This window comes from Phragmites australis, chromosome 18 (genome assembly GCF_958298935.1).
Source record: "Phragmites australis chromosome 18, lpPhrAust1.1, whole genome shotgun sequence".
In the NCBI taxonomy this organism is placed as follows: Eukaryota; Viridiplantae; Streptophyta; class Magnoliopsida; order Poales; family Poaceae; genus Phragmites; species Phragmites australis.
The window spans coordinates 7,956,111-8,028,199 of NC_084938.1; the positions used below are offsets into that span (position 1 = coordinate 7,956,111).

At 41.1% G+C, this 72,089-nt stretch overlaps 1 protein-coding gene and 1 long non-coding RNA gene across 2 annotated transcripts; one reads left to right on the forward strand and one right to left on the reverse strand.

The window, feature by feature from the left end:
- Nucleotides 1-23,654: 23,654 nt before the first annotated feature.
- On the reverse strand, nt 23,655-24,827 carry LOC133899724 (uncharacterized). The gene is made up of 3 exons (XR_009906393.1): nt 24,567-24,827; nt 24,353-24,445; nt 23,655-23,730 (listed from the first exon to the last, which is right to left on the reverse strand). It is a non-coding gene; the product is annotated as an uncharacterized LOC133899724 (long non-coding RNA).
- A 25,955-nt stretch (nt 24,828-50,782) lies between these two features.
- LOC133899587 (GCN5-related N-acetyltransferase 7, chloroplastic) lies at nt 50,783-53,655 on the forward strand. Its single transcript, XM_062340586.1, has 5 exons — nt 50,783-51,141; nt 51,903-52,058; nt 52,533-52,628; nt 52,995-53,115; nt 53,285-53,655. Exons 1-5 carry the CDS (start codon nt 50,866-50,868, stop codon nt 53,452-53,454), a joined length of 819 nt encoding a protein of 272 aa, XP_062196570.1. The 5' UTR covers nt 50,783-50,865; the 3' UTR covers nt 53,455-53,655.
- Nucleotides 53,656-72,089: the final 18,434 nt, after the last annotated feature.

Consider the following 72,089-nt stretch of genomic DNA (forward strand, 5'->3'; position numbering starts at 1 on the left):
TGGACTAATTTCTAAATTTTTTTTCAGCCCTATGTTTCATAGTAGCTTTGTGAGATGCTTCACAATGCACCAATTAATATTGATTTTAATAGTTTATGTTTAACTTGAATTTCATGCCAAAACTTCCTCAAATAATAAACATGATGCTAATGATGTTCATGATGCTTAATAACTTGATTAATGGTTTTGGGCTATCACATTGCAATATAGGAGATTGTGGACTTCAACTATGTGATTCATGTTGCTCGTTCTTCTTCGGCCCAGATTGAACAATATGAGGCCAACAGTAAGGCTCGTAATATATTGTTCACTAGCCCAAGTCGTAATGAGTTTGACAGTGTTCAGCACCTCTATACTGCTCGCGAGATCTGATCGACTCTTAGTGTCTTTCATGAGGACACCAACCAGATCTAGGCCAGACGCTAGAGCATGTACAACCAGGAATACCAAATGTTCGTACATAACTTTTGAGAGTTTTTGGATGCTATGTTTGCTCGCTTTGGTGGAATTGTTAGCAACCTTAGATCCATTGATGTTTTGCTCTATTCTGACTACGAGATAGCGATCAAACTTCTCTATTTTCTTGACCGTAGCATATGAAAAGTTAAGATCTCAAGCATTAAAGAGTCACCAAGTTACGACACATTAACTTATGATAAACTCTTCAGCAAGCTCAAGTCCACCGAGATAGCTAAGGCGGCTCAGATTGATCTTGAAAACCCCCTGTCTCAGAATATGGTGCTAGTTTCCGAACCTAGTGGTGGTAATCAGACTAGAACTAGTTTTTCTTGTGCTAACACTTCATAGAGTGGATTTGCTTTGTCTTCTTTGGTTTCTATCATAGAGGAGTAGGTGAATGCACTGGATGATAAGGACTTTACGATCATTGTGAAGAAGTTCAGTTACTTCTACAACAACAGATGAGACTGGAGGAGAGGGGTTCTCACGCTTGTTTTGAGTGTGGTGAAATCACTCACTTCAAGATGGAGTGCCCCAAGCTCATGTAAAAAGAGGACAACGACCACGACTACAACAAGCACAAGAAGAAAAACAAGAACCCTTCTTCAAAAAGAATAGTGATAAGATGACAAAAAAGGCGGCTAAGGTGGCTTCTAGGGCGTTCGTGGCGGCTCTCAGCAACATCGACACATCTTCGAGCGAGAAGGAGAGCTCAAAGGAAGAACCATAAGTGAAGAGCAAGAAGAAGGCCAAGGACTTCACCGGCCTCTGCTTCATGGCAAATGACAACGACAATAGGCTTGATCCTTCTGAGATATTGCCTTCCTAAGATCAGCTTTTCATCCAAGTTGATACCTTGAATGATATTCTTGTTAGCTAGGATAGGTTACTTAAGAAATATGTGCGTGAGTTGAAGGACCTTAGACCTAAGTATGAATCTATGTCTACTGAACTTACGTTGCTTAGGTCTAGGCCTGATGTTGAGGAGTGTGAGAGTTGTTTAATTGTTATGGCTGAACTTGCCGAGCTTTGGAATGTGCATGCTCAAGTCGCTAGTCAGCTTGAGAGTGTCGACAAGAAGCTCCTTGAGGAGGAGTCTATGTCTACTCTCTTAGATGCTTGCAAAAATTACCCTTTATTTGCAAATGATGTTAAACTGAAAGAAAAGCGCCTTAAGGAGCTATAATTTAGATTGGAGAGTGCTGAACGTTCAAAGGATGTGCAGTCGAACTGTTCCACATGTATAGTCTTTCAGAACAAGCTCAGCTGAGTTTAAGGGTGAGTTAAAAAGCTTTTGATAGAGAATGAATACCTCCTTTCCTAGTGGAGAAGTGCTTAGAGGGCAAGGGAAAAATAAATTTGATCTTGGCCAAGACTAAGATATGTGCTGACAAGGCGGGTTTGGCTCTTGGGTTGGGTTTTGAGATGGGGGCTTACAATGGGGAGAGTAAGACTATGTTCATGTGAAGGTCAAGGGTAATTCTAGCTATACACATGGAGGTCAAGCATAGTATGAAACAAAAGATAAAGACAGCGTGTTGATAAAGTCAAGCGAAAAGGATGTCGGTGTAAGTGACAAGGCGGCTCAAGGGCTCGGAAGCGGGAGAGACTTGTTGACAGTTAGGATCACAAGACGGAGTACACGTATCGACATCGGAGCGCTTTCTTAAGGTGTAAGCAAGTGGCGAGTCACACTTTGAGAAGCCTGCAGATGGTTTCACAGTTAGGCCTCAAAACTGTGTGCATATGGTTTTACAGTTAGGCCTCAAAACTGTGGGAGGATTAGAGGAGTATGTAGCACCACTGTGAAGTTTGCGTCGAGATGAAGCTAAGTCATGAAGCCGTCACGACTGTTCGATGGACGAAGCAAGAAATGGATCAAAATACCCTCGATGGTAGGTAGGAGTACACTACAAGAGAGGTATATTTTGGTAACAAGGTAGGAAACTTAGGGGTCAAGTTTCCTAGGCCTATAAATAAAGGGTTAGGGCTATGGAAGAGTCTGAACTAGCCACTTGAGCCCCTTGTGCCACCCATTTGAGAGCCTAGTGTTAGGATTTTAGAGGAGAGGAGGAATGAATACTTAGTCTATGTAATTGTTGTGAGTTTTAAGAGAAAAATCTTTGTAATTTGCCTAAAATAGGGCTAATCACTTTGAGTAATGAAGTTTATGTTTCTGCATATACTTGAATTCCCCTCCTTCTAGTTCTCCTCTATTGGTTTCCTTATTTTTTTTTTGCAACTTTTCGATCTTGATTGCGATTTTTATTTTCGTGCTTGAGCTGAATTTTTCCACTTTGTTGGAGTTAATATTCTAGTTGCTAGAGGCATAAAATTAGCATACAAAATTACACAATTGGGTATTGAATTCTTTTACCTCTAATCTGTCAACTTGGAGTTTTTCTTCATCCCGTGATCATTTCCTTGAGTTTTTGGTGTTTTTCCTAAAGATCCAATTTTTGTGTGGGGTTGACTCATAGATTGGTTTGCTATGTAACCTAGGGTTCAATTCTAACCATGAGACTCATCTTTTGTTGGATTTTCAAATTTGGTTTTTGAATCGGAACTTCCGGGTTGAGCCTAAATTTTTGCTGCGTTGCTCTTTGTGATGATTTCTACTTGAGGTATGTTGGGTGAACAAGAAGTAGGCTATCTATTTCGCAAGAAATTTGTAAAGTGCCTATTCACCCCCCTCTAGTCGCCTATCTTGATCATACAACAACGGGTATACGAGTGAAGTAAGTATATATAAGTTAATTTTATATCCATGTCTCTGTACCATTTAATTCAACTTTAAACCTGCACTAGAGCTATAGAGGCGCGGCGCGAAATGAGGTTGGTGTGTGCTTATTGTTTGCGATTGGGTAGAAGCTATACAAACCTATGCCCGTGAGCTAATTTTCAAACCTGCGTATGCACCTATTATCAGCCATGGGTAAAAACTAAAACTCGTGCCGCCATCTGCGGGCATCACATATCTGTAGACATGCCCATATACCGGCTTGATTTCATACCTAGCTAACCCTATCAAATATTGTTCTCGAACAGAGTCTAGGCATGATTAAAAAAGCTACACATTTTTACACAAAGTCTACACAAATTTTGGTAGTATTCATTGGCAACAGAGACACTAAAACATCACTATCATATGCTACAAAAATAGCACAGCGTGGTCAAGGAGGGTGGAGGGTGCGATGGACTGGTGGTCGACATGGTCAGGGAGGGCAGAGGGTGCTATGGACTGGTGGACGGTACGGTTAGGGAGGGTGGAGGGCGTGACAGACTAGGGGCTGGCGGAGGGCGCGGTCGACTGGATCTAGGATACGGGTGTTGGAGCAAGAGTTCATCTTGCTCCAATAAGTACGGCGAGAGTTTCTTCTAAAGAGGAGACTCAAGTTTGGAGACGAAGTTTAAGAGGAAGGAACACCATGAATGTATTGATGGTAGAAAAAATGGATCACTCTGGGAGGAGTATCATAGTGTGACTTAGTGTGTTTTCACCTTTGTGTCTTTTTTTGCTGTCTTGTCCGTTTGTGCTCTTGTCGTCCCTCTCCCAGGCGACCATGGGCCCCTATTTATAGGGTCATGCATAGCTTGACGTACAAGTTATCATAATGTACAAATATATGGGATCTGACCAAATTACTGGGTCTTATCCCGGATAACTACTTTCTACCCTTAGCCGATCGCTGATTGTGGTCCGGTGCTGCACTGTCAGGGGTGTCAGGATAGCCTCTATCACGCCGGGGTGTCAAAGCAGCGTCCATTAGCTTAGGCCTTTAATGCCGGTCACTCCTTGCAGGCAAAGCACGACCGGTGTTCTCCTTTCAACAGATCTTTCCCAAAACTTGCTGACTCACGCTACTGCCTTAGAAATTCCATACAAAAGTAATTAATTCTCGTAAGAATCAGAGACATTCCCATGGCTACAAATTGGACTGCAATGTCCAAAACAAGAAGGAAATGGATGTAGCATTTTGAAAATGACGTACCCTAATAAACATGACAACAAGTTTTGAAACAAGTAGCAGGAATGAGGCTTGGTTAGATATCAAAGACGTAGCAATTTTGAGCTTAGTTTAATTGAACCATATATTTCCAAGATGAATTAAATAATTTTGACATTTTTTACACTTGCAAATTACTGAGGTGATTGTTATTTCCACCAAACTGGGTGTTGAATTCTTCTTTTGCCATTGTCGGTGTCAACTCTCATTGATATTGCTAGTTACACCGTCCTGCGATAGGGCAACCTATGTTCCCTGCTTCGTACCTCATTGTTTCCCTTACAACTCATATGATTCTATTTGTTTGTTCAAATAGATATCATCAAATTCTAAGGCCACACATACATGCACCTAGAAAATATGCTTGAATAATAATAATAATAATAATAATAATAATAATAATAATAATAATAATAATAATAGTTGTAAATCCAAACATGACAAGCCTATTGATATATGATCTGAATTCTGAAGTTACTAACGGGGCCAAAGTTTGTCAAGAGGCACTGAAGTTTAGTGGATTTGTTTCTGTATTGAACTCAAGTCACTTTTATCATCATATTTCCTCTGGTAAGCCGTACAGAAAGAGTTAACGACTTATTGTTATTTCACTGCATCTGTAACTCTTATGATGTAGTAAAAATCGCCGACTGGTGCCTAAGGTTTTATCCAGCAATGGTTTTCCACATAAATCGGTGTTTCGTGTTCTTGATCCCTTTTTTTTGTGCCTGTCAATTTCTAACAAATCCCATTATAGTGTCATTAGAAGGACATGAATATTAATAGGGTTACATTCCTTGAAGGGTTGGGTAGGTGGAACTCTCCCTATATGAAGACATGGCCCCTCTTATGTGATGTATCTCTTATCCATATACCTAAAGATTACCAATAAAACTATTCAGGTCAATATTTTCTAACGTGTATACCATTTGCTTGCTAAATCTTTTTGGTAATCACACTTGTTAAATTAGATGGAAACTGTGCACACAAATTATATTCGAGTTTTCATTGCAGTACATATTTTAGCAAAATTCTTGACGGAATTTATTTACTTTACCTGTCAAGTTAGCTTTGTTATACAAGTTCCATTGCTGAACTTACAAGATGTTAATTGTAACCAACTCAAAACAAGCAAGACACCTTTTCTGAGGCAACCGCACCCCTATTTTTCAGTTAGCGAACTGCCGAAAATCGTCACTTTTTGAGCTCAGCAAGCAAATGATCCTTTCTAATTAAACCCCCAAATTTTCAATTACAGACATCATTTTCCTTTTCTGTATTGTTCTCTTCCTTTTGTTTCTCCGGTGCTTGTATGCTGAGCAAATATTGTGCAAGGGGACATGGGGAGCTGTTTCTTTGTTGTTTTCTCTCCTATATTCTACTGACACCATCACAATGCTGCCACTTTTTTAATATATGCAACACAAATTATTGCAGCCAAGAAGAAACCAGCGGTGATACAACCCCACAAGGAAGGCATGTCTGCCTGCATGATGAGAAAGCCACGCAGGGAACCGGTCCTTGCTAGGAGGCTCCATTCGTCCCCTGTGGCAGGCCCCATCATGCACACTGCAATGTTTGATATAGCTTTAGTCTTGTCACGGATTTTTGGTCATTTATTGGATGGCTATTTTAGTATTGTAGTGTAGGATGGGATGTCCACTGAGATAAATCTTGAGGCCATCTCTAACAGGGGTAACATATATACTTTTTCTTTTTGCTACAGTAAAATATAGTATCTTTTCGCACCGTACTTCTCTTCAACGGAGGTAGTATCGAGCAAACAGTGATACAGGATGTAGCTGCCCGGTGGCATTTTTTAGCAAGATACGGCTGCCTCTATTATTGTTCACAGCGTATGCACGTGGATCCGAGGGGAGAAGAAGAGTAATGAAAGATAGAAAATAAAAAAACTGTTGGAGATGGAAGAAATAGAGGATGCTGTAATAGTGTTAGGAGTACTGTAATAGTATTACATGAGTTTCTGTTGGAGATGGCCTATGTACAAATTGAGTTAATGCACACTACTTGATTATGGTGTGGTACTACTATTTTGATTCATTGGATTGAAGTTGAAGAAGAACTGCTAAAGGTAAATATTTTGATTCCAATCTTTGATGAACCTAAATTAGGTGGAACCGTATAAAGAAGTGCTTCAAGCTTGTGACTTGGAATGAACGATCTGTTTTCTAGTTATGTTCTGCTGTTCGGCACACAACCATAGTTTCATGGGATGCACCATGGTTCGATCTTGCAAAAAGAACATATTCTATTATCCCAATTTCCAATGACAAGCTTCAGTATCATGAAAACGTCTATTTTGCGTGCGTCCACAAGGGCTCCAATTGCAACTTTCCAAATCGAAGTTCCAAATACGAATGTAAGGTTAACTTGGATAATCAAACCTTGCAGAACATGTGGAACTTCCAAATCGAACGAAAAGGTCTCAATCCACTTCTCAATATGAAAACACGCTCAAACTTTCAACAGAAAACACTCAATTTTCAAGTAAAAGTCACTACCAACTCAAAATTTCAATTTTAAACTCGAATAATGAAACTTTAAGCTCAACTTCCAAACTGCTTTGTTAAAATATAGTTAAATCGAATACCAAACATAAAATCCAATGAATCAAAATAGTACATTTAGATTACTTATAAACAAATTTTGATTCATAGAGGAATACAAGATGGAAGAACAAGAGCGTACCACCAGACAACGAGAAGCATGCGGAGGAAGGCGCCGGCAGTTGACGCTGGGCAGCTTCCATACTGCTATATTAAAAAACAATACTGTTACATGCTCTAACCTGACTGATGCAAGATCATTAACCTAGTTCATGGCCTCTAAATTCCCAAATCCCAAACCTTAGGTGATTTGCAGAGCTAATTGGCTACACAGAACATGAATATGGGCTGAAGTTACTATTTGCGTCTCATAAAGAATATATTACTTCACTACAGGAACTACACAAACTCATGAAACTACATATCTAATCCGCAATTAATTCAATAAGAAACCAAGTTAAAATGTGTCTTGATTTATATACGATGAGTGATTGATAATATTATGATTTTAGTTTATTGATTTGAGGATTACACGAGCATGTATATGTGCTGTAATTATGATCATGGTTAACTAAAGTTACATAGAGAAATGGAGTTGGCGTGTTTGTTTTTGAGTCTAGAAAAATTATACACACTGGATGATCCGGCGCTTGGGATTTTGTACACACGGGAAGGACCAGCGTTCAAAAGGTTCACGCCGGAGCTTTTCAACTTAGAAGCAAAAAATTGAGGTACACGCTAGATGGTCTGGCGATAGATAGCAATACACGCCAGGGTATTTCTTCCAGAGAAGTTGCAAATCAGCTTTGGTGATCTTACATGCGCCAGATGGTCCGACGTTGAGCAAATGTACACACCAGAGTATTTTATCCCAGAGGCAAAGATTGAAGTGCACACCAGATGGTCCGACGATGGAGTTAAGTGAATGTCAGAGCTTTTCTTGCAGAGATGTTGCAAACTGGCTCTGGTGGACTTGCACTCGCTGGATGGTTCGACGTTCAAAGGGATGAACGTCAGATGCTTTGTTGGAGCATTTCTTGTAGAGAGGTTTCAAGGCTAGTTCGAAGAAGATGAGAACACCAAATCATCCGGCGTTCACGATTTTTCTAGGATGTGTCTTAAGCTGAGGATTTCTATTTGAAACTAATTAGAGATGGTTTGAAGATATGTGTGTGCTTGTTTCATGATGTGTAGGTGATGGATGCAACTTAGCGGTCAACAGCGGGATGATCAGGGCTAAGCAGGGTGCTTGGTGCCGAACGATCGAGGATGCTGGGCGGAGTCAAGGGTGATCCTAGTTGTGCACATGGAGGTTAAGCAAAGCATGGCATAAATGATGAAGATGGCATGTTGACGAAGTCAAACGAAGGAGATGCCGGTGCAAGTGACAAGGTGGCCCAAGGGATCAGGAGTGGGAGAGACTTACCGGCGGTCAAGATTACAAGACATAGTACATATGTTGACATCGAGATGGTTGCTTCAAGTGAAAGCAAGTGGCAGCAAGTTACGCTTTGAAAAGCGTGCGAGGTAGTTTCGCGGTTTGGTCTCAAAAACATGGAAGGATGGAGGGGACGTGGTATTATCGCGAAGCTTGCGTCAAGGCGAAGTTAAGTCATGAAGGTGCCAAAACCGTTCGATGGATAGAACGAAAAATAGACTAAAATACCCCGATGGTAAGTAGGAGACCATTGGAAGAGAGAGGTATTTTGGGAACAAGAAAGCTTAAAGGCTAAGCTACCTCACTAGGCCTATATAGAGGGGTAGGGCTGTGTGAGGTTTGAGCCAGACACTTGAGTTTGTATACTAGGGTTTTAGAGGAAAGAAGAGAAGTGAGCTTAGCCTTTGTAATATGTGAGAGTTTTCTGTGAGAAAAATATCTTGTAATCTGCCGGAAAGAGGGTTGATCTTTGTAATAAATTAAGTGTATATTTCCTCTAATACTTATGTTCATCTCCTTCTAGTTTCCTTCTATTAGCTTCGTTGCTTTCTTGTGAGTTTTTCCCTTTTTGATTGTGATTTTTGTTTTAGTTGATGAGTTGAGATTTTTCCACCTTAGGACGTTGTTATTCTTGTTGCTAGAGGCATAAAATTCACATATAAACATATACACGTGGGTCTTGAATTCCATTGCCTCTAGATCATTAACTCAAAGAACATTCTTCTGGTAATCTTTTCTTTAGAGCAAAGATTTCTTTCTTCAATTTGCTATTTTTCTGTGGTGATGACTCATGGGATATGTGCTAATGGAACCTAGAATTCATTTACACCATTGAGAGCCATGCTTGGAGTGTTTCGTAGTAACTAGTTTCTATCCGGTTTTTGCTTCCGCTAGTTTTGAGCTATATTGGGTGGTCAAAATAGGAGAAGGCTATTAAAGAAATTTGTGAGGTGCCTATTCACCCCCTCTAATTGTTATTCTTAGTCCTACAATTGGTATTAGAGCCGGTTTGATTACTTGTTAACCTTAACTAGTTTTGTGATCTATGGAGAGACATTGGAAGATTTCGCTCTTTGAAGGTGCGCATGGAGGCTTATCTTCTAAGCCAAGGAAGTGCAATATTGGAGGTTGTAGACTCCAACTATGAGATTCCTATTGCTTGTACTTCTCAAGCTCAAATTGAACAATATGAAGCTAACAACAAAGCTCAAAATATATTGTTCACCAACTTGAGTCTTAATGAGTTTGACAGAGTCCAGCACCTCCGTACCTTTCGTGAGGTTTGTTTTACTATTAATGTCTTTCATGAGGGTATTAACCAAATCAAGGCTCGGTACCAAAGCATGTACAACCAAGAATATTAGATGTTCATGCAAGGTCTTGGAGAGTCTTTGGATGTCATGTTTGCTCGATTTGATGAGATTGTCAGCAATCTTAAATCAACTATAGTTTTACCCCACTCTGACCATGAACGGACGATCAAGCTTCTCTATGCTCTTGATCGTAGCATATGAGAAGAGAAGATCTTGAGCACTGAAGAGTCATCTAGTTATGACACGTTGATATATGATGAACTCTTCAGTAAGCTTAAATCCATTGAGATAGCCAAGACAACTAGAATTGGCCTAGGAAACCCTCTATCTTAGAACATGACGTTGGTTTCAGAACCTAGTGGTGGTAGTCCTGCTAGAGTTGGTTTTTCTTGTGCACACCCAGTGATTTTGCTTTGTCTTCTTTAGTTTCTATCATAGAGGAGTAGGTGGACACACTTGATAATGAGTATGTTTCTTTGATCGTGAAGAAGTTCACCCGCTTGTACAATAATAGAAGAGACCGGAGGAGAGGTGGCTCTCGGGCTTATTATGAGTGTAGTGATACCACTCATTTCAAGGCGGATTATCCAAAGCTCAAGAAGAGAGAAGATCGTGACTACGACCACGACTACGACAAGCACAAGAACAAGATGCCCTTGTTCAAGAACTGTGACAAGCTGGCCAAGAAGGCGACCAAGGTGGCATCTCGAGCTTTCTTGATGGCGCTCAGCAACATCGACACTTCCTCAAGTGAGTAGAAGAGCTAGGAGGAGGAGGAGCTATCCATGAAGAACAATAAGAAGAACAAGGACTTCACGGGCATTTGCTTTCAAAGGATGTTGATGTTAAAGCCAAGCACATAAAGGAGTTAGAGTCTAGATTGGAGAGTGCTAAGTGTTCTAAGGATATTCAACCAAACTACTCCACTTGCATTGTCCTTAAGGACAAGTTCAATTGGGTTAGAGAGTAAGTGAAAAAGCTCATGGCCGAGAACGAGTATCTCCTTTCTCTTGTGGAGAAATGCTCAGAAGGCAAGGGCAAGATGAATTTGATTTTGGCCAAAACCAAAATGTGCGTAGATAAGATAGATTTAGCTTTGGGGTTGGGTTTTGAGAGGGTGGCTTACAATAGGGATGGTAAGACTATTTTCACCACAACTATTATCCTTGAGGCCGAGAATCCAAGATCAATACCCCAATATAACTCACAAAGAAGAAACCCACACCACAACTCACAAAGAAGAAACCCACACTACAACCCAAGAGATCTCTACAACCAAAGATGAAAGTCCCATATGAGAAAGCCTCTTTTGGTGTGCATGAGCCTTTTTCTCGCTCTTACTAATGAAGATTTCGGTGCTTCTCAGTTTCCTCCTAGAGGTGATGCCCGACGTGGATCTTACAATGATTCATATGGTTTTATTTCACGTGTAAGAGGCTTTGAGTTGCAGTGCTTTGGTGGACCACGTTTTCCATACCGTGGCACTTGCCCTCAGTGCACTAGTGTTGATTTGCATGCACCTGCTTTTACTATTTTAGGGCGGATGACCTAATACTGGATTCCCAAGAGATTTTTGTCTAACCCCAGTGCTGAGCCATTCACCTATTATTCTTCTCATATGTAGATGGCAGGCGGAGATCTGGAGAACAAGTGGCTCATCGACTCCGGTTGTTCGCACCATATAACCAGAGATGCATCATGGTTATCTAGCTCTCTAGTCTCACCCTGACGAAACCACACAAGTACATCACATTCGGGGATGACAGAAAAGGTAGAGTGAAGGCCAAAGGTATGATAAGAGTGAGTGACAGTTTCACTCTCAAGGATGTGGCTTTAGTGGAGCATCTGGGATACAACTTGCTCTCTGTATCTCAGTTGCTGGATGAGGACTTGGAAGTACGCTTCAAGCGCAATGCTTCTCGAGTTCTTGATTCCTCGGGAGCTTTGATTTGCCGGGTTTCTCAAGTAGGGAGAATCTTTGGAGTTGATTTTTCTGAGTCTTTTGGTTTTTCTCGATACTTATTTACTCAACACACTTTTGAGCTTTGGATGTGGCATAGAAGACTAGGGCACATGAGTTTTGATTTACTTTTTAGTGCCCCAGGCTTGATCCGAGTATTACCTAAGCTCAAGTTTGAGAAGAACCTTGTTTGTGCTCCTTGTCAGTATGGCAAGATAGCTACCACCTTTCACCCACTAGTTAATTTGGTGATGACTGAATGACCGGGAGAAATTTTCCATATGGACACTGTTGGTCCTTTTTGAGTTCATTCGGGGAGTGAGAAGTGGTATATACTCTCACTACTTTTGGGTGTTCTTTCTTGTGAGTAAGGATGAAATGTTCTCACACTTTCGGAGCTTAGCTTTGAGATTGTTCAAGGAACTCCCTAGTGCATTGAAAGCAATTCGCAGTGATAATGGCATCGAGTTTAAGAACTACCTCTTTGATACTTTCTGCTTTAAATATGTCATTGAGCATCAATTTTCTGCCCCACGCGTTCTTCAGTAGAATAGTATGGTTAAAAGGAAGAATCACACTTTGGTGAAGATGGCTAGGATGTTGCTCGATAAGTATAGGACTCCTAGAAAGTTTTGGGTTGAGGCTATTAGCACCGCTTGCTATATCTCCAATTGGATTTTCTTGCGTTCGATCTTAAATTTGACTTCTTAAGTTACGCTTTGGGAGGAAGCTGAAGGCTTCTCATTTGAGAGTTTTTTTACGCCGTTGCCTCATCCTAAAGCGTGTCAATCTTGACAAGTTTGAGTCACGCTATTTTGATGATATTTTCTTGGGGTATTCTCTTTATGGTCATTCCTACAGGGTTTATAATCTTGACACTAATACCATCATGGAATCATGTGATGTGACTTTTGATAAATCAATCCCGTGTGCTAGTTCTGCTTTCGAGTGTGTAGGTGACAAAGAGATTGGTGAAAGCATCTTCGTAGATGATGACCTTTTAGCTCTCGGTGATGATGAGAATGATCTACTAATTCTTTCCATCACACTTGCTCCCGAGCTGGCTCCTGCTTCTTCTACACTGGCAGAGGGTCATGTAGCCTCTACTTCCACTTCAGCTACTTTCGAGCCTACACTAGCTACATTTGAGGGGGAGGTGGTCTCACAATGCGAGGTCCCTCGGCACATTTAGTGGATACATCCCCCTCAATAGATGATCGGTGACCATGGTGAGAGGGTACCAAGATCCAAATCTATTCATCATGCTCATTTTATTGATTCTGCATTCGTTGCTTCTTTTGAGCCCCATGATGTTGGACACGCTCTTTCTGATTCAAATTGGGTCAATTCCATGTATGAAGAACTAGCAAACTTTGAGAGAAACCAAGTTTGGATCCCTGTAGAGCCACCCAAAATGTTCACACCATAGGCACCAAATGAGTTTTCAAAAACAAAAAGGGCGAGGATGGGTCTACAGTGAGAAACAAGGCCAGACTTGTGGCTCAAGGTTTCAGTCAAATAGAGGGATAGACTTTGTAGAGACCTTTACATCAGTAGCTAGACTAGAAGTCATTAGGATCCTCCTTACATTTTCAGCATCCTAAGGTTTCAAGTTATATCAAATGGATGTCAAAAGTACATTCCTAAATGAGCTCATAGAGAAAGAGGTCTATGTCAAGCAACCTGCTGGCTTTAAGCACCCCAAATACCCACATAGAGTATACAAGCTTCAAAAAGCTTTATATGGGCTTAAGCAGACACTAAGAGCTTGGTATGATAGGCTTAAGTCCTTCTTGTTTGAGTATGGGTATGTGATGGGGTTGGTTGATAAAACTTTATTCATTTTTAGGCATGGCAATGATTTCCTACTTGTTCAGATATACGTGGATGATATTATTTTTGGTGGCTCTTCTCATGCTCTTTGGCAGAATTTATAGAAACTATGGCCAGAGAATTTGAAATGTCGATGATGGGCAAGCTCAACTTCTTCCTCGGACTACAAATCAAGAAATGCAAGCAAGGTACTTTCATCCACCAAACGAAGTACACCAAGGACTTGCTGAAGAAGTTAAACATGAGAGATGCGAAACCCTGGCAACACCAATGACTACCTCAACCGTGCTTGATCCGGATGAAGATAGAGAGGAGGTAGATCAATGCATGTACATGAGCATGATCGACACTCTCCTGTACCTGATGGTGACAAGACCTAACATCCATTTCATTGTCTGCTTGTGTGCCCGCTCCCAAATGTCACCACGGACATCTCACCGCCAAGCAGTGAAGCGCATATTGAGGTATCTCAAACACACCCTTGAATATAGTATTTGGTTTTCTGGAACTTCTTCTCTCTCTTTGTGGTTTTTTGGATGCAGATTTTGTTGGTTGTAGAATTGATAGGAAAAGTACCTCCGGTACTTGTTATTTCTTGAGTACTTCTCTTGTGTGTTAGTCTTCTTGCAAACAGTCTAGTGTTGCACAATTAATTGCTGAAGTTGAATATGTTGCTGCTGCTAGCTGTTGTTCTCAAATTTTGTAGATGGTTTCTACCTTGAGGGATTTTGGGTTAGACTTCAAGAGTGTGCCACTTTTGTGTGACAACAACAGCACCATCAGCTTAGCCAATAATCTAGTTCAACACTCTAGAACCAAACACATAAATATGAGATCCCACTTCTTGCGAGACCATAATGAGAATGAAAATATTGACTTTAGATACATAGATATTGTCGGAGGGTGAACTCCTCTAGCGGGGATCCGGAGGGACCCCCTTTGAGACTCGGTCGGGGGGGGGGGGGGTGATTCTGAATCCGCTTCGTAGGTGAAATAAATGGGAGTAAATGAGATGTAGGTGGAATGGAACGATCGGATGCAGGAAGTAGTAAATGCTTAGGGGATTTTTAGACAGGTTCAGGCCGCACTGAGCGTAACACCCTACTCCTGTGTATGCTATAAATGCTCTGAGAATGTCTCTCTGAGTATCTGCTGGATTACAAGAATATTTGTCTAGTCTAGAGCTGCGTGCTTCTTGTTCTTCGAGACTTATCCTCAGCTCGGTCTTGAACTCAACTTGTACTGAACTGGACCCGTCTTTCTCCGGGGAGCCCGCCCAACTTATTTACTCGTAGGAGTGGTAGCGTGCCTAGAAAGGATGGCGCGACTTCCAAGGCGCCATAAATGGAAAGCAACCATCATGGGCTGCTGCGCGAGGTGATGGGGAGGGTTGAAAACGCGCCCCCGTCCGGTCTTGTTCGTCATCATGCCGTTTTTCAACGGGCGCCGCGGGGAGGGCCCACCGGGCAGCCATCGAGCAGCCTGGCGTGCCCGCCGGTCAGAGCAGGTCTGACACAGCAGGGCGGCAGGCGGGGCGCCTTGACCTCTGCGACGTTATCCGGAGGCACGCCAGATGATGTGCGATGGGACTCGTGCATTAAATGTCCCCACGTCTCCCTGCCAGGCTGTGGCAGGGACTGACAGTAAGCGTGGGGGGAGCAGTTGGAAGTGACAGGCCACGCGCCCTCTTAAATGCGGCATCAGGCCTCTCACGAGTTGACACCTCACCGCTGAGCCCTTGTGGGGACCATTGGCGAAGGACTTCTCAAGCCCTCGGGGAACCGAGTGCTCGGGGGCCATTGTTCACAGCCCCGGGCACTCTCTCCGGGATATGCCCTTTCTTTGATCCTCAGGGAACCGAGTGCTCGGGGGGGGCACTGTTTATGGCCCCAAGCACTCTCTCCCGGAATTGACTGTTTGGGGTCCTCGGGGAACCGAGTGCTCGAGGGCCACTGTTCACGGCCCCGAGCACTCTCTCCCGGAACTGGCTGATCGGGTCCTCGGGGAACCGAGTGCTCGGGGGCCACTGTTCGCAGCCCAGAGCACTCTCTCCCGGAACTTGGTTTTTCTTATCACCAGGGAACTTGGGTGCTCGGGGGCCACTGTTCGCAGCCCCGAGCACTCTCTTCCCGGTACTTGTTTTTCTCGGGTCATTGGGGAACTCGGGTACTCGAGGACCACTGTTCATGGCCCCGAGCACCCTCTCCCGGAACTTGGTCTTCTCGTACCTCGGGGAGATAACCCCCGAGGGAGGGCGTCACGTGGCATTCTGCTGTTTTGGCCTCGGGACTCGGGGACCCCCGGTTCCTGTGTCACCGAAAGATACCTAACACCAACTTGCTGACATCTTTATCAAGCCTCTAGATGCAATAAGATTTACCTATTTGAGAGAAAAGAGCTTGGAGTGTGTCCTCCCTATGGTATTATGTGAGGAGGAGTTGCAGTTGTACATACTTTATCTTACGTTTGTTGCATTTGCATTGCATCTCATCTTGTAAGATAATTATAGTAGTTGAGCTTTGACTTATATGTCTTTAGCATTTTTAGTTGCTAGACTTGAATCTGGACTAAGTTGAGTGGTTGTGTGGAGTAATCTTTTAAACTTAGGCTCCTTTTGATACTTTGAATTTGGTAATTTTATGAATCATGTAGACTTTGAAATGCTACATTCGTGATCACCATGTTCATAATTGCTTTAGCTTACTCAATGCTTGTGTTAAGGCTAGTTTGATGAATATCTTGCTTTCTGCCTCTTAGTTCAAGACAGTGGATTAGGGAACATTGTATTATGCTTTTTGTCTTTGTCAAATGTTTAACTCATAATAGAACCTTTGGAGAATATGTGTTCCTTGTGTCGCAAAGAAACTACTTGACTTGATCTAAGTGAAAATTTGATAATTTGTGCAATTTGAATTCTTTTGAGTAATCAAGTTTCTTGTCCTAAAATATGATCTAATATAGTTGTCTTGATGCTTCATGTGGTTTTCCAAAGAAGTAAACTCATGGTTACTAAAGTCAACTTGAGGATAACATGAATCAAAAAAAATATGCCTAAATGATCAATTTTATTTTAATCACTTGATCTAACTAAGTCTTAGTTTTATATGTGAGCGTTTGCAAAGTCTACTATCATGAATACTTGTTTGCCTAGTTTGATATAGAAGTTTGTTAGTTCTTGATGCTTGTATTACCTCAGCACGAGTGGATGCTTATGTGGTGGTCACTTTTAGCATGATTCGGCTACTTGAACTTAAATACGCCAAATAATCTTCAGGATTAGCTTGTAAAGCTTCATCCTCTTATGTCACTATCTATTTTTAAGCTTTTATGCGATGGTGAACTCTACATTCTACTCTCTATAGCCCTTTGATGTTTCTAGCTTGTGAAAATGATGTGAGTCCTTGATGTTTGCATTACCAAAGGGGGATAACTTATGCACTAAATCAAAAAGAAGAAGAATTCTGAAATCTGTGCATTCATCAAGGGGAAGCTTTTGCATTTGGCTTGTCTCTGCCACTCTTCGAGCTTTTGCGATCCTTCGTATGCTAAGTGATATTTTTTGCTTTTTCTTGAGTTTTTGGTCACATGGATGCGCTTTTCTTATTGAACTTCTTCAAACTAAAATCTTGTGATTTTGGTTTGTTGATTTGAGGATTGCATTAGCATATATATGTGTTGTAATTATGATCGTAGCTAACCAAACTTGCAGAGAGAAATAGAGTTAGCGTGTTTGTCTTTGAGTCCAGAAAAATTATACACGCCAGAGCTTTTCAACTCAGAAGCAAAAATTGAGGTACATGTCGGATGGTCCGACAATAGAAAGCATTACACGCCAGAGCATTTCTTCCAGAGAGGTTGCAAATCGTCTCTGGTGGTCTTACATGCGTAGAATGGTCCGGCATTGGGCAAGTGTACATGCCAGAGTATTTTATCCCAAAGGCAAAGATTGAAGTGCACAACGGATGGTCCGGCGATAGAGTGAAGTGAATGTCGGAGCTTTTCTTGGAGAGGTTGCAAACTGGCTCTGGTGGACTTGTACTCGCCAAATGGTCCGGCGTACAAAGGGATGAATGTCAGATGCTTTGCCGGAGCATTTCTTGCAGAGAGGTTGCAAGATGGTTGGTCGGGAGAAGAAGTACACGCCGGATGGTCCGGTGCTCAAAAGCTATGAACACCGGATCATCCGACGTTCACAATTTTTCTGGGATGTGTCTTAAGCTAAGGATTTCAGTTTGGAACTAACTGGAGATGGTTTGGAGATATGTGTGTGCTTGTCTCATGATGTGCAGGTGATGAATACAACTTGGCGGTCGGCGGCGGGATGATCGGAGCCAAGCAGGGTGCTTGGTGCTAGACGATCGAGGATGCCGGATAGAGTCAAGTGTGATCCTAGCTGTACACATGGATTGAGGATGCTGGTGATAAAAATTGGTTCTCCTCCCTTGTATGTGCATCTCGTGCTGAAAGTGTTACTTTTGGAGATGCTTCTTCTACCTCAGTTATTGCAAAAGGTATAATGCAGGTAAATGACAGGTTTATGTTCAAGGATGTTTCTTTGGTCCAAAACTTGAAGATTAACTTGCTTTCTATCTCTCAAATGATTGATGAAGACCTTAAGGTGCGCTTTAAGAAAAATGAATGTAAAGTATTAGATGCTTCAAATGATCTGGTTTTTACAATCTCATGTTTTGGAAGAGTTTTTAAGGCTGATTTTGATGCATCACCTTCATCTAAGCTTATATGTCTTATTGCTAATATTTCTAAAGATTTATTCTTTTGGCATCATAGACTTGGTCATGTTAGTATAGATCATCTCACTCAAGTTAGTGGTTTAGATCTTATTCGTGGCTTGCCTAAGCTTAAGGGTGATAGCGAGTTAGTTTGCTCTTCTTGTAGACATGGTAAAATGCATTTAGGTTCACATCCACCTATTACCGTAGTTATGAAAAATGCACCCGGTCAACTTTTAAACCCTGATACTATTGGTCCTTCTAGAGTACAATTTTTTGGAGGTAAATGGTATGTACTTGTTATTGTTGATGACTACTCTAGATATTTTTGGGTTTACTTTATAGTATCTAAGGGTGAAGCTTTTGGTTAGTTTAGAAATTTAGTTCTTAGATTGTCTGTTGATCTCCCAGGATCTTTGAGAGCGATTAGAAGTGATAATGGAACAGAATATAAGAATTCTTCTTTTGGTCACTTTTGTGCTGAGAAAGGTATTGAACATTAGTTTTCATCCCCTAGAGTTTCTCAACAAAATGGTGTAGTTAAAAGGAAGAATAGAACTATGGTCGAGATGGCTAGGACCATGTTAGATGAATTTTTTACTCCTAGAAAATTTTGGACTGAATCTATATCTACTACTTGTTATGTTTCAAACCGTGTTTTCTTGAGATCGAAATTGGGTAAAACTTTATATGAGCTATAGTTTGGACATAGGCCTAGTGTTTCTCGCTTTCGAGTTTTTGGCCGCAAGTTCTTTGTGCTAAAATCTGGAAATTTGGATAAATTTGAGTCTAGATCAACAAATGATATTATTCTTGGATATCTTGCTCATACTCGTGACTATCGAGTGCTTGTTTTGGAAACTAACAAAATTGTTGAAACCTATGAGGTTACTTTTGATGAGACTAGTCCTGGAACTAGATCAATTGATGTAGGTACAGGTACACATATTCAGGGGGAGTTCAAGGGTATTTTGTGGATGATGATGAGGTCTATGAGGATGAGATTTTAATTTTGATGATACAATCAGTTGTAGATCCCTTGACACATTCGATCACATCAGCTACAGTTGGATATCCTCAAGCTACTACATCATCTGTACATATTGAAGTAGAAGAAGAGATTATTTCTTGAGTGACAGCTCCTTTGCACATTCAGCGGAGTCATTCACCTGATCAGATGATTGGAGATTTGCATGAGCGAGTCACACGGTCCATGTTTATTGATTCTAAGTCCCATGCTCATTCAGCTTTTGTTGCTTCTTTTGAACCAAAAGATGTTTCACATGCATTAACTAACGAATCTTGGATCTATGTCATGCATGAGGAACTTAAAAATTTTGAACGCAACAAAGTATGGAAGCTTGCCACACCTCCTTCGGGTCATACACTTATCGGTACTAAATGTGTTTTAAAAAATAAACAAAGTGAGGATGGTGTTGTTGTGAGAAACAATGCTAAACTTGTACCCAAAGGTTTTACATAGGTACAAGGGCTAGATTTTGAGGAAACTTTTGCTCCGGTTGCTAGAATAGAAGCTATTAGAATTCTTTTAGTTTTGTAGCATCTAAAGGCTTTAGATTATATCAAATGGATGTCAAAAGTGCTTTTCTGAATGGCTACATAAATGAAGTGATTTATGTTAAGCAACCACCTGGTTTGGAAATTCTAAATATCCAGATTATGTATACAAGTTGTCTAAAGCTTTGTATGGGTTTAAAACAAGCCCCTATAGCGTGGTATGATAGGCTTAAAACCTTTTTGCTTGAAAAGTGTTTTGAAATGGGAAAAGTGGATAAGACATTGTTTGTTCTCAAGCATGGTAATGATCAACTATTTGTTCAGATTTATGTAGATGATATCATCTTTGGTTGTTCTTCTAATGCTTTGGTGTCTCAGTTTTCAGAAACGATGAGCAGGGAATTGAGATGAGTATGATGGGTGAACTAACATACTTTTTCGGACTTCAAGTCAAACAAATCAAAGAAGGTACTTTTGTTCATCAAAGTAAGTATACACGAGATCTGCTACGATGTTTTGAGATGGAAAATAGCAAGCCAATCATGACCCCTATTGGAGCAACAACGACACTTGATCCTGATAAAGATGGTGAGCCAGTTGATCAAAAAGAATATAGAAGTATGATATGATCACTTTTGTATCTCACCGCTTTAAGGCCAGACATACAATTTGTTGTATGCTTGTGTGCATGATTTCAAGCTTCCCCATGTACTTCACATCGATAAGCTGTCAAACGGATTCTAAGGTATCTTCATGGAACTCAAGATTTTGGTATTTGGCTTTTTGCTTCTTCATCTGCTAGATTAAGAGCTTTTTTTATGCTGATTTTGGAGGTTGTAGAATTGATAGAAAAAGTACATCTGGTACATGTCATTTCTTGGGTAATTCTCTTGTTGTATGGTCATCTAGGAAACAGTCTTCTGTTGCACAATCTACTGCTGAATCTGAATATGTAGCTGCTGCTAGTTGTTATTCACAAACTCTTTGGATAGTTGCTACACTTAAACATTATTAGATTAATTTAGAGAGTGTTTCACTTTTCTGTGGTAACACTAATGTTATAAGTATTGTTAAAAATATTGTGCAACATTCTCGGACTAAATATATTGATATAAGAGTTCATTTTCTTAGAGACAGTGTTGAAAAAAGGGAAACATTGAACTTCTCCGTGTGAATACTAAACATCAATTGGCAGATATTTTCATAAAACCTTTGGATTCTTCTTGGTTTACTTTTCTTCGGGAAGAACTTGGTGTTATTCATCTTACGAGATTGTTTTGAGGGGGATTTCTTATATCTTGGAACTTGCCGAGGTTTATAAAACTAAGAAAACAATGAAATATGATGAACATCATATCAGATACATATATGACTTTTGAAGCCAATGCTTATGCTACATAGGAGTTTTTGCACGTTCATATCTATATGTGTAACTGTGTAGTTTTTTGTCATGATTTTTTAAATCGAATGACAACTTGAATTAAATTTTGTCATGGTTAAACTCTCTTGATTACTTTGATGTTTGATAAAAAGTGCTATATGTGAAAGAATCAAAGAAATGAAAAAGTGCTGAATAATAGTTGATAGACAAAAGATCAAAGAAGTATGCACTGTCTTACTTCTTTTTTTGAGACTGCTTATCATTTCACTTTGATATGAACTTAGAAGATGTCGTGTATGACCATAATCATTGTCTTAAGTTTCTGATTATCTTTTTTACATTGGCTTGGCATGGTTGGATAGAATAAGGTTGATGGTGCATATAATTCCTTGCAAAAGAATATGAGAAGTTCGTCAATATTGGCATCTTGTTATATGTCTTTTTAATAAAAAAAAATGACATACTTTTGATATTCATGTTTTTAATAGCATATAAATTGAGGATTTGAGTGATTGAGATTGGGAGACCATGCATTGCAAATAAATCATTAATTATACTAGATAAGTTGTGCTCACACTATATTTTTACAAGTGTAGACGGGTTGGTGCAAGTATTCTTGATAGTATGGCTAGATCGAGTATTTGTTATATATGTGGATGAATTCTGATGCTCATTGAAATGATTGAAATAACAATGTTTGATTCTCTCTTTTGAATTTTTGATAAAATCATTGCCAAAGGGAGAGAGAAAGTTGCTCATTTTTGCTTCAAAGGATTTTTTTTCTTTTGATTTCACTTTGTGTTTTATTTTAAAATCAAATCATGTCTGTTAAAAGGTCGTCAATGTTCACATGAGGGTTGTCAATTGTGAGGAACCGTCCAAATAGTATTCTAATTAATCATCAGGAGGATCATTATTCATAATCACAACCTCGACGATTAACCAGAATACCATTCCGGTAGTCCCGGCACGTGTTTTGTGCCCAGGATCGGAACACATGCCTTCCAACTCAAATATCACAACACAGTTTAATAGAGAGCAAATAATTAAACTGGATTACCATTATTAAACAAGCAACTGCTTCCACAATTTACAACAAAAGAGGAACAACAACAACTGTGCAGCGGAAGAAAAACCTATACAACAAAAGAGTATGGAGCCGTATGCCCTTAGGCTCCATACCCAAAAGCGCCGGAGTTCGGAGTAGAAGGTGCTACTCCTGCCCGCCACCCTGATCGGCAGGCACAAAGTAGCCGAACACTGCCTCTTCTTCGCCAACCTGCGAACCTAAAAGCAACTTAAGGGCAGCACCCTTAGTACGAAGGTACTAGCAAGTCTTACACAGTATGAGTATATATATTCTCGACTCCAAGGATCATGCATTTAAAGCTGTAGCAAGGATTAAGACATGTTTAAGTTCATTAAGCGGTAAGCAACCTAGACTCTAGGTGTAAGCAACTGACTTAACCAACCACCAACTCAAACCCTGCCAACTACCTGATCAAAACAGATATGTAACAACAAGTGTATAAAAGCAAACCATTCCCACCAAACCACCAACCACATACCGACCAAACCACCCCAATCCAACCATGCCACAACCCACATCGAAACTCTACGACCAAAATATGGTCGCTCGGTGGAGATAAGCGATAGCGATGCTCATGACCGAGAGCGCGGCAGCTCGAACTGATTATACACCCTGCAGGGGAATACTCCTGGACCCACACGACACAGGGACCATACGGCTTGTGCCACCCGCTAAGATGCGCACAAGGGGGTACCCGTGACAACCTTTCCCAACCAGGCCCAACCATGTGGATCAACCATAGCTCGGCACGGCGGTATTAGAACTACTCCCCGAGCAAACTAATACCGCTAAAAGCCCGGACTCAAACCGGACTCACACCGTCTATGACGAGGCCCACATGACCACGTCTGCGAAGGTAATCGGCTCGCCTACCATTATATCAGCATGTGGTGAGTAAGGTATGTGCTAAAGCCGACTACACCGATGATCGGTGCTTAACCGGTGCAAGCGGTCTACGGTGTCCGGGTTCCCTCCCCGAACTGCCTGAGGACTCCTCGTGAGCAGATGACACCCCTAACACCGCCCACACCTCGTCTCAACTCACCACTCACCAAACCGACTCATCATCAACACAACCATAAGTGTGAACAAGTAATAAGTCCTAGGCTCGCGACAACGGTGGACGCCGTCGTCGACTTCTACCGGAAAGCCTAAGTACCACTAAGCATAGCGAACTAAAATTAGACCTCGATGACACCACTAGGCTCCTAGGAACAACACATGACACGTGACCGAAATGGGATAATGCATCGGCATAGGTTCTACCCAACTCAGTACCCGACACATGCAATGTATACATAAGCGTAGATAACATATTAAAATTTCAAGTAGACACGGTGCAATATGAACGATGCTTGCCTTGCTGCCCTGAATCAGAAAGGTGGGACGCCTCACGATCGCCCACGGCCTCCGGGATCGACGGATCGGCGTTCACTACAGAGAGCAACGCGTGCAATGTAATGAGCATGTATGAAATACGATCATGTAAGAAAAATATGCTCCACAATACATGACAATATTATTCCAAGATCGTACTGACCAAACCAGAATTTTCCAAGTGGTCTCAAAAAGTTTGGAGTTCCTACGAATTAACTACGAATTTTACAAGCTATCAGCTATCAGGAAAGCCTGATAAACCGTGCTCGGGTGCCCGGGATGAACAGTATCAGGGGGGATCGGTGAACAGTACCCGGGGGTCGTCGGTGAACAGTATCAGGGGGGATCGGTGAACAGTATCAGGGGATCGGTGAACAGTACCCGGCGCTACAGTAAAATCAGCCTCGCGCAGCTCCAGAACAGCAGCCATTACGAAGGGAAAAACTGAGCTAAACTAACCTGGGAGTCTCTCTAAATCAAAAGTAAAAATGCCTAGAAGGGTGTACAGGGTCTAGACTTTGCTCAACCGCCTAGCAACATGATTCCTAACTCAAATCCACATAAATCCTCATTTGTTCCCAGACTGCAGAACTTTAAGAACTTTGCAACCCTAGTTCCAGATTCAAGATCTATCCAACCAAAAATGAGCATACTTGCCATGGGAGCCTAGCAGACTCACCTAAGGTCCTTTGCTGAGGTTGGTGACCGCCAGTTGAAGGAGGAAACGACGGAAAATGGCTTGGAGAAGAGAGGAAAAACTGCTGCTTCCTTGCTTCTCCCAAAGAACACCAAACAAGTTCAGAACCAGCTCGAATTCCTTCGGGGAAACTGAAAATGAATTGGATGGACGAGTAGTCCTTGAGCTGGTGGTCTCGTGAGTACCACATACGTACCTTGATCTTGCTCCCAGAGGTAGGGATCCAAAGGGGAAAAAGGGAGCCTAAGAGAGAGAGTGAGAGAGACAGCCAACTCCAACTTGCTTCCTCAAAAAGCCTTATGTGGTGGAGTGGGTGAGGAGTACGTATGGGCAAGTTTGAGGGGAGAGAGAGCTGTTGCCCACTTATAGAGAGATATTTTCCACCCAAGTGGGCCCCATTTACCTAGAGGAAAGTTCAGACTTGCTTCCAGCTCCTTTATTTCTCTTAGTTTTTCCTTCTCCCATCTCATTGACTCAAAGTGAAGTGCTCCAGTGACCCAAACTGGAACATGAAGCTGAAATTGCATGTTTTAGGATTAAAACACACAATTATGGATTTCGGGACGTGACATCAATATTTTCATCAAGGGGGAGATTGTGAGATCATGTGATAAAAAATTGGTTTGATTGATGAAATTGGTAGAGCAAAGTATTTAGCTTAATGACATTTAGTTTATGCTCATGAGTTGCTAAGATATGCTTGGATAGCATAGTTGGTTTGATGCATTATCATTAGTTGGTTTTGCTTATGTTAGCGTGTTGGTTTGCGTGGTGTTATGTGAACTGATCCTGAGTCAAGTCGGGAAGGACATGTGCTCGTACTCGATTGTTGTTTGATTCTTGTGCAGGTGTTTCTCGAAGGCGAATGTGGTCGATGACGGATCGACGAACTAAGTTCAGGGAGGAACTGAGGTTCGGCGACTAGGTTTAGGAGGAACTGAGGTCATGGTGATTGAGGATGTCATGCGGGACGTTCGAGCTGAGAAAACAATTCATATGGAGACAAGGCTTTGCGATGGACGCATGAGGCAATCTGATTGTGAAAGGACGTGAAGACTAATTTGTGTTGAAGTCAGAGCAAGCACGAGGGAGTCGTGTGGTGGTTGAACTTGAGACAAGAGTTACTATCGGAGACAGACTCTGAGTTGGTTACGTATATGCATGTATGCATGGGAGATGTGCATGCATGATTACGTAAGAGTTGTTGGCTAATTAGTTTAATTAGCGGAAGTTGTTTGTCCTGTTGTGATTAGAGGAGGATAGAGACTAGATTGAATACGACAGGGAGTTGTAGTTCGATTCGATCACGTTTGTGCATGTGGCTACCCTATAAATAGAGATGTCTGTTGTATTGGATAGTACGGGTGCAGAACAACGCAGTAGAGAGATAGAGAAACTCGAGAGGGACTTGTTTTGTTGTTGGATGCTTTAGAGAGACATCCTGTAAACTCATCTATGCAATGATATCAAGTTTCGTAAGTTGATGAGTTGATGATTTGGAATTTTCTCTCTGTTTTATATTTTGCATGCTCGATTTTGGTTTTCAACTAATTTCATGCGTCTATGAAGTTTCATCTTGGTTTAATCCATCCAAAACCTTGCTAGAATATTTAGTGATTGATCTGAGAAAATTTTGAGTGGATTTGGTTTGTTCTCGTGTAGCTTTTTGTTAATTCGATTAGGTTTTGATCTACTCGATATTAGTTGACACAGTCTGCTTCGATCAGGAATAACTTTTGATCCACATATCCGATTTACTAGATAATTATTGGTGTAGTTTCGTATTTGAATCTAGTTTCTGCTGACCAAATTTGAGAGCAATCCAACTAGCAGATATTTCTGTACATCATTTTTACTAGAGCATGTATAATCTGTTTCGAGTGGAATACTGTGTTTTAATCGAGTTTCGATTTGGTTGAGTTAATCTTTGAATTTGATTTCTGCAATCATTTACCCTCCTCTGATTGGGTATTTTGCGCATATTCGATCCTACAATTGGTATCAGAGCTTTAATCCTTTCTAATTCATCTTAATCGGTAATTAGAAATATGGCTTCATATAGGTATTCCACAAAACCTTGTGTTTTCAATGAAGTTGATTTTCAGTTCTAGAAGGCGAAGATGGAGGCCTATATTCAAGAATATGGATTTATAATTTGGGAAAAGGTCTACAAGCCATAAGTAGTCCCTGAGAATAATGAAGTGACGGTAGAGAACATGTCTCATATCGAGGTGAACAGTAAGGCAAGGAACATAATCATTGAAGGCTTGGGAAGGAGCGACTTCGATCGAGTAATACATCTCAAAACGGCGTACGAGGTATGGAAAGCACTATGTGATTATCATGAAGGTTCAAATACTATTAAAGAGGTACATCAAGATTTATTTAAGAAATATTACATGCATTTTGAGATGAAGCCTAGTGAGTCACTAGATGATTTCTTTGCTCGGTTTAATAAAATTCTTAGTAATTTACGTACTGTTAATATTACATATACAGATGCTGAGAATGCACGTCAATTACTAGGAACTTTAGATATGTCAGTGTGAGAGATGAAAGTTACATCTATTAGAAAATCTAGTGTTATGAGTTCACTTACATTAGATGTACTTTATTCTAAATTGAAAACTCATGAGCTAGATGTTTTTGCTAGGAAGAACGTTGATAAATCAATTTCTTTGGTCTCTCAACCCAGCATGTCTCATATTGAATGTTCTTCTTCAAGTTTTTCATTATCTTCTATATCTTCACTAACCGATGACCAGCTTGAGTTGATTCCTGAAGAAGATTTAGCATTACTTTCTACTCGGTTTTCTAAAGCATCGCAGAATGTACATATGAGGAAGAAAGGAAGTGGAGGTCCTTAAACATGCTATGAATGTGGTGATCTCAACCACATTCGTTCCAATTGTCCTAAGCTTGCAGATAAAGCATTAAAAGATGAGAAGGAGAAAAAGAAGCGATCGTTCAACAACAAGAAGAAAAAGAGCTTTCTCAACTGTAAGGTTGTGCATCGAGTACTTTCAGCGCTTCAATAAATCAACTTGAGTGACGTTGATTTATAGAGCAACAAGGATGACATAACATCTAAGAGCAAGATATTGTGTGATTTGATTGGATTGTGTCTCATTGGAAGCAACAAAGAAAGCTCAACCAAGGATGAACTTGACAGTGATGATAACAAGATATTGCCTACTTATGATGATCTATCTAATGTTGTTGTTCGTCTTGGTACACTCTTAGAGAAACGTAACAAGAAAATTAAGAAACATGATATTTTAATTGAATCGCTTAATTATAAAATTGCAAGACTTAAGACTTTAATTCCTGGTGATGATGCTTGCAAGTCATGTGACTTTATTTATTCTGAGCTCACTTTTCTTAGAGATGTTCATGCTTCTACTCTTGATAATCTTAGAGAAGAAACTGAGAAAAATGATAAACTTGTTGTGTTAAACTGCAAACATGTTAAAAATGCAAGTTGTTCAACGTCTGATTTGCATGATTCAATTTCCTGTTCTAATTGTTCAATTCATGAATTGAAGTTGCATGATGCTAATACTAGAGTTTCTCAAATAGCTAATGACATGATTACTCATGAGGTTCTTTCATGGTCTAACTATTGTAAACAAAAGAAACTCATGAGTGTTGCTTGTGATATAGTTCCAGCTCTTTCTAAATAGGTTGATTACTTGAAAGGAACTTTAGAACGTTTTACTAAGGGAAAGAAAAAGCTGAACCTAATTTTAGATTCATCTATGTCAAGTACATGTAAACAAGGTTTAGGTTTTGATCCCTATGCTTGTTCTAAGATAATTGCACCCACTATTGTTAGAACTCTTGGTTGTGGAAAATTTGAAACTCTTGCTGAATCTGAACCTAAGAAGGTTGTTTTTAAGTCTGCTGAATTTTTATCATCTACAATGAATGCAAATGTTGCTTATTCTTCAAAATCCATACATCGGGTTAAGTACATTTTCACTCATTGTGGTAGAGATGGACATTTAGTAGAGATGGACAACAAAAGAAAGAAATGTCTAAGGCTAGGTCTAATTTGCGAAAGGCACGTTTTATCCCTCGTGAGGTTGTGGCACCTCATTTTGTACCTTAGGTGAAACAATCATCACCTTTTACTACTCGTGTAACTCAAGTGTCACTAATCCAACCTATAGGGTATCTTTCCTATTATTATCAATGACATGTGCATGTCTCTCACAAGTATTCGACACTTGCATGCACATATGTAGGAGGAGCCTATCCTATAGGTTGTGATTTTGAGACTAACATGCGTTTCAAGTGGTATCCTTTATAGTCTCGTGGAGTAATCTACAAGCCTAGAGGTATGCAATGCTTATTCGTCAATTGATATTTTTGTCTATTCATTTGTTCATTGAAACTACCTCCATGCATAATATGGTTGAAACTTCCTATCTTAACATATTGTCTAGTTGTGCATATGTTACACACCTACAAGTGATAGTCATAAGTAGGTCTCATCATATGTATGCATACATATATGAGGAGTTTAGATCATATCACGCGAATTTCATGAATTGTGATGCATATTTTTTATTATTTTAAATGGTATCCACATAACCCTTTCACATCATAAGTGGTAATATTTAAATGGATCATAATTTACGAAATCCACTCCCTAGTGCTCTAATATTTTCCCTTGAGTTCAACATATGTTTGAAGGTGATATGCCCTAGAGGCAACCATAGAGATGATTGTATCACATGTCTGTATTCATGTACTGTCGAATAATATGTTATTCCAAGAATGACTATCGTTTACATTGATCGGCCAGTATGTGACTTGTTCATGAAACTCTTTATTTATTTCATGATGTTATTCTTAGCTGGTCCCTGGTCGCATATCATTGTGATGGTACATAAGACCAGCACATGTATTGATTGATGATCACGTTTTATGGATCATAGGTATAGAGATACCATTGGTGAGCTCTATATAAGGAGAGGCGTGGGTAGGGCATGCCAAGGTTGAGCCACTTTGAAACCCTATCCGCAGCCTTCCACACAATCTCCAAAAACCCTAGCCGCGTATGCGGTGCTAGCACATCGGCGCTCGGCGTTTCTACCCAGCACGTGTTGATATCGTAGAGGTGTTGCTGCTATTGCGGCACTGATCTTCTCGGTGAGTTGAACGTGACGTGTTCGGGACTGGTCGAGGACGCGACAGGCCTGATCGGGAGCTGGTCGAGGAGCACGACCATCTACTTGGAGTTGGTCGAGGAGCACGAATACCTACTCAGAGTTGGTCGAGGTTGATCGAGAAGCTTCTCGAGGAGTTTAACGCGCACGATGTTGGATCGGTCTACTTCAACTCTTCTTCTGCTGCACTACGCGTCGAGCGGTAATGATCTATGATCTCCTATTAGCATGATTTCTTAGGTGGATGCGGTAGAAATTTTTTGTTTTAGGCTAGCGTAGCCTGCCCATTACCCAACAGTATTACAGCTTGGGAGGCAGTATCAAGATCCTTCGAATGATGTCTCCTTGAGACAATTGAGTGAGTTCAACAGAATTGATTTCTTCAACAAGCATATTCATGCAAGAATACATATCATTGCATAGCTTATTTGGACGCATCTTAAATTGATTAAGGTTATTCATTAGCACATGATACATTTCCTTCCATATTTTTATAGAACCCTCATGAATTTCACAAAGACCGGTCTAAATATCATGAGCTAATTCCTTGCCCTTACTCTAGAAAATACCTCTTCACTAGTTCCCTTAAAAATAGCATTTTTAGCCTTAGCATTGCATCTAATTTATTGTTCGGTATATGGTTGATCAAACCCAATGGAAGTGGCTAGCCAAACTTCGGGGGAAATAGCATCAAGATAGCTCACCATGCGAACTTCCCAATAGGAGAAGTTCTTTCCCTCGAACCTTGGCATGCTACTTTCATTCCTGGGGGTCATTGCTCTAGTATTTTAAGTCTATCATGAGCACGAGGCTCTGATACCAATTGATAGGATCGAATGGCCCAATAGGGGAGTGAATTGAGCGATTAAAAAAACAAACAAGCTAGAACACAAAGTAAATGTGCAAAGTAAAACTTGCAAGTAAGTAAAATGCGAAAATATAAATATGGGAAAATAAGGAGATGAACAAGAGCACACCGATTTTTTTCTGAGGTATCAAGAAGTTGGCACTCCCCTTAGTCCTCGTTAGAGCATCCTAAATGACATCACTCCCTCTTGAGTCACAAAGTCTCAAGTGCTCACTCATGATTGTCACTCCTCCATCTCCGCATTGGCGGGTATCAAACCAAGCACACAGCTCTTCTCGGGGCTTCCACAAGAATTCCAAGAGCTCACTGAGACACCTCCAATCACCAAAGACCGGCTAGGTGTTACCAACCACCAAGAGTAACATGGCAATAGCTTCACTTGACCAAGATCAAACCTAGACTATAGTTAGATGCACACTTGCTACTCTCCAAGCACTAAAGATGTCCTTAACATTCAATTAAGAACTTTGGAATTCACTCAAGTGCATTCTCTTGCTTCTTGATGACACACATAATGTATGAGCTCTTCTAGGGTCGCAAGGGAGCCAACTGAACCCAAGTGAGGGGGTATTTATAGGCTAGAGATCCAAATTTAGCTGTTTCCTAATAACCCACGTTTTTGTTAACACCTGATGATACGGTGAATATCTCCTCATAGTCATCAGACAATCTGGTGAGTAGAAACTTTAGAGCCCCACTGTGCCAGCTATCATTAGCCATTACTGCTAAGGATAGTCCGGTGTATTCATCTAGTGAGCATACATTTAGCACCGGACTACCTGGTCAGTTAACCTTTATGTTTTAAAAAGTTGCAACCTTCTATGCAAAAATTAGTTCAGTGATTCCTCTTGCCTAAAGCTGGTTAGGCTGGTCCTGTGGTTGTGCTTATTCCTAGTCCAAAGCTGCTTCTTCTCCCCACTCTCCTTTTTGAACTACTCTGAGTTGTTCATCTACACAAAAGCTTCCCAATCTTCTGCTTTCAAGTGCTTGTAGCTCTCGAATTGCGCCACCCCTTTAGCCAAGTATGGATTTACAAGCTTGCTCTTAAAGTTTCAGTGAAGTTTCATAATCGCTTTCATTGCTTCCTTGACTACGACATTCGTTTGACACTCACTCATGTTTTCATGATACTCCAGATACTCCTTGATGACATTATCAAACAAGTCCCTCTTCGCTTCATCACTGAGGTCATCGAACTTAGTCATTATTAACATCCTCCCCCGAGCAATGAGCCCTGCGACCCTCCAAAATCTATTCAAGGCCTTTTCATCCACAGGCAACATGTTCGCATCAATTCTCGTGACGGTAACCTTGTCTGTTGGCTAATGTGTTTGTGTCCTTGGCTTTTAGGCTCGTGCACCGCTAGCAGCTGCCTGACTTGGAGAGTGGACTTCCTCATAGCCATCTGACAGGTCAGAGGATGTTGTCGAAGATGCGTTGGCAGACATCTAGAAAAGGAAAGAAAGAGAGAAAATAGATAAGGATATAGCTGGAATAGAATGCCATGCAAATTAGTAGATAAGGAGTAAATGATGCCAAGAATACAATTGAATAGGAATCATTCAAATTGGAATAAAGTGATAGCACCAAAATGTAAAGAAAGCGTAGAAGATTGGAAACGCAACGAAGATGGGATGGAATGTACATAGCAAGAAGAATTTCTCTATCTTACTTTAACATATCCTATTATCCTAGGAAAACTTCTACATTAGCACTCATTTTTAACCTACATGCAGCAATCCGACTACTTTAATTAGGCATTTCCTTTACAAATCACATGCAATCCAACTACTTTAAGTATCAGACAATCAAGGGGGAGCTCACCTAGGAGACCGGCGTCATGGGAAGCAGCGATGGGGTTGAGGAGCCAACCACGGAGGAAGAAGAGGCCAACGGCGACGGGGTCGTCTTCCTCCTCTGTGTGACGGCAACACAGGGGTCGATGGAGGAGGTGCAGCTTGACACAGTGAAGGCGTGTGATGGCGGGCGGAGGTTAGCATCCTGGTGCTCGGAGATAGATCAGGGACGAGAAGGCTAGAGGCGGCAATGCTAGTTAGGGTTAGGACTTAGGCAAAATGACACGGGGAGGGCTGGGACTTAGTTTATATAATGGTCATATGTCACGGGTGACGACCATTACCCATCACCTATGATAACCACTCATCACTTATAATAAGTCATAGGTGACGGGTGAAGAGTATCACCCGTCATGTATGACTATAGGTGACGGGTGATACTCTTCACCCGTCACTTTTGACTTAGGCTGCAGGCTGATTATAAGTAACCACCTGGCTGCAAGGCCTGATACACATGTATCACTTTGACAGAAATCTTTTAGATTCAAATTCATAACTTGTTATGTGGAATTTTACACTTAATTCAAATTAAAATCATCTAACTTGTTATATGTAAGTATGAAATTTGACACTTAATTCAAATTAAAATAGCTTGACACTTAATTCAAATTCAAATAATTTGACACTTAATTCAAATTCAAATTTATTACTTTTTATATGTAATTTGCAATTAATTCAAATTCAAATTCAAATTAGATATGGATATTACAAATTTGACACTCAAATTCAAAGTTGTCATTTTTCGTGCTTTCTTGACATGGATCCCTTCATTATGGTCAGGGCACAGGTATGGAGCTTTCTCGGTTGGCGAAAGGTGTGTCACGATTGCAACAGCAAAAGGGGGACTTCATCAATTTGATTGAACTCCTCCTCATCAACAACATTTGCAACTCCGACGATGTGTCTTTTCCCAGCGAGAACCACATGGCGTTTCTTCTTTGTTGTGTCAGTCACATAAAAGACTTGGTAAACATCTTTAGCGAATATGAAGGGTTCAAACTTGTATTCGACATATTTGAGATCGACCATAGTGAATACATACTTGTCATTAGCGATGCCCTTTGTCCCCTATACCCAACAACACCGAAACAGGGCTACCTTGAATCCCAAGTAGTTCAGCTCCTAGATCTACTCTATTTGACCTTAGTATGCGCCACTCTGCATTTCGTTGTCATAAGCATCTATATGGAGACCACTATTTTGGTATATGCTCTTCTCATCTTGGGCAATAGTGTAAAATGTGTATCCGTTTATATCGTACCCTTGATATGTCATAATTGTGTATATAGTTCCTGATGCTAGTTTTTTTTTATCAGAGAACTTGTAGGAGTACTCGATTGTTTGATTCGATCTCAGAACTAAGTGGTGAACCTTTGCATATGTTGCCTCACAACCCAAGCATTGGTCTACCTTGGATTCTCTTCAAGTAGCATCTGCTTGTGCTCATCGACACATGGTTATACTTCGCTCATTTGTTGCAGCACGAGGAAATGAGGTTGGTTGTAGACCTTTAGATCAGGAGTTATTGCCATCTTCCCAAAACCCCTACACCTCCGAGCCTCCCCTCATGGTGAGACTTAGGCACATCAATTGGGTTATTGAGGTCAATGTAATCATTAGACCACTCCAATGCCTCCTCCGCCCCATAACCATGCACAATGCATCCCTTAGGAAATGCTTGATTCCTTACGTACAATTTGAGAATGCCCATAAATCTCTCATATGGAAACATTTGATGCAGGAATACAAGGCCAAGGTAGTGTATCTCCTTCACAAGGTGAGCAATGAGATGGAACATGATATCAAAAAAGGATGTGGGAAATACGCCTCAAGAATATATAGGGTCTCAAAGTGTCTTTTTTTAGCTCCTCCAGTGAGTCTCGATCGGGCACGTTTTGTTTAATTGCATTAAAGAAACAGAACAGGATCAGGATAACCTCACGAACCATAATTGGGAGGATGTTCCTAATAGCTACTGCAAGCAGTGACGTCATCATCATATGACAATCATGAGACTTCACCATGGTGAAATCTATTTTTAGCTCTTTCACCGAAATAAGTCTTACGATGTTGCACGAATAACTGGAGGGAACTTTCACATTGTGCAAGAACTCGTAGAATTCTTTATTCTCCTTCTTGGAGAGAGTGATAGCTACTGGGGGTAGGTATTTTCCTTTGTCCGTATCATGTGCATGAAGCTCGGCCCTTAAGCCCATTTCTTCAAGATCAGCTTATGCATTCTCATGATCCTTTCTTTTTTTGCTTCATTTGGAGCAATGTACCGATTATACTCTCATATATATTTTTCTTTATATGCATGTTATCGATAGAGTGGCAAATATCTAATTTTCCTAATAACTAGCTCGAATAGTATTGATTTCTTGTTTCATATTTCTTTTGTTTCATCATCTTTGGAGGATCATTTTTGCTTACCAAGGATAACATTGATATTCTTAACCATATTGTGGACATCTTTTCCTCTGAAATTCCTCGAACTGATTGTCCATGTTTCGGTATGGGTGCTTCTTGGGATGGAAATGTCGGTACCGCATGTACATTACTTTTAGTGAGTTGTTCAACCTCAAACTGCATGTGTCATCTAAGCAATGGCGGCAAGCTTCACATTTTCTTTTGCTCTAACCTAACAAGTTACAAAATGCTGACAGATCATTGATAGTGATGAACAACATGGCGTGCAAGGTAAAGTACTCTTACTTTTACTGATCTCAAACCTCGATATCTTCCGACTAGAGTTTCTTAAGATCATTGACTAAAGGCCTGAGGTACACATCGATATCATTGCCAGGTTGTTTTGGTCCTGATGTCAAGATTAACAACATAATGTATTTCTGCTTTTTACAAAACCAAGGTGGAATGTTGTAGATCGACAATACAACATGTCAGGTGCTATGTGAGGTACTCATGTTACTGAATAGATTCATGCTATATGTGCTCATAGCAAACCTCATATTTCTCAATTCTTCAACAAACCAACCAAATTTGGAATCAATGGTTTGTCATTAAGCAGAATCCACTGGGTGCCATATCATTGCATCGTTCTTACAACCCTCTTTATGCCAACGCAACAATTAGTCCTTCTTTTTGTTGGCAAACAATCACTTCAGACAGAGAATTACAGAAAAATATCACACCACCTTCCTATAGGCCCTTTACGTTTCTTGCCTCCATCCTCGTCACCACCGTCATTTCTGTGCTTATATTGATGGGTTTCACAAACAGAGTATTGATCCAGCTCTACATACTCTCCACAAAATAAGATACAATCCTGCTTATATGCATGTACCTTTTATATTTCCAATCCTGAAGGACAAATTATCTTTTTCGCGTCGTAGACGCGCTCGGGCACCAAGTTCCCCTCTAGTAGCAAATCACTTAGCAGATCCATCAATGCTTTAAAACTCTTGTCGGTCCAACCATAGGTTGCCTTCTGCTATAGAAGCTTTATGTCCCCAAATTGATGTGTGTACTTCTTCTTACAGTTAGGATAAAGGGGCACTTTGGAATCTGGCATAAATTCCTGGAATTTAGAAAACTCACCATTATTATACTCATCGTGCTGCTTGACATCCGACACCATTTGGTCTACATTCTTCACAAAATCCACGAGATCATTATCATTGAAACCTAGTATGTCCTCGTCCCTGAGATCATGATCTATATCATCAAATGTAAGTCCTTGATCCACACTGTCGGCATGGAGGCCTCGATCTATCTCTCCTTCGTTAAGGTCTTTCTCGCCATGTTTGTTCCAACATGTATAATTCTCTTTAAATCCACGCATGACCAAGTGTACATGGGCATTGTCTGGTTTTAGAAACTTCTTATCATTCCTGCAACACGACATGAACAATACATTGCCGTTTTACCCTGGTCTTTCATATCCACCAACGCAATACTCATGAAATGCTTCACCTCACTCAGCTACTCTGGACAAGTCCGGGTCTTAAGGTACATCCAACTTCTATCCGCCATCTATAATGTAAAAATATTCATTCTTTATTAACAATTACCTTAATTACGTGATTAAGCATGTTATTAAAACTTTCATACAATTACACTAGATATGTGGCATCTCATGGTAGATTGGACAAACCTAGTAATCTAACATAAATACAACTCACTTGTACTAAGATTTTGGATAAAGATGCAAAATGGTTGGTTACAACTCAAAGCACAAAAATCTACCAAATAGGGTTTAGAGGAGGAGAAAATGGGGAGATGCAAACCTTCAAAGACCTAGAAACAATTCGAACTTCAAATCAATAAGATATTAGAGAGTTTTTGGCAGAATTGAAGAAAATCACTAGAAGTTGGGGCCAAGGTCGCACTCTATAACTGTTGAGCGCGCAGTAGTTGGTCAGCTCTAATAACAAAGCTAAGTCATTAGTAACGGGTCATAGCTGTACACGTCACTTATGACTGTAGGGGCACAAAAAATGTACCCTAACAGAACACGATAAGAATCTTGCTCACTAATAAAGACTCAAGCTTGAAGATGGCGTAAGTGCTTTTTTTGGAGAGGATTAAGAGAGAGAGAATATGTGTCATGAGAGGGGGAAAAATCTGGAGTCCCCCTCCTTGCCCCTAGGGGGCTCATTTTATAGAGATAATGGGCAGGAAAAATTACCACCTGCCCCTAAGATATTATGTTACAATCATGTGTACATGAGGGTATTTTAGAATTTTTATCCCTTTACATATCACGTGGTAACTAGGTTATTATCATTGCTATAGTCATGCCACCATACGTTGTCTAAATATCTCAAGGCTAGGGTGTTTCCCCAACAGTAACTGATCCTAACATGACTTGTCACTGATGATTGGCCTAGGAAGACCTATCACTAATGTGTTATACATTAATAATGAGTGTGGTTATAACCCGTCACTAATGTCATCAGTGACGATTAACTTTATAACCCATCACTGATGACATGTCATCAATGATGGGTCATGGTCCGGTTGTGACCCGAGGTTATATAAGTGACGGGTCGTAGAAGGTTCTTTAGTGACGTCACTAATTTAGTGTCTTTCGTGTCTGTTTTCACGTAGTGAATAAATCATATTTTGACAAACATAATAAACTACTTTTGTAGGGTTGGTAACCCCTGACAATTGTGGCCACACGATTAAATTAAGCATAACTAGATAAATAAAATCATTAGGTCAACCCATAAGACAATCTTTTCTTCAAGCATGATTTGGACTTTAAATATTTAAAGCATAATGTACTGTTCTGATCCTAAACATAAAAATCACTTTAGTGTTTCCAACCTTGTTCCAAATACAACTCCTACGATTCCGATTCACATTTCCCTCTATTTTTCCCTTTGTCTCCTCTTCCCATCTACTATATCTCATTTAAATGTGATAGTGATTAAGAGGAAGCAGGGCATTTGTTATCAACTATCTTAATTCATCCCGCAAAGAAACAATCTTCATTATGTGCTTGTTGTTGGTGATATGCTCTAGAGGCAGTCTCTAATTTGGATTGAATCCGTACGTAGGCCTTGCGGATAATGATCCATTAGCGATTAGAACCCTAATAGGCTTCCAACATGGCAGTCCATATAAGTAGAGGCGTGGGGCGGTAGGCGACATCAATTTCCACCACCCTGAAACCCTAGCCGCCACCTCCACGCGACCTCCCCACGAATCTCTAGCTGAGCGTGCGGTGCTAGCACACCGACATACAACGTTCCACCCTTGGACTTGTGGATACCATAGAGGCGTTGCTACACTGCTGATCGATGACAAGGATGTATGGAGGAGACGATTAGTTGTGATGAGATCGACTACTTCCTCTATACTGACACGCACGATATTGGACCGGCTTTCTCCAACTCTTTTTCTACTACACAAAGCATCTAGTGCTAATAATCCATGATCCCTTACTCGTATAGTTTCCTGGATGAACATGGTATAACTTTTGTTTTGCACTAGCGTAGCGTACCCATTCCTCAACAGTGGCATTAGAACCTTTGTATGCAGTTAGTGATCTGGATCACGCGCATATAGTGATATATCTTAGTAGTAGATTATATCTATTGTTGTTCTTGTGATTTGTTCATATTGATGGATCAGTTTATGCACGGGTTGGTTAGATCAATCGGTCATATGGGTCAGAATAGGTATGAGTAGATAGCATCATATGACCACAAGATTAATTCGTGCTCCTTCTCGGACGCGCCGCGACTTGTCCCTACTATCTATAATCACTATCAGGTCTAACAGCGTGCGTCGCCAGTAGACTGGAGCCAACATATCTAGGTTGTGTGTCACGGTATCCTCAAACAAACCTATGAAAATAGGATCATTCGGAATGGCACAAAATCGGTTTAATAGGATTAATCCGATATGATTTTTATGGCGGCTTCATAGACGAGGTCTATGTATTTCTGAAAGTGAGGGGTAATCAAGATGGGAAGATGACTTCTATTTTAGCACTCTGGTGGCTTCTTAACTAAGAGCACTTATTTTTATGACTCAAACTTAAGTCAGTTAGATGAAACAATTTTTTTGGAGTCATTCAAAAAATGTCACTAGAATCAGCAATTATTCCTATAAATAACCCGGCTGCAGTGCAACATAGGAAATCACAAGCTAACACTTCCCTAGCTGTGAATCGCAACATTTTTATTTTGAAAAGGAGGGGTGGCAAGACACTTAGCAATAGAGCGGGACAAATGCAATCCCCAGAGAGGATTTCATGGAAAGGAAAACCGAAGTGATTAGAACCATGAACCATCTAAATAAATTGGAGGTGAAGTCGAATGGTAGACGACAATTCGTAGTACGTCAGGATTAGTTCATTTTAAACTTTTTAAGTGGCTGGTTTTATTAGTACGATGCTTACAAAAGTTTCAAAGCTTTATTTGTACATGACTAACACTTTTTTTAGATAAAAAAAGCTTTATTCCAACACTGAAATGGTTCCGGCCTCTGTACTTAGCATATGCACACGACCACATAAAACAGGATCCCACCCTTTACACAGAAATGTGCAAACGACCCTTACTTTTTACAATAATCATCCCAAAGCTAAACACCATGAAACCAAGCTAAAGTTTTTTAAAAATCAAACATGAGATTCTTCCGATCCTCCTGGCTCTGGAGCAATAAGCCAATAACGAGAACCATAGCCAGTAAATACCCTGAATAGGTTGGACATGAACTCAATTAAACAAAATTGCTTCATTTAGGAGCTGAGTGGGTTGGTTTGTAGGCACAACTTTCGGATCTTCTTGGTATAGCATGAATTGGCTAGTTTCTATTTGGAAAGTTGCAGTCTCTAAACAACAATTAGTTTTGCCCCTCGGCTGTAAGAGTGTGTACAATGCTGCCACTTTCTCTGTCTTGAGGGACTACACCATCTGTTAAATCTCAGGTAAAGCCGTATAGGAGGGAGGACATGAGAATTAAAGTGACTGGTGTGTTGATACAAAACTATCTATTAATGGGTCCTGTATAGGAATCACATAACAGCTTATTAATAAGGTTCTGTCTATGTTGTCTCTGCGTAGATCAGAGACAATGTCGGCCTTTTCATTGTACAAGTAATAGTTTAGCACGTTGTGTATTCACATACACCCTTACCTTAATATAAGAATTCCATTTATAGATCAAACAGACTAAACGGCTTCATTTATCGAACATGTAACCAAAGAACGTAGGGGTATCAATTTCCTACTACTATCAAACATGTAGCAATAAATAGAGGACCACATTCTAAGTAACCTCAAAAGCATGGTACTTCCATCCTTTGTATCGCAAGATCCAGAGTTGGTGCATGCCAGAGAGAACATTTATAGTGGAGAAAATTATTTGTATGCCACCGAATAATAACATTTTCCTTTATGTGCCATCAAAAATATAGAGTTTCATCTTGTGCCACATATTAAATTTTGCTCTTCCTTCCATGCTATTTCCATTAGATATGTTAGTTCAATTCACCGTTAGAGTTAATTTTTTTGTCATTTTTTCAGATAATGACAAAAATACCTCTAGCTTCAAGTCTCAGTCTTCGGGTCTATTTGGTTCACCTTTTCTATGCTTCTGCTTCTCAAAAGTCAGAAGTCGAACTAAATAGACTAGGTGTAAGCTAGCTTTTGAAAAAACTGAAAAGCTGGTTTTAAAAAATAAATTAAAAACCGAGAAGCTGATTGAGATAAATTTTTCTAACTTTTAATGTACTGAGAAACTAAAAATTTATTAAAACAATCATCAACTAAAAACCATAAAAAAAAACCAAAAATCAAAAACCTCGCCTAAACCAAACAGTCCCCTCTCCTCGCCACTGGCAGGCTTCTTCGTGATGGTGGCATTGAACCTCACCCCAACCGAAGTCTCCGTACTCCCCACACCTGTGTCCACAAGAAAGTATATATATATACACACAAAAGAAAGGTATGATGGGCCCGTGCGAAAGGCATATCCAAGAAAGTATATATATATACACACAAAAGAAAGGTATGATGGACCCGTGCGAAAGGCATATCCAAGCGCGGAATTATATATATATATATATATATATATATATATAGGAAAACTAGTATGTACTCCTGGGTGTATGTACTCCCACCTCTCATATACCACTTTTACACATGAGTTATACTTCTTTATCACTTTAAATATACTTCATTAGTAATTATAAGATACTACAATACAAATCCCACGAAAATTTTTATGAAATTCCATGATTTTTATCTTAATTTGCGTATATACTTCTTTTATGTATAAAAAAGAGTATATAGCAAAAATGAAAGGCTAACATTGAATTTTTTTTCATACAACTCATATTGGAGTATCTTAGAATTAGTATTAGAGTATACTAAAAATGATAAAAGAGTATAAAGTGTTTGTTTAGATGGTATATTGCATGTGGGAGTACATACTCCTAGGAGTATAGAATAGGTGTCCTATATATATATATATATATATATATATATATATATATATATAATATTTCAAGATTATATATCTATTTAAAAAATAATAAGACCTACCTTACGGTCACCCGTTCAACGGACAAGAATGAGATCTCGTCCGTTGAACGGGCGATATCTTCATCTCGCCTATACAACGGGTGACATATTTATATCGCTCACCTACTAGGTGACATATTCGATTTAATTTTATTATAAAATATATGTATAATTATTTTTTAATATAGATTTTGTATTCGGTAAATTAGAAAATATTATATATTTATTCAGCGAAAAATAGTAGCTGTGCATACAATTGTCTAAACGGTTTATTCTATCTTTACTTTTAGTTGGATGTCATTTTGTTGATATTTCTTTATTTAAGTTGGTGTAAAAGTGTGTGAATTTTTTTAATGAAGTTTTGTGAGAATACAAAATCTAATTTGTTGAACAATAGAAATTATGAAGCACAAATATCATATAACCCAACACGGAGTTTAAATACGCTGATAAATATTACATGGGACATGGAGTTTATCGTCGCTGCATGAATAGACCCTAACCATAAAGAGAGGACAACAAACGTTGGCATATACGGTATGTCTAAAGACTAACTTAATAGTATGTCGCTGCTAAACCTAACATGCCTTAGGGAATAAAAGTAGGCTGAGGTACAATAGATGCTCTCTACTAAGTGTACCTAGGATATTTGTCCTTTCTCAGGGCATCGGGGCCCTCTGCCTTAGCGCAATGGGCCCTCTCCCATTTCTTTTCCCTCTCTGCTTCGCGTGCTTCAGCCGCGGTGTGCTCTTCTGCTGTCTTCGTCATGCTCTCTTCCTCCTGACGCTTCACACTACGTGAAAAATAGACGAAGGAGACACGAAATGAATGACGGTTTATAACATAACCCGTCACTGATGATAAAATGACATGTCATAATTGTGACCCGTCACTTATAATAAGTCATAAGTGACGGGTCATCCTAGGTTAGTCATAGGTGACGGGTCGTAGTTGTGATCTGTCACCAATGACTTGAGCAATACATAGAGCTATCATTTCATGTATTGTGTGTATATATACCCCTAGGTATTCATATACTTAGGTTTATGTAGATATATATACACAATATTTATGGTTGTTTTTTAAGATGTACATGATCAATATACAGAGCTATCATTTCATGTGGTGCAAAAGTTCATGTACTACTGGTTTATGCCATGTGTGTGTATATATATAGTAGTATAAACATATACTTATATATGTGTATTCTATGCTATTTTTCTCTATTCATGAGGGGTGTATATATATAATATATAGCCTCAGGAATATATATATGTATATGATGCTAAAAAAATTTATTTTTTATTTTCTCTTATTTTTTTCACCTCAGCAGCACTAGAATAAGAATTATTGTACAATTTTTCTCAAGTTTGATGTAAGGGGTGGCTGCTATGGACACAAATGCGCGTTCTGAAAATGGTGCAGAAACTTCTGGGGGCGAGAACTCAATCTTTCAAGCCATTTTATGCCTCGAAAAATTCACCGAAACCGGTGTAGATATCCGTAGTGTAAAAGTCGAAATCGGAGTTCGTATGTAAAAGTTATGCCCTTTTTAGTAAAATCACTCAGGGTCAACATTAAGTGACGGGTCACAATTATGACCCATCGCCGATGACATTTTTCCTGAAATGTTGACCCTGAGTGCTTTTAGTAGTATAAGTGACGGGTCACAGTTATGACTCATTACTTATGACTTTAATAAGTGACAGGTCAAGTTTTTACCTATCACCAATAACATCATTAGTGACGGGTCCTTATCCGTCACTTATGACTTATCATCAGTGACGTATTCGGGGTGACGGATGCGGCACTCGTCACCCATGATGCTTATGATCCATCACTTTGAGCTTTTTTTCATGTAGTGTCAGCCTTAGTTCCTCCTACTGTTACTCATACTCATGGTGTTCGTAAGCTTCCCTTCTCCATTGCATCCCCATGTCAACCCACTGCTTTTGATGCTCATTTTGCTCCATGTCCAACCATTCCATAAAGTCACAAATAGGTGGAAGAGACAAGACAAATGAAACAAGATGGTAGATTAGTAAGCCAGTGCATGAAACCGTATATAAAGTGGCACATGAGTGATATATGTCGCTATACCAGTACGTACTCATATGGTCCATGTTGAGGTGGGTCGTACTGGTAGTAGGCACACATGAAGAAGCATCTGCTATAGGTGTAAGAGATGTCAGGGGATTCGTGAAACCTAAAAAGGTCGCCATAGAAGCATATTGGCAGTTTGACCCCCTGAGGAATGAAAATCCCCCAATGTTTCTTGTGTGGGCTTGGTGGAGCTGAAGAAGACATTGCAGTTGAGATAGCTGAAGAAGGAGTGATCTATCCATAGTTGAGGGTGGGGTTATTTATGGTGGCCAAGGGTTGGTGCATGGACTATGTGCATGGGCATGGATGGGGATGGAGTATGGGATTTCCTGTGAAAGCTGGAAAAGTTATGGCATTGATGCTTAGCATAGATTCCCTGTGAAAGATGTTGCTTGGTATGGTCATTTCATTCTAGAAAAGTTATGAAAAGAGTTATTGTTGCCTCTACATGGAAGGAAGGAAGAGAATCATATAAAAGCATTGGGCATAGAAAAAACATATTGGTAAAATGATAAATCCCGACCAACAATACGGAAACACATTAAAAACTGCAAATATCGAACACAACTATTACACATAAATTATTGCATAGTCCTTACATCATAAACATAAGTAATACACAACTAATACAACTTAGTTCTCACATCACGAACATCAAATTGTAACTTTCCAACGTATGTGCCGTATGACAGTGTTACTGTGTTATGTAATCATACTTGAGTGAATTAACACCGGCCTTTATTGTACATACCTTTTTACCCTATATATTCTTATCTCCCTCCGACACGTCTAGTCTTACATATTCGTACATGTTCCTATCTGCCTTCATCAGCTACGTGACGAAGGGTATATACGACACCTCTAGTCTTACATATTCATATATACGACCAATATTGTGTCTACATGTTCCTATCTTCCTTCATCATCTACGTCATGAAGGGTATATACCACACGTATAGTCTTACATATTCGTACATATCTACTTTCTATGTATTGCATATTCAGACGTTACTATTTACAATGTCATTACTGCAATTCTTAATCCCATATGACATTATGCTACCAACTTCTCAGATTGAAGTCACCTCTCGCTACCACCTTTTCAGGGAGGTGTGACCCCTCGCTCGTACGACTACATCTGAAGCAGCAGAGGACACCCGGTGAGGATCGCGTTGTCGTCATTCTTCATGCACCCATCACATAGACCGCGGTATGTCATAGCCAGCACAGCTAAAGCCCAGCTGTATTAGGGACCTCCGCCGGGTCAACGTCTGCAACCACTCTGCGTAGGGGATCATGCTCCTCGAGACCGTATTGTCATGGGTCTTGATGAACATGACCCACCTGAACAACCACATGAGGTACGCCTCCAGGTGTCAGGAGACGTCCTTGTTGCATGCCAGTTGGTGGATGGTTTCCGCCTATCAAACAAGGAACAAGTATACATATATGCATCTGTTAATAATGTAAAGGAGATGCCAAACCATTAAAAGACATACGTACCATAAATTGAATGAGAAAGGCCTTCTTTGGGTCGTGCTTCTCGGTCACTGGAAAAGGCCTGAACGGGGCTACGCTGTCCCTCCGTTCAACAACAGAGAAGCGACCCAGCATCTTGTCCCACCAGCCCACGCCCACGTCCCTAGCCCCAATAGTGGCACATGCGCAAGGCAGGCCTATCAAGAGCGAGACGTCCTCGAGCGTGGGTGCCATCTCGCCGCACGGGAGGTGGAATGTGTGCATCTTGGGACGCCACCTATCGACAAGGGCCGCGAGGAGGGCCCTGTCGTAGCTGAACCATGCTGCAGCCTTCAAGGCCCCTGCTAACATGTCCACCTGCACAAGCCGACACAACAGAAGTAGGCCAGCAGCATGCAACTTGCAAACATACTACAGTAAGCGACCAATTTTGTGTTTAAATCCATATGAAACCTTAAATTCAAATTTAACAAACCTCGAGATCCAGTGCTCGTCAATCCTCATGAGCTCATCTGACACACGAGATCGAAGTACCATGAGGTCCTCAACCTATACCACGATGCGGTACGGACGGTGCCTGACGTCGATCTGGGGGTCGAGCAGCTCCAGCTGCACTATATCTGCATGTTCACATGTTATTTACATTTTTATATGCAAAACAAATAAAGAGTAAGAAGTGTCAACCAGTATAGAACTGATCTAAATTGGTTTAGACTGGTCTTTATTTTTGGGAACTGAACAAGTAAGCGTCTAACATATAACATGATATAATAAATTGTTCAAATCATACACAAATATGTAAACAAATCATAACATAACATGTTACAACCTCGCACATTGTGACTATCTCGGTACCAACACAATAAAGTACAATAGTGTGCACATGAATATCCATCACACCATAAATTATATCATTAATCGATCTTAATGAGCCGACGAAGACGACAATCGATGACTAAGAGGACGTCTTCCATCTGCAGCAGACCCGAAAGGACCTGCTTCTGTGGGGTTCACATTTGGGATACCAACGGTGCATTTCTTGTAAGTGTGTCATATTCCATTGTACTTGCTGTACCATTTCACACGACATTCAGTTTCTGCTTCATCTTGTCAGGATCAGGTATGAACACAGAATTGGCCCTAGATTCCTTCATGAAAGAACCATAAATCCCAAAACTATAGACCTCATGGTTCCAGGTGTCGAATAGAGCTTCCTTCTTAGAATAGTCGGAGACGTACCTCCGAGTCTTCATCCCAGTCACAACACATATACCAATCACATAGGAGCATAGCTTATGCAGTAGTATCAGCTTGTAGCAAGTGCAAACGCACCTGCCATCGAAGATGGTGTACCCATGGATAGCTCTCTCATGCTTGCCCCCTCTCCTTCTTTTGTCCTTGCATAGAATTTCGTATATGTGCTGTACAGTTCCCATGATCTTCACTCGGTGCATCTTTGCCTTCTCCGCCTTGTCTTTTATGTACTTAGTCATTTTCGTCCCATAAATCATACTAGCATTATTCAGCACCGTCTGAGCTACTGCATAGCGGTCCTTGAAATACTTGCATGTCCCTTGAAGTATGAACTCTACAATCCCCACCAGCAATAACCCCACCACACTTTTCATCGCCTAGTTGTAAACCTCTGCTAAATTTGTAGTCATAATATCATACATAGCCCAATTTGTGTCGTAGAGAAGAGCCCACTTCTCTTTAGGCTCATTCTCAATCCACTCGCTAAATGACCTGGTAGATGACCCGCTCCTCTGCATGATGTCAGCTTTATTGTCATTTGGTAGGGACTCAAGAGGTACTGGTACGTCCTTCGGTCTCGTCAAGGGCCTTTCTGCACGCTTCTATGTTTGCTTCTTTGTCATCTCATCCAGTGTCTTCCAAAGAGCATCGAACTTTCGCTGCTGATTTTGACTGCGCAACCTCTTGAACGTGTTCATGAGGTTCTTGTTCTTGAATTGGCGGAAGAAGTTTCCATCCAAATACCTCATGCACCACCTACTCTACAGATTTGGCCACACAGGTCCAATCAAGCCATCGTCCATTCCATTTTGCTACTTCACAATTGCTTTGAGCATCCCTGCATGCCGGTCATGTATAATGCACACATTCGACTGAGCACCAACAATTATCATCTTCACACGGTACAGGAGCTAATACCAACTAATGTTCTCACTCACTCTCCACAAATACAAAGGCCAACAGTAGAACTTGATTATTCCCATCAATCCAAATAGCAGTCAGGATCTATCCTGTGAACTTGCTGATAAGAAAAGTGCCGTCGATGCATAGGATAGACCAACAATGCTTGAAAGCTTCGATACATACCCCTATTGCGAAGAAACATCACTTCAGGACGTACTTGTCAGGTTTGGATAGCAATGTATACTTATCAATATCGTATCCCCAGGTTCCTTTGAGCAATTATCTGCAGAAAATGTAGCAGATTGTCATATGACGCTTCATAAGTCCCAAACGTCATCTCAATTGCCTTCCTCTCCTCCCTTCATGCCTTGTTGTAGTTGATAGTGTACTTGTACTACTCCTCAATTTGCCTGACTATGGACACTGGTTCGTAATTCATGTTGTTCACTATCTGGGCGTACATCACATTAGCGACAAAGGCTGAGGTGATGTTCCTGTGACTGGGCTCAAGTTCATCCATCATGTAAGTGTGGTCGACCACAATCAACACCTTCCAATAGTCAACCTACTTCACCTTGAAACCGTGTACCCACCACGAGCAACCCTTATTCATGCATTTCACATCATATTCCTTCTTACTTGACTTAACAACATAAAATTGTCATCGAAGCGAGGTCGCCTATTGAGTCACAGTATCTTTTATAGCCTGACTGGTAGGATACCTAGTTCCTTAGGTCATCTCATTCTGCGTATACTCTAGACCACTTGATTCCCTTCATTAATCACAATGTTGTTGAAGTTTAGATTGTTCTAGTATGTGAGAACCAGAGCATCGTCCTTATCATCTAAGATGTCATACTCAGGAGTTTCATCAACCTGAAGATCATCCCGCTCCATCTATTCAATTAGAGAAGGGATTCGTTCCCACTTATCTGCCTCACCGATCGGTTCAGTCGGATAATCCGATGAATATGTACCATCTAGATCAACATCTTCATCATACTCTTCCTCATCACTCTCCTCCTCTGCGTACCCTCCACCATGTATTTCCCAAACTAACTTCTTATTCTTCCATTGCACAAGTAACATAGGAGGCCAACCTTTGTGCACAACATTCTACAGGTACCTCTTCCACACTTTATCTTCCCAGAGCAGGAACACCTCTCAGTATATACCTTCTCTAAAATGGTTGCCCACAATACTAATGGTCATCTCTTGAACCTCGGGGTCTATTTTGAAACCTCGCATCAACCAGGCATATAAGTGTCTGACACTTTTATACATTGGTCTAGATATACCCTTGTCCATTGACTTAAATACGGACAGTACTACTCCTTTCGGACCATATAAGATTTCAGTGTCTCCATAAAAAATCCTAAACTATCACATATCCGACATACCTGACAACCATCGACAAAAACTATGATATTATTGCGATAGAACAGAAAGAATCATGTTAAATTACATCTACAATGCAAAATTCATTATAAACGTAACCCAACATGTAATCTATACTGTAACAACATATTCCCGGTTCGCTATATCAAACACATCTAAATCCTACATCTATCACATCAATTATGACTACACTATATCTAAATCCTACATCTAATACCTAACATATGTCTAAATACTATATCTAATTGCTAAAATATATGTATAATCATGATCTAATTATTGAACTATATCTAACTCTAATTCTAAAACTAGATCTACGTTTTAACCTATGTCTAGCGACTATCCTATCAGGTTTGTAAAATAAAATCTAGATCTAACATCTAACATATATCAAAACCTAGCACTAGTTGTTATCCTACCGAGTTTGTTAAATTAAAAAAATAGGATTTTTTTTTTTACCTTTTTTCAAGCAGGGCTTCGCCGCAAAAATCTCCCTCTCCTCTCCTCTGGGCTGAATGTGAATACAATGAGATGCTGACGTTGACAAGGCTAAGCACGCAGACCTAAATACTTAAAAGATCTTGCCCACTAAATAGATGATACCTTTTGAATAGGTTCGCATGACGTTGCAACCACAAAGGTTTCGCTCGTTCAACGGGTGAGACATTTATCTCTCCAGTTATTAAATTCGCTAGCAACCAAGGTCCACAAAGTTTCATCCATTTTTTCTTTGAACGGGCAACAATAGGATAAACCTCGTTATTTTTAAACAAACATGTAATCTAAAAATATTTTAAAAAATATACGAAAAATTCTCCACGCGTGTCTCCGGCGAGGACGGGTGGGACATCTGCTAAGGGCCTCATTGCAGAGGTGGCTGGCGCAGACCATTAAGCCATTGAGGCGTCTGATGGAGATCCTTCATCTGTGCCATGGCGTGCGTGGCCGGCTTGTATTGATTTCGCCAATCGAGATCTTCTGAATCGAATACAACCCCAACCAATCTAGTGGCGCCAAAGAGAACTCTAAATTTCCAATGGCACATAAGGGAAGACATTATTATTCGATGGCATATAACCGGCAGAGCTCCTGCTGTTCCGGCGATGGCATGTAAGAAATTTTGTCTTTATTGTGCTAATCTTGTGTGTATTCTACTGCTCTGCCTTATTCTAAAATCAACAGCAAGCAGATAGGCTGCTGTAAGCCTGTAATGCAGATTCAATCACTAGGAAGAAGTAGACCACACTAAGAAATCAGCAGACAGGTTATGAAAAAAAAAATACATTATCGATTGGCTGAGAAAATTCAACAGAAAGATAAACTGGGTTGCAGGCCGATTCACACTACTGGCCTGCTGGGCCTTACATGGGGCTGGTCTCCTTTATAGGCACCTGGTACCATGGGGGGAGTGTTGGAGAAATTTATTTTTCTTTTAGTATACAGGAATTTGTGGATTCACCTACTTGGTTCTTGCCACAATTTGAGTCATTATGCGTAAAGATAGCAACCGTGGTTATGGTTCATCATGTGTGTGATTAGTGTCAGTAATTTTGCAATGAAACAACGATGTTACACGGCAAATCTGTTTAAAGCAGGTACTGACTCCAGCTAAAAAATTGTCAGTAATATTTACGGTTGCACGCAATCGAACTCTCTGCATATAGATAGTGATTTGAGGGTTGATATTGAATATTTAAAAATAATACGACTAGATTTATTTATGCAGTATCACGTCTCTTTTCTTGGCGGGCGCTGCTTTAAATGTTTATCATTAAGGAAAATAAATGTATTGTTCTTATGCTATTTTGACTCTCGACACCTATGTTAGTGGCGCCAACAAGGTTGAGTGGCTGTCCTAATACCATGTAGTGCTATAATTAGTAAGAGCATTTACAGTCATTTCTTATCAATTTTTTCTTATTTAGCGTCTCTTTGTCTGTCCGAAAGACCATTATGACATGTACTATGAAAGGAAGAAGCAATATTACAATTTTACCATCTTTTATAAAAATACTATGGTAAAATTGGTGCTCTTGAAACCTGTTTTAGACCGTATCAATTAAATATTTTTAGGTATTGAGTAATTTGCGACTAATTTTACTAGTAATTAGCCCACAGCTATAGTTACACTATGGAGTAGTAGACCAGTAGACTGTAGTGGTAGTCAACATTTGAGTTTACAAAATCGTCGGTAACAGCTTGGTTATCGTGGTAATTGGCCGATTCGATTCATACCGTATTTATAAATCAATCGATTTTCGGTTAAATTTAGATTCAAAATTAAAAAATTAAAAAATTTGATGATATAAATTACTGTGTGATTACTACGATTTTTATTATAATTATTGGGGGCTGATTTTCGGAGGTTAAACGGATTTGTAAAACTGTTAGCATAAGCCAAACCAGTTAGTCAGCTGTGGCGGAGACGCCTCCGCTTCCCAACCACCCGCACCGAACCATGGCGTCGGCGTCGGCGTCGCGGCTGCTCCTGCCTGCACCTCCTCCGGCGGCCCCGCCCCGCTGTCACCCCAGCATCCGCTTCTCCGTCCCTCGCCTCCGGTGCCGCGCATCCGCCGCCGCCGCCTCGGCCGCCGGCAGCGCCGCGCTTCTGGAGCGCAGCGGTGCCGCAGCGGTGGCCATCAGGGAGTTCGTCACGCACGACGAGCTCCGCGCCGCCGTGCGCCTCCGCGTCCGCACCTTCTACGAGTACACCATTGACTCCGTCGGAGCCGAGGTGATCGATCGCTTCCCGTGTCTATCCTGTGCTGTCTGCTTGGATCGCGATTCGGGAGACTGTTCTTTTGTGTAGTGGCTGGGGAATCCCAAGGTTTTGGATTCCTTAGTCGGGAAGTATCAGAAGCCGGAGTACCAAACGATTCGATTGATTTAGCGGTAACGATGATTGAATGAATCGCTATGTGTGTTCCGGTTTTAGAATGGAAGAACTTGGAGAATTATATATTGTGGTTGCTGTAAATGTGTTTGTGACGTGAGTATCGGAAAACCCAGTAGCAAGTAGCAACCAATTGGATTTCAGTGATGAGCAGCATTAGGTGAACCGTGAGTATTCGAGCCATTTTTGCCGTGTATCACTATCACATTGTTCTATCACATAGACATAAATGTGGTATTGGACTTGACAAATATTATTTGGAGACATAGGGAAGAAATAGAGCATGTGTCTTTCTATTAGCTTGTTTGTTCCCTGGAAATCACACTGCTTTTTTTTCCCGCGAATACTCATCACATTCTTCTAACCAAGTTCATTTTGGCTGTTAGCATAAAGCCATAAACAACTTACCTGGTTGGAAACCATTACCACATTATGTGGACTGTGAATCATGATGTTTTTTTAATACCGTGTTAGTATTTACTAGTTCCTTCTTCACTTTTGATGCAATTTTATTTTCCTTCTTTTGTGTGATTGCAGTACTGCACCATTGCGTTCATTCATTAATGACTTAAAATTTACTCGTTGTTGTCAAGTTCTGTTAGGATCACAGAAAAGCTCTTGCAGAGAGGGAGTTTGAAGCATTACAGGATAGAATTTCCGGGAAGATGATCAATTTTCAAAGAGTTTCTTGTATAAATGGGACTGTACCACTGTCCCCATCCTTGATGTCAGCTGAGGAACTCTGTTCTACATGCAAGGTATAGATTCTGTTCCTTCAATTGTTTATTTCTTTCAGCACTTATCTTTTCCATTTATCCCAGCCGGATCATGTCAGTCTGGCAGACAAAAGCTTTTTACTTCTGTGAGATCTTTTATATGTTCTACTTACACTGAAGGCTTCATAAGAAAGAAAAAGTGTAAAAGGGAAACTTTTCTTCGACAATAGATTTCCTTTGTGATTCATTCGTATGATCTCTTTTTGTTCGAGAGAGAAAATAAAAACCGAACATGTCAAATTTGGTCACTAAATTATGTAACTTGTTATTTGTTCATTTAGATCAAATTACCCTTCATAATGCAACTGTTTGACCCCTCACTTCTACTGGCTCACGTTCTGAGCACTTCGCAGTTGTCAGTTATATTCATTTCTAATATGATTAGTCTACAGATGCTACGGTACTGCATTTTGCCTCTGGAAACTGTTGTCATATGTTATTTGCTTGTGCGTGCAGTTTGTGGAAGATGGAGAAGAGAGAGTAGTGGTTGGTAGTTTAGACCTCAATCAGTGTCTTTGGCTACCAGATGAATTGACTGGAAAGAGGCCTGGGGTAAGGCTGCTGCTTCTTTTTTCAATGCTATTGCAGAATATTGGTGGATAATATATATATATATATATATTCTTAGTTGTGACTGACATTGTTGGACTTGTCATCAGCTCTTGGTTGTTGTCACGCAATAAAGCAAAACTTCATTACACCTAACTATTTTTTCTGTCATAATTACTTTTCAATGCCACTCACATTTTTATTATTATATGATGACTTACATAAAACATGAATAGCTATTTGGAATGCCATGTTGTCTGTCTGGATATATTTAATCGTATAAGCATAAATACTCTGCAAGATGCTCAATTTTGGTTTTATTGCTTCACTGAAGAATTGAAATATTGTTCCATGATTGATTGCTAATAGGTAAATGAAGACAACCAGACAAGAGCATATCTTAGCAATGTCTGTGTTGCCAAGGAGCTTCAAAAAAAGGGGTTAGGTTATGCATTGGTTGACAAGTCTAAGAAACTAGCTCATGAATGGGGTAAGTTCATTTCATTTAGTGTATTTTATTCATTTACTGTTATTTGCTTCAGTTTTTACTTGCTATTCCTCTTCTTGATCCACACTGATGTTGTCCTTAGAACTTATTCTTGCTTTGCTGATACCAATACGCTCATGTGAAATTCGTGTTCTTTTAAAAACTTTGGCAGGCATAACAGATCTGTATGTCCATGTCGCCATCAACAACGTAGCAGGACAAAAGCTGTACGAGAAGAGTGGATTTGTTTATGAAAGTGAAGAACCTGCATGGAAGGCTAGGTTTCTGGGGCGGCCTCGAAGACTGCTTCTTTGGCTCGATATGAAGAAAGAGTCGTTGTGATCTTGCATGTAAATACATATTTGTAATCATATTCTCGTAATAGTATTATTTGATATATTTTACCACCCAATCCCAATAGCTCCAAATGTTTGTATTCTGGATCATCCGTCATTTCCCACTAATTTTTACTTGTTCATAACTTCCAAACTTGTATTCAGAATACAACTCTGAAGAAAATGACAAGGTTCGACGATTTCCATATTTGCCACATTGAATGATAAAGCTTTGCCATACAACTCTAAAGATTTAACAAGCCTGAGTGCCTGAAAGTACTCCCATGTGCACTAATGTTGATCTGTCACTCTAACAGGAATAAGCAACTTATACGTGCATCAGTCGTGCATGTTGATCGAAGCATTATTGAAAAAAAGCCGGCAAATGTTTCTAAAAATGGAGGTTCTTTTCCTTTTACCATTCGATTGAGCCTTTGCCATTAGGAGTTTGAGCCCAAATTTCAGTGAGGGCCTAGTGGCAAAAAGGAATTTCAAGGTGACAAAATAAATTAACATTCAAAACAAACTGCAAAAAGGAAAGAAAAATGAAAAATACAATGAAAAAAGTGTTTTTTATCCATCAATCATTGTGTTTAGACTGCACAAAACAAATGAGCATTGGTAGACCAGTTACAACCGCATACACCCCAAGTTATAACTCAAAAATCTGTAAGTTACAATCCGCTAGGTAGACAAGTTACAACCTCACGTTTAAAAGTACATAATTGCAATACGGAAAGCTACTGAGTTACAATAAGTTACTTACATATATATATATATATATATAAAAATATATATATATATATAGGAAAACTAGTATGTACTTCTGGGTGTATGTACTCCCACCTCTCATATACCACTTTTACACGTGTGTTATACTTCTTTATCACTTTAAATATACTTCATTAGTAATTATAAGATACTACAATACAAATCCCACGAAAATTTTTATGAAATTCCATGATTTTTATCTTAATTTGCGTATATACTTCTTTTATGTATAAAAAAGAGTATATAGCAAAAATGAAAGGCTAACATTGAATTTTTTTTCATACAACTCATATTGGAGTATCTTAGAATTAGTATTAGAGTATACTAAAAATGATAAAAAAGTATAAAGTGTTTGTTTAGGTGGTATATTGCATGTGGGAGTACATACTCCTAGGAGTATAGAATAGGTGTCCTATATATATATATATATATATTGTACTACACCAAAAGTAAAAAAGAATTGTACTACACTTATAATCGTGTTTCTTAGGTTGTACATCATTAGACAAAGAATTCATTAGAAGTTACGTTTATCTATAACATAATTGCAACTCATTTTTTTTATTTACGTCTGGTTGTACCTCCATGTCTCATAGATAGGGCTGGAAACGAGCCGAGACGAACTGGAATCAGCTCAGCTTGTAAAAGCTCGGTGACCTGCAAGCTTGGCTCGGCTCGGTTGCTGGCTCGAGCTGGCTTGCAAGGGCTCGCGAGCCTGCCAGACCATCACTACTGACAACACTGATCTTATGTACTGTTAAACATATACTTCATGAGAAAAAAAATTTCCAGAAAAAAAAGGAAAACATATACTCCAGCGAGCACCATAGTGTTGATGGAGATATGAGAGCTCTCACAAACTGTACCAGTTGGAATAGATATATTGATATATACACACAAATATGTTTCTCATTCATGCTCACCAAAAGTAAAAAAGAAAATAAAGGCATGTACCAAATGTCAGTTTTTTACGGCAGTAAAAGAGTAGTAGCCAGCAAACACATGGAAATTTGCAATGCAAATCAAAATCACCCATGTTAATCAATCAATGTATTTTACCACCACCACCACTCAAACGCGAGCTAGCTCGAGCTCGGCTTGATTCACAAACGAGCTAGCAATGTGGCTCGGGCTCGACTCGTTTGGACAACGAGCCAAGCTGAGTCGAGCTCGAGCTAGCTCGTGAGCCACAAGTTTTTTGTCCAGCTCTACTCATAGATTGTAACTCTACTATTTTTTGGATTGCAATCGAGGGTGGTGCAACAGTAACTAGAGTTAAGTCTATATATATATATATATATATATATATATATATATATATATATATATATATATATATATATATATATATATATATATATATATATATATAAGCCCTACTTACCTTGTTTGCTCCCCCCGACAGAGAATCTGTAGAGAATATGTGAAGAAGGGTCAAACACCGCACTTTAACTATTACCCTAAGGTGGAAGACCATTGGAATGAATTCGTGCAATACAAGCTATCAGGGAAAGCAATTCAACAAAGTGAGGCAAACAAGGCCAACTCCGTAAAGCACATTTACCACCACAGACTCGGCACACGTGGGTACGTGAAGAAAGTACCCGAGTGGGAGAAGAAGAAGAAGAACTAGCCCGTAAGGGTGCTGCACTTGTGATGACTCAATGAATTCCAAACATGAAACACTACCTGCACGCGAAGGGGGTGACTCTTTTAGATCAAGACAACATATGTTTCAGAAGTGAAAAAGATCACGAGATGACACAAAATATTGCAGATGCCCATGCCTAGTTTTCCCAAGACTCTTTCAAGTTAGATAGGGAGGAGGACGAGCTAACCTTGTGTAACACCCTAAATTTCAAATTTTTGAAATAGTTTAAAATTTTGCTAGATTTTAAATAGGAGTTGCAATTTTGTTCTACAGAGAGAAATTAATTTCTAAATTTAATTTGGCCATAGGTTATATTTGTGTTGATGCATTCATGCCGTCCTAGTTGCAATTGGTTTTTATGCGTCGAAAAAGTTTACAAAAGTTCGCTAAAAGTCGCTCGTTTAAAACCCCTTTTGAAAATTTGTTTGAAATCTAAAAAGAAAAAAACTTTTCTAAATGGAAAATAGCTCTTGGGCCAAAACCTCTCTCCCCGACCCAACCCCTCTCCCCTCCCTTCTTCTGCTTGGGCTGCCATTTTTTTTCCTTTTTCTTTCTCCCCCCGCGCAGGCCCGCTAGCGCCGAGCCGGCCTGCCCTTTTTGGCCGAGCCACCCCTCTCGCTCCCTTTCGCTGACAGGTGGGGCCCGGCCCGAGCTGAGCCGCTCCGCCCGACCCGAGCCGGCTCCCTCTCTTCCACCTCCCACCACCGGATGAACCGCCCCCAAAATCACGCGCCCTCTTCAAAATCCCGCCTCCGCGAGACTTTACTCGCTAATTAAACCACACCACCGCGATCCCCTCCCTTCCTTTCCCCCTTCCCGGCCGTTTCCCCCTTCTTTTGCCCTCATTATTTTGGAAACCAAAGCTTTAATTGGAAATCATGGCGTTGGCCGAAGCCCTTCCAATCTGCCCTCTCCTCTCCCCCTCTCGGGTATTTAAGCCCCTCATCGTCTCCTTTGCGCCGTTCGCCACCCGAAACACCCATTTTCCCTTTGTTTTGCGTAGGATTTGAGCTCGCCGCTGTCTCCGCCATTGCCGACGGTAAGAGCTCGCCGCCGCCCAAAAGTCTCCATGACCGGACCTTCTTTGACCTTGATTTTCCTCCCTTCGGCTTCGCTAGACCTTGAGCTTATTTTCCCGACGCTTTTTTGGAGCCTCATCCTCATCCGCAGCCTGACGCCGTCCCCGCCGTGACCGAAGGCCGCCGCCTGTTCTTCCCCGTCTCCGACCGTCTTCGGAGCTCCTCCGCCGCCGCCGAGCCCACGGTGATGACCCTCATCCCCTCCTCTCTCTTTTGCACCTAATCCCGACAAGATTGATGGCCGGAGGCGCCTTTTTGCGTTGCACCGGCGAGCTCCCGGTCGCCCGCCGCCGCCCGCGTTTAATCTCGGCCACCCGATCCAAATCCGACGGCTCAGATTAGACCGGGCATAACCCTTTGAGCCCTGGTCCACGGTGGACCAGCCATAAGGCCGTGGTCCATGGGTCCCGTGAACCTTTTCCATGAATTTTCCTTCAGAGAAATAATTCAGCAAATATTTATGACATCATAAATCCACTTTTTCAGTATAAAAACAATTCGTTTTATTCTCGGAATTCAACTAAAATTTGCAGATTAGTCCCTGGACTTCAAAAGCTCAATACTTTTTGCTCGTAGCTCCGATTTGAGCGATTTTCATGCTCAAATGTTCATAGCGATATGTAGAATCTTTTTATAGGGTTTTTTTTTATAGATTCAGTACTATTTGGTGTACTGTCCTTAGAGTTTTGTTTTGTGTGCTTTTCCGGTTTGTCGAGTAGGAGCCGAGCTGTCTGGAAATCTCCAAGACCAAGCGTTCGAGGATTTTGAGCAACACTCCATCGAAGGCATGTGTCCTTGAGCATCTTGCACCTATTTTTAGGATATTTATGTAGATGTTTTACCTTCGATGCATGCTTGTCTAAATATGAAATCCCATGTTAGGGTTTATTAGTTTTGAATAAATATTCCTCGTCGCCATTGTTTTATCATGTTATAAAATGGGTAGATATGCTAGTGCAATCAGGGTTGGGAGAAATGTTAACATTGACTAATGAACTATGCAATAATATTTGGGAAATGGTAATTTTGTAGCAACATGGTATAGGGATCCCATCAAAATGGTTGGTTTGAGGTGGTGCTGAATAGCAGGCTTGTGTTTGTTTCTGTGTGGGGTCCTAAGGACCGGTTCTTGAAGCCTGTAACCAAGTAAACCGTACAACCACGAGACCTATATGGGTATAGCCTGGCCAACTACTTAGCCACCCCTCTGGATCTGTGGGCACCGTTGGACAGTCAAGTGGAACAAGAGGGGGCTTCTGCAGTGATGTAATCATCTGTTAGCGGTGAAACCTCAGTGGGTGCCTGCAGGTTAGAAGGAGCTTTGTAAAGGCCTTGTAGTGAGACCCCGACTCCACACCCCAGAAGTGTGAAGCAACAGGGGAATCACGACTCGTGGGGAAAGCTGTGCAAACTCTGCAGAGTAACCAACTGGTCGATCAGTTGTGCTCATGGACAAGAGCGGCTTGGACTTCTTTAGGATTAGTTGGGATCTGGGTTTGGTATGGTTGGTCGGGTAGCCGGGTGATGGAATTACCTCGTGAGTCTTGGAAGTCGGGTGGAATCCGATGAGTCATTCCTTTTGGTTATAGTTGAGTCTTCACCTAGTAAATAGGATGCCTGATGTTGATGTCATAGGTCATAGTTGCTTAGTGCAGTTAACCTGTGTCTATCCTTTCCTTGACTTGAGCCCCATAGCATATTTTACTTACACTTGTGGAGTACATTTTGTACTCACTCCCGTTGTCCCTCTTCTTGCATTCTACCACTATTCAGAAGCCGTCTTTGATGCTGCAAACTTCGATGAGGACGACTTTGACCTGGAGTTGCTGTTCTAGGCTAGTGTGCCCCTGATCGACTTCTGTGGAAGATGGTGGCCCCGCTGGCACTGAAGACCTCTTTTTGGTTCTGCTGTGTTTTCTTTTAGACCCTCGGGTCCCTTTTTAATAAGTTATATAACGTTGTAATTTCAGCACTGTGATGATACACTGATGATGTAGCACATGTATGGAAACTTGATCCTGGTATACAAGTTGTTGTGCCTGGTTTTGTTCCTTTAAAACTGGGTGTTACAGAAGTGATATCAGAGCCAGGTTGACCGTAGGACGCAGCCTAAATAGACTGGACGTGCTAAGGACTTATGTTTGTACAAACTACTTTTGCAAAATTGTTTTTCTTCCAGTTTTTCCTCTCTATCTACTGCTCTTTATAAAATGGTTACTAATTTCTGTCTTTCTCAAAATTTTAGATGGCCCGCACGAAGATCACCCCGCGTAAGCATGTGCTGGTTCCAGACTTGGAGGTTCCTGCTAGTGTAGTCTGGAGGCACCAACCCCCAGCTGAGTTCTACTCCTATGGACAGCTTGCCGGATACTTCGCCCGCACGTTGTGGTACCTGCTTCAAGATCTCGGCTACCACGATGCTCCTCTCTTCAAGGGCGTCAGGGTTCCGCTTGGAGGACGTAGTTACTCCTGGTCAGTGGAGGTGACCATGTTCTGTCACACCCGGTTTAAGACCAAACTAGATGTAAACTATATGTATGCCAGGATCAGTTTATTCATACATATAGCAATGTCATCAGTGCATAACAGACACAGTGCTTCTTATTATAATGCTATTTATTAAAAAATGACCACACACGGGTCTAAAATAAAATACACCATAGCGGAACAGAACAACGCAGCTCCACACCAACAGGCAACCGACCGGGAGCTCCACAAGCCTAGAACTCGGCATCATCTTCAGGGAAATCATCCTCAGGGAATTCTTCAAAAGTTTTACCTTCTGAAACAGCAAGCGTGAGTATTTCCAATACTCAACAAGTGGGGGAAAAATGAATTTGACATGGTGGCTTGAACCAAGGTCTCCTATTCTCTAGGGTTTCATTTGCATCAAGCCAATTTTATCCCTGAACTATGGAAAAGCAAATTTTATCTTTTTAAAAAGGAAAAGATGTACAAAAGATTTTCTTTAACCTCCGAGAATTCAACCAGTTCTCAATCATGAAAGACGTCCACCCGACTAATCATGTGAGGGTCCATGCTGCTCATAACCGTGAGCACAGCTGAATATTCAGTTTGACACTCTGCAGAGTTTGTACACTTTACCCACAAGTCGTGATCTTCTCTGTTGCCGGTACCTGCCGGTACCTTACACACTTCCGGGGTGTGTGCCAAGAGATCACTACGAGGCTTTTCCAAAGAGTCTTCCAGTATGCACTTGCCCACTGAGGTTTCCCGCCGTACATAAGTGGAGTAACCCTCCACCCCAGAAGCCCCCTCTTGTGCTGGGTAGAATCGGGAAGTAACCCTTCCTTATCTACACATCCAATTGGCTCATACAACACTGGGAGAACATATAATTACTAGGTCAAGCCGTACCATATTGGTCTCGTGGTTGTTCTGTTGCCATGGATGGTCGCTCCATGAACCGGTCCTTAAAATGGTCTGGGCAAGACTGCCAATAACCCCATAAGGGTAGATTACTAAACATTTCCAATCAACCAACCATGCCGAGAATAACCCCCTTTCTTGCCCAAAACCCCAAATATCCTTGTTGTTAACTCCCTTAACAACATCAGTTTTCATGTCATACTTCCTATATCAAATTTTAGTTCATAACTCATGATTCATCACATTCATACGACATGTTCATCTAAAAGCATGGCTAAGCATAAACATGATGTTATTTTAAGGATAAAACATCTAAAACTAACACTAGTATTTGTATACTACCCATTTTGTGAAACAGCATGCATATTTGATAAAGACTATCTTTATGTAAAAACTGGGTTCGTAACATGGTCAAGACACTTGCCTTCATCGAAGTGATGCACATGTCCTTCAAAATCTTCTTCCTGGAAGTTCCCGAACTCTTGGACTGAATCGTCTACATGAGCATACAATCAAACATAAGAATAGTATACCAAACAATCCTAAAACTAGGGGAAAACCCTATAAACAGAATCTACACATTGCTACAAGAATATGAGCACAAAGATCGCCTAAATCGGAGCTACGGGCAAAACGTTATGAGTGTTTGAAGTTTTAGGGGTGTTTCTGCAAATTTTACTTATTATTAGAGAAAATCCGAATTGTTTTTATACTGGAAATTGGATTATGACGTCACAAAACAAAACCGAATTTCTTTCTCAAAACAAAATCATATGGAATAGGTCTACGGGACCATGGACCACGGCTTGGAAGGCCGGTCCATGCCTATGGTGCACTGGATTTCAAAGGGGTATGCACCAAATAGTCTGGGCCGTCGGATCTTGATCGGGCGGCTGAGATTGAAGGGGGCTTGGTTGACGGCACAGGCATGCGCAGGCGGCAACCGGCGGTGGCGGGGATCACCGGACTCTCACCGGAATGGCGCAAACGAGCACGGACCTCGGCGGGGAATGATGCAAAAGATAGAGGAGGCGGAGGGGAGTCTTACGGAGGGCTTCTTGCCGGCGGAGAGGATCCGAAGGTGGCCGGTGGCAAAGAATGGCGGTCGGCGGCCTTGGAGCTCGGTGCGGCAGCGGTCCGGTGACGGGGAGAAGCCGAGGAACGTCGGGAGACTTCACCGAAGGCCCTACGATGCCCAAGAACAAGAGCCAGGGTCAAAAGAGGGCTCAGCCATAAAGAACAAGGGTGGCAGGGAGCTCTCACCGGCGGCGGAGAAGAAGACCGGCGTCAGGGTTGATTCCGTGCGGGAGAGAAAGAAGAGGAGAAGGGTGGACGGGGTGTTCGAAAGGATGGCGAACTCGGTGGCAAGGATTTTATAGAAGGGAAAGGAGAGAGAGAGGCGCATGGCCGACCGAACTTCAATGCCGAAGCTACTCTGTGTGGCCAGAAATGGCATCGGGCGGCCGTTTCACAAAATTGATGAGGGGGAAAAGGAAGGGAAGGGCATGCACACACGACGGCTTGTAGCTCGGGTGGGGAGATGAACGGGGCGGCTCCAATTGAAAACGGCGGCGCCGGCAGCGTTAATCAGGAAGGCGGGCGGACGGAGGTGGGAGAAGGGGAGCCGTCGGCTCAGCTCGGCAGCATGGCTCGGCGGCTGGCTTCGGCTCGGGTGGGGCCCATGCGGCAGAGGGAGGTGACCGGCTCGGGACGGCAGTAGGCCGGCTCAGCCTGCGGGCCATCACGGGGAAAGGAAGGCCGGCGGCCCATGCAGGAGAGAAAGAAGAGGGGAAGGAGGGGGTTTAGGCCGGGGAAGAGAGAAATCGGCCCGAGAGCGATTTTCTTTTTAGGAATTCCTTTTTCCAATTTGATTTCAAACCAATTCCAAATGAGGTTTTAAAGCGGCGAATCCTAGCGAAATTTTGCAAACTTTTTCCACCCAATAAAACCTTATTGCATCTACAACGGCATGAATGCATTCAAACATTTATCCTAGGCCAAGTTAAATTTAGAAATTAATTTCCTATTGAGCTAAGTTACAACACCTGATTAATTTTCTAGAAATTTTTTAAATTATTCCAAAAATTGAATTTTTGGGTGTTACATGTTTGAGAAGCCCTCCGACGATGGTCTTCGCCGAGTTCGCTGAGTCCACACCGCCACCGCCCTTAGAGCTACGTTCAAAGCAGGGATCGAGGACGCCGCTTGCCAGGCTTTGGCTGTTCTCTGCAGGGAGAACAGACAGAACCTCTGCCACACCCAGTTCGAGAATTTCCCGCAGCGCCCGTCTGGCAGCTTGGAGGTCATCTTCGCGCTCGTCAACAACGAGCCAGATCTCCATTTGAGAGAGTAGGTCTACCTCACCGCCGCCCTCTACACCGAGCTGGACAGAGCACTTGACGAGTTAGAGGATCTACATCAACGCCACGCCGAGCACGAGCAGATGATCTATGAGCTGGAGATGATGCTGCAAGACCCTGACCAGCTCCACGACGAGGCTCCCCCGGCACCGGTACCCACGCCTGCATTGCCCCATTCTCCTCCGCGCAAGAAGCTTTGTCAGTCTGATGTTGCAGAACCTTCAGGCACAGCAGGCCATGAGTAGAGTCGAGCTAGATGGATGTCCTTAGTTGAATAAATCATTCAGTCTTGTGTGTCGTTTGTGCTAGTGTGTGCTTGTGTTTGAGTCTGTTGTGTGAACCTTGCTATGAGTTGGATCTTTGCTTGAGTGTTGGTGTAGTGTGGGGGTTTCCCCTCTACATTACATCAGTTATTATTATAATAATAGTTGAGAGTCCTTTCTATCTGTTTCCTTCAGTTCCTATCTGTTATGTTCTTTTCTATTCTTGTCTTGTTTTTCCACCCTTGCTTTTCTCTTATGCTCCCCCGTTCGTACCCTGGTGACCAGCAGATGGTGAACACCAGGCGCAATAGCAATGTCAATGACAACACCAACAAAAACATCAACAACAATGTCAACAACAACGCCAATGACAACGCCGCCAACCAGCGCGATCTTCCACCCCCCCACCTCTGATGGATGCCAATCAAGTGATGACCATCCTCCAAGGTTTGGTTCAGGCTATCAATCAGCAACTCTAAGCTCAGCAAGCACCACCACAAGAACCGCAGTCTAGGCTCAGGACTTTCTTGAGCACTCAGCCACCCAGTTCCTCTCTGGCAGTGGATCCCATGGAGGCAGATGATTGGCTAAATACCATAGAAGGCAAGCTATAGATAGCCCAGTGTAATGGAAGGGAGAAAGTTCTCTTCGCATCACATCAACTGATTGGACTAGCTCAAGAGTGGTGGACAGCTTACACTGCTGCTCACGGGAATCCCCAGGAAATCACTTGGGTAGAGTTCCAGGGTAACTTCCGTGCACACCATATCCCCAATGGTGAAGTAAAGCTGAAGAGGAGGGAGTTCCTTAGTCTGAAACCGTTGTTTTATCATGTTATAAAATGGGTAGATATGCTAGTGCAGTCAGGGTTGGGAGAAATGTTAACATTGACTAATGAACTATGCAACAATATTTGGGAAATGGTAATTTTGTAGCAACATGGTATAGGGATTCCAACGGAATGGTTGGTTTGAGGTGGTGCTGAATAGCAGGCTTGTGTTTGTTTCTGTGTGGGGTCCTAAGGACCGGTTCTTGAAGTCTGTAACCAAGTTAAGCCGCACAACCACGAGACCTATATGGGTACAGCCTGACCAACTAATTAGCCACCCTCTAGCTCTGTTGGCACCATTGAACGGTCAAGTGGCACAAGAGGGGGCTTATGCAACGATGTAATCGTCTGTTAGCAGTGAACCTCAGTAGGTATTTGCAGGTTAGAAGGAGCTTTGTGAAGGCCTTGTAGTGAGACCCCTACTCCACACCTTGAAAGCTGATGTCATAGATCATAGTTGCTTAGTGCAGTTAACCTGTGTCTATCCTTTCCTTGCTTTGAGCCCCATAGCATATTTTCCCTACACTTGTAGAGTACATTTTGTACTCACTCCCGTTGTCCCTCTTCTTGAATTCTACCACTATTCAGAAGCCATCTTTGATGCTGCAAACTTTGATGAGGACGACTTCAACCCGGAGTTGCTGTTCTAGGCTGGTGTGCCCCCGGTCGCCTTCTGTGGAAGATGGTGGCCCTGCTGGCATTGAGACCTCTTTTCAGTTCCGCTGTGTTTTCTTTTAGACCCTCGGGTCCCTTTGTAATAAGTTATATAATGTTGTAATTTCGATACTGTGATGATACACTGATGATGTAGCACATGTATGGAAACTTGATCCTGGCATACATGTGTTGTGCCCGGTTTTGTTCCTTTAAAACTAGGTGTTACACCTTGGCACTGGGAAGCAAGGAGCAATCTGGCCATACGCGAGGCAATGATTTGAGGACTTGGAAAGATGCCTTAAAAAAAGACTCTGAGAGTTATAGGAGTCAGAAGAGAAGTAAAAAAGTAATGCAAGATGTCTTGGCCCTTGTATGAGAAGAACTTCAACAAAAGAGACAAACGACGGACTCTGTATATGACAAGAGGTATAGCAAGCCATCGGCCAACAACAAGTACAAGACAATATAGTTGTTCACCACAACCCTGGTGCTCGTCAGAGTAGCTGCGCGTCCACGAGCATTCCCGAAGAGGACTTATACTGTTATCCTATGGACGATATCAAAGAAATGACTCAGTGCAAGCTTGTCATGCCGACTGCGAACATTACCACTAAAGTGGCTATTGCCTTGGTTTGGCCATGTGTGAAAATCCAGGGCTCTATTCAACAGTCGCCTGATACCGACGTGGCATGCTAGGGTCCAAGTACCGATGTGATATGCTAGGGTCCAAGTGGATAGCGTACTTATCGGGTACCACAAAATGAACATGGATATCCCCAGATAGATGGGGTAGAATAAACTTGGATCAAACATAGGTAATTTCATCTTGTGGCATAAGTGCTACATATTGTTTGACAACAAAGACATATATGATAAAGAAGAGGAGCTACCGAATGGACCTCCCTTCACCCAGAGGATCTCCGACTTCTCAGTCGCCTTCACACAGAAGATCTCCAACTTCACCGCTGCTAGCACCTTCACCAACTAGAGGTCCGAGTCCTCTATTGCCAGCACCTGCACCATTTAGAAGTCTAAGAAGGACTTAGTCGATCCTTCAGTGCAAAAGTTTTTCTTGTTCATGGCCAAACAAAAATAGACAGGGGCATCTGATCCAAAGCTTAAATCGGACTATGAGTGCATTAAAAATAAGCCTTACCTGAGGCAGAGGGAAATTGATATGTTTCTTGTAGTAGTCGTACTTACATAATCCCAAGCTACAGGGAAGGCCCAATTGAAACTACACCTCTTAAATGGCCATTTCGGTTGGTCAAACTACTGGTCAAGCCTGATGTGATGCCCAACTTGTCTTATCAAATGCAGAAATTTCATGAGTGGTACACGACAGAGTCAAGCAAGTTTAGAACAATGTTCGCTGCCAAATTCAAACATGAAGTTTTTCTCAACTAGGATGACATATTGTGGCTATAATTGAAGGAACTTTATGACCTGTACCACCAAGACTCCCTTGATGTATATCCTGAGTTGCTGGACACTGTAAGTGTCTTTGTGTAACTCACAGTTTACATTCTTCTACCATTAAATTTCATCTCTAATATATTTTTATGTACAATGAAGGTACAAAAATGCTGGAAAGAGTGCATTTTTAAAGTAGGATTTCTCGACTCAACACTAGTCAATGAGAGGCTTGTCCAACATAATCCAGACAAAGTCGAGGACTATGTGTACAAGACTATTTTCAAGCTACAATACAAGACATACATGCTTTTACCCTACAACTTTATGTATATGTTTCCCTACACGCTCTTTCTACTTGTTATGTGCAACTTGATGTTAGGACTAATTATCTGCAGTGATATTTGTATATTAGACTCACTAAGGAGACCACAAAAACAATACCAACTAGTAGGCTTTTGTATGAGTTGTTGTTGCGGATATAAGGAAAGCATTCATTTGAATGCGAATGATACTTTGCTTGTGATGAGCACCCTTGAAGAGTAATAGGTGAATTGGATGTGGCTTCCCATGTTGCAAAGTTAAGGTAAACATTAGGATCATACCAAGGCGAGGGTTAGTGGATCGGACATTACTTCAAAGCCCAACCTCAACACGATTACGGTATTCATCATGATTCTTTCAGTATGTGGAGTGAGTATACAAACTTGGCCAAATTCAATTCTTCAAGTTCAGATTCATCTGGATATCCAAGTGGATGGATCATAGGAGGCTTTTGACAATGATGTCATATTTCCATGAATCCACCCTGCCAACACATTGCACATGGGGTGTACAATCTACTGCATTGCTTAGGCTAAATTAAGGCTATTCGAATGAAGGAGAATGCTAAATCCAAGGTAATAAAGCTTTTCTCCTCATCCTTCTTGGCCATAAAGACCTTGTGATACTTTTAGTAGGAATGTAGGAAACTCATCATCTCACACCCAGAGGTGGATCTGACGGGTTGGTCGATTAGAGGTCGAAGGAAATCATCCTTTGGGCATGTTATGTTGAGGTTAGGGAAGTTGGCATGCATGTGCCCTTTCCCTTTAGACTTTCTTTGTAAGACCAAAAGTGGCGGCTAGAGGGGGTGAATAGGCGCCTCAACAAGCTCTTACGAAATAGATGGTTTTCTCCTATTTTTAATCACCCAACACACCTCAAACCTTGAGCGGAAGAAAAATACTAAGAGAGACAAAGTAAGATGAAAATTTTCAAGGTAATATGACTCCACGGATGGAATATGAACCATAGGTTCCATTAAAAACCATTCCATATGTCTTTGTGCCCAAAATCTCGTAACTTTGAAGATGGAAGAAATAGAAACAAGATCACCGGGCAAGTAAACTCTTCAAGATGATGGTCTAGAGGCAAGAGAGTTCAAGATCCCATCACATATGCATGTGTATGTGAATTTTATGCATCTAGCATCAGGAAAAATAACTTCCCAAGGTGTTGAAATTTCAGCTCAAAAAGAAAAACGAAAATCAACAACAAAACACCAAGAACTTGCAAACTTGCAAGGGAACCAATAGAAGGAAACTAGAAGGAGGGGAATTCCAGCATATGCAAAAACTTAAACTTCATTACTCAAAGAGGTCAGTTCCATTTTAGACGGATTATAAAAAAAAATTTCTCAAAACTCTCAGCTATTACATAAGCTAAGCATGCCTCTCCCTCCCCTCTAAACCCCTAGCACAAGACTCTCATATAGATAGCTCAAGGGGGTGGCTTCCCAACTAGCCAAACCCCTATATTTATAGCCTAGGAAACTTGACCCCAAGTTTCCTTGATTGTTCCCAAAACACCCCTCTCTTGCAGTACATTCCTATCTACCATCAGAGGCATTTTGGTCCATTTTCTCCTCTATCCATCGGACGATCGCGGCACCTTCATGACTTAGCTAAGCCTCAACGCAAGCTTCGCGATGATGCCACATGCACTCCATCTGCCCGTGATTTTGTGGCCAAACCGAGAAACCAACTCTCATGCTTCTTAAGGCATGACTCACAACTGCTTGCTTTGACCTCAAGCAAGTCTTTCGATGTTGACTTGTGTCCTCCATCTTGCGATCTTGACCGCTAGCAAGTCTCTCCCGTTTCCGATCCCTCGGGCCCCCTTATCACTAGTAGTAGCATCCCCTTCTCTTGACTTTGTCAACATAACGCCTTCATTAACCTTCATCTCTTGCCTTGCTTGACCTCCACGTGTACTGCTAGGATCATCCTTGACTCCGCCCGGCCTCCTTGATCGTCCGGCACCAAGTACCTCTCTTAGTCTCGATCACTCGCCATCGACCACCAAGTTGCATCCATCACCTGCACACTATGAGATCAACAAACATGCATCTACATAACCATATAATATCATCACATGTTAGTCCAAATCGAAATCAAGTTGAAAAAAATCAGACGTAACAAAAATGTGAACACTGGATGGTATGGCATTCACACTAGTGCAACATCAGACCATCCGGTGAGTACAACTCCACTAGAACCCAGTTTGCATTCCTCTTTGGAAAAATTAGTCTGCTGATCACAAAATTCCAATACCGGACAATCCTGTGAACACCTCAGCCTCAGAAACTGAAAAGCTCTGGTGATACTCTCCGGTGTTCACACGCCCATCACCGGACCATATGGTGAGTACATCATCACTGGAACTTAGTTTTGAAACCTCTCTGGAAATATTTGTCCAGTGAAGCCTCTGGTGATCACCCGTGCACACACCGGATCATCCGGTGAGGCTACCATACTAGACTTTCACATTTGCACCCTTCTCTAGAAAAATTAGTCTGGTGCATATTCTCACCCACACCAAACCTTTTGGTGAACAAATTTTTCTCTGCCTTTACTCTGAAAAGATCTAATGCTCACATATACCACACATCGGACTATCCGGTGAGGTCAAAAACCCTCACACCGGACTATCCGGTGAGTGTAAGCTTCTTGTACAGAGACAACGATACAAACTCTAATTCTTTTCAGCTTTGGTTAGACAAAATCAACATTGCAGAATATAACCATGCATGTGCTAACCAAAAAAAGCCACACAAATATCAATCACACATCACACAAGATAAACCAAGGCACATCTCAACTTGGTTTCTCAATCTCCCCCTTGATGAGTGAATTGACAACATCACAAAGAACAAAGTAAGGTTTGAAGATCACACAAGAAGCTCATCCAAGTGACAAAAAACTTGAGAAAGAGCAAGAACATGTCACTTGGCATAAGAAGAATGTAAAGGCTTGAAGAAGAAGAGACTAGCCAAAAAGCAAACAAAAAGACAAAAATGCAAAAGATACTCTCCCTATGTTCCCCCTTAATGAGTGCACATGTTACATTTTCTCCCCCTTAATGAGTGCACATGTTACATTTTCTCCCCCTTTGAGACAAGCATGAAGAACTAGCCAATTTCAACCTCAAACTAGGAAAACAAGAGTTTAGGAAATAGAGCTTTGCAAATGCTCACATATGAAATCAAGACTTAGATTGATCAAGTGGTTAAAAAGAATTAACATTTAGGCACATTTCTCTCTTTTTCAATTTATTCTCAAGTTGCCTCTTATCCAAGCAAAGTGTCTTGTGACTAGGTACGAGAAACACCTTGAGGCTTCAAGACAACCATATTGGATCATATTTTAGCACAAGAGACTTAATTTTTGATGATTATTCAATTTGCACAAGATATCAAGATGGTCACAATATCAAGTTAAGTAGTGCCATTGCGACACAAGGAACACATGTTCCCCCAAGGTTCTATCATGAGCTAAATATTTAACAAAGACAGAAAACATAGTGCAATGTTCCCCAATCCACTATTTTGAACCAAGAAGTCCTAGAGCAAGATATTCATCAAACTAGTCTTAACACAAGCATTGATTAAGCCTAAGCAATTATGAATATGGTGATCAAGCAAGTAGCATTTCATAGCCATATGATTCATAAAATTGCCAAATTTCATCTTAGGGAAAGCTAGCTTGCTCGATATGTTTCATGTCAAAACATCAAGAAGAGCCTAAGATTAAAAGATTGCTCTGCACAACTACTCAACTTAGTCCAAATTTAAGTCTAGTATAAGAAAATGATAAAAACATACAAGTCAAAGCTTAATTACTATGATTATCTTACATGATGAGATACAATGGGAATGCTCAAAAGTAAGATAGAGTATTTACAAGAGCAACTCCCCATCACACAATACCATAGGATGGCACATTCTAAGCTCTCCTCTCAAATAGGCAAATCTGGTTGCATCTAGAGGCTTGGTAAATATATCAGCTAGCTGGTGTTGGGTATCAATGTAACTCAACTCAATGTCTCACTTCTCATTATGGTCTCTCAGAAAGTGGAATCTCACATCTATGTGTTTGGTTTTTAAATGCTGAATTGGGTTGTTGGCTAAGCTGATAGCACTAATGTTATCACACAAAAGTGGCACACTCTTAAAATCCAACCTAAAGTCTCTCAAGGTAGGAACCATCCACAAAATCTGTGAGCAGCAGCTAGTAGCAGCTAAATATTTAGATTCAGTAGTAGACTATGCAACGCTAGACTGTTTGCAAGAAGACCAACACACAAGAGAAGTACCCAAGTACAGCGAACATAGCCCTATTAGGCTATGATTATGATTATGATGATTAATGACAATATAGTCATTAGAACTAACATGTTTATTAAGTATATACTTTAGTAGGTCTCATGGATGCAACAAAAGAGAAGTTGCCAAAGCCGGAACAAAGAGAGGAATAAATTAGACTTATTTTATGAATTTTGATGTGATCAAATGGAATAGATTTCTGTATAATCTTGTAGAGCTCTTCAAAATCTTTCCATAGAGCCAAAGATCATCAAAATCGGAGTTCAGAGCGAAAAGTTATGCCCAAAATACATAACGCTATTCTGCTGAAATTTGCCTGACCGGATAGTCCGGTGCTCACATAAAAATTAGTCCGGTGCTACATAGGATAATCTGGTGAGTACAATGAAAAATAGTCCGGTGTGCACAGAAAATTGGAAGCAGAATCTTTTGCCTTACCGAATGATCCGGTGTTCACAAAATGAACACACCAGACTAATATTTCCACTGAGCTTCAAAATGAAGATATACACATAGGATAGTTCGGTGTTCAATAAGTTATCACAGGATAATCCGATATTCACAGATGAGTCTGAGTGGGTTCCAACGGCTAGTTTCTTCTGCTATACTCATCGGATGATCCGGTGTTCACAAAATGAACACACCAGACTATTATTTTCAGAGAGCATCAAAATGAACAGATACACATAGGATAATCCGGCGCATTTGTCCAGTATTCAGTGAGTCATCACAGGACAATCCGGTGTTCACAGAGAATTGAGTGGGGTTCCAACGGTTAGTTTGTGAGAGTGTACTCACCAGATGATCTGGTGTTAGTACTACTGTTCTCACTGGATCATCCGGTGTTATCAGCTTTTTAGAGCCAGTGGGTTAATAGCTAGTGCGCAAGTTTGAGGCTATAAATACCCCTCTGCTCAGTCATTTGAGCGTGCTGAAGTACAGAGAAGTTCATATACACCTGAGAAGACATCCAAGCCACCAAGGTGCTTAAAGTGATCATCCAATGCGATTAAGCACAAGATTAGTGAGCGATTAGTTCTTATAGGCCTAGAGAGTGATTTGCTAGGTGATTGCTTCCTAGAGAGTGGATCAAGGAGTGATCCAATAGTATACCTCTTGGTACGTCGACACCTTGGAGTCTTGGTGACTCGCTAGCAAGCTCGTTGACCCTCCGACTTGGTGTGGAGCGGTGGCAAGGCAATTGTGCGAGGATGCGGAGACCCTTGCCTTTGTGGCTCAAGCTCCGAAGTGATCACGGCGGTGAGGAACCGGAAGAGAGGCTAGTGGTGAGACCTTGCCTTGGTAGCTTGGTGGCTCATCTAGGTGGAGGTCTTATCTTTGTGACTTGGTGGCTCAAAGGTCGTGACCGGGTGCCAACTAGGAGCATATCCTTTGTGGAGCTCCAACGTGGACTAGGGGTGACATTCATACCATCGATACCACGGGAAAAAATCCTTGTGCCAAGTTTGCTCTCTCTACCTTATTTACGTTTCCTCATTTACTTACTTGCAATTTACCTTCTTAGATAGGTTGCAAGCGCTTTGATCAGTAGAGTAGACACATTAGATAAACCTAGAGCATATT

Excerpts from the sequence above, each read along its gene's own strand:
- LOC133899587 (XM_062340586.1), top strand. The coding sequence starts at position 50,866 with ATGGCGTCGGCGTCGGCGTCGCGGCTGCTCCTGCCTGCACCTCCTCCG. Across the intron at positions 51,142-51,902 it reads TTGACTCCGTCGGAGCCGAG|GATCACAGAAAAGCTCTTGC; the intron begins GTGATCGATCGC and ends AAGTTCTGTTAG. Across the intron at positions 52,059-52,532 it reads AACTCTGTTCTACATGCAAG|TTTGTGGAAGATGGAGAAGA; the intron begins GTATAGATTCTG and ends TTGTGCGTGCAG.